Genomic DNA, 72,089 nt, shown 5'->3' with positions numbered 1-72,089 from the left:
AAAGTTATTTACTCTCACTTGAAGAATAAAACATCTAAAATAATTGAGTCTTTCACTTCTAACCTTTAGTTTTTTCTTGACATGTATACTCTTGTTGCAACTGTTTTTATTGATTCCAAATCTTTTAGCATGTCTTTAAAAAACATTCAAGAAGACAAGTTGATCATGAAGATTGAAAGAAAGGTTCAACTAGGAAGAAATAGAAAATTATCTTTATTACATTTTAAATTGTAATATCATGCACGAAGTTTACTATAAGCCATGATGTTGACATTGTTGATATGATTGACACATACAAATCTCATTCTTTTTCTAATATGGAGTTGTATGTAGAGTTCGTTAAGGTTGATGATGGTTCTTCCAGTTTGAATACTAAACCAACTAAGATTAATGATGAAGAAACAAAGATAGATGAAGAAGAAACAAAGATAGATGATGGAGACCCTGAAACATGATTCCAATTTGTATGTAGTAGACAACAAGAAAAGGGATGGAGAATAACTGAATATTACTTCTGACGAGTCTACTGATTACAAGGACTAAATTTTCCAGTCAAGAGTGGTTTGTTTATGATTTTATTTAATGTTTGTTGTTTTAATCTATTTAGGTATGTAGATAAAGAACTCATTTAATGTAACGTGTAAGGTTTATTTTTTATATCATTAATGTAATATGTGATATGATAAGTGTGCAACATTAACGTAATGTGGGCTTAAAATCCTAAAGAAAAGCTTTTATTTAGTTAGTCTGATTAATACCAAAATCTATTACAATATTAATTTCATGTTTTCAAAAACAATAAAAAAACTCTTAAACATTTCATCACTTGAGCAAAATGTTTGTGAAATATTTTCAATGTATGAAACTAATATAATTTTGGCAATATTAGACTTAGTGCTGGTTCTACAATGCACAAGCTCTTTTTGCTTCATCATTAGATGCATTGCATGAAGAGTATATAACACTTGTTATCATTTTTGCAACATCCCTTTAATATGAAGAAATCATATACACTGCGCATAATTTGCTTCAATCACACCCATCATAGAGGCTTGGTTCAAAATATTACAACCAAAATCAACATTGACATTGTACTTGGAAAAACACTCTATTATACCTTCCCTTAACAACACTTGAGGATTTTTTTGAAATATAAGCCTTTCATAATGGTAAGTATTTGGAACGATCCAAAGGTTTTAAGGCATAGCCATGAAGTCGAACATTTTTAAATATAATTCTTGAATTTAAAGCCAAGCAAAAGTCCTAGGAAGTTAAACAAAGATTGAGAAAATCCTCAATAGAATTACTAGCAGTGCAACATAAAATCTCAACTAATATATCATTTGGGAAATAAGATAAGGAAAATTTAGATGTTAATGAAGAATCAACTTTTTTTTATGACGATTAGAATGAAAATGATGGAGAACAAAATGGGACAGCGAGGACCACAATTGAAAACAAATATATAGTGAGTTGTTGTGATGAATAGTTACCCGAAGAGAAACATCATCTATATGTAAAATTGATTGGAAAATTCAAAGAATCTCGGAAAAAGGAAGACTTTTTTCACAAGACTTTTTGCAGGGAATCTCTGCCATGTCATAGTGTGTCATTCCATCGACATGGGAGTTACTGTGGTGAATAGTTCCCTGAAGGGGGACATCATGTTTGCATATAAGTAATTGGAAAATTCAAAGAATCTTTGGAAAAAAAGAATGTTTTTTTTCACAAGAAGTGCTTTCACGTTTTGCAAGGAATCTCTTCCATGTCATAGTGTGTCATCCCATTAGGCATGAGAGTTATTGTGATGAATAGTTCCCCGAAGGTTAACATCATCTATGCATATAATTTACTAGAAAATACAAAATATATCTGGAAAAAATGAAAGACTTTTTTCACAAGAAGCGTTTTCACCTTTTTTTCCACTAACATATACAACATTTTATTTTTCCAATGATGATGATGTTGTTATGATGGTTGATGCTCAAAATGAAAATTCAGAAGCTCTTACAGAGATGTATGATAAATTTGTTGAAGTAAGTGGGGTTCATGGTATGTCATTATTCTCTCACTATGGGTTATTTGATCTAGTTGACAGTCCAACTCATATATTCTGTAATAATTTCACATCATTAATGGTGAATTCACCTTGTGGGATTCTATCAAGTTCAATGGGGAGACATTCATCAGCTACTGGGTACGATCACTACTTAGGTAGGCCGACGAATAATCCATATGGAAACATAACTTCAAGTTCAAGGGGAAGACATTCATTTGCCAAATTCTTCGACCTCAACATTGAAACACCATCGACACAAAAATTTGTTTCAAACGCATATGACACTATGCCTTCAAGTTCAAGGGGAAGACATTCATCTACAAACTTGTTCGACCTCAACATTAGAATAACATCGACACATCAGTTCATTTTGAACCCATATGACACTATGCCTTCAATTTCATGAGGTAGGCATTCATACTTTAACTTATTCTACCTGAACATCAGAATGACATCAACAAACAAGACTGAGGATTATTTATCTCCACTAGAAGAACTACTTAGTGAGATAGGTGTGGATGATGTTGATACATGATTATTCATTGAACCAGAATCACCTCAATTTAACATAGACTCTGATGATGGTACGAATGAAGTTCCCAAAAATATGACACAAAGTGAACCTCCAACTCATATGTATGACATGGACTTTAACATAATGTACGAGCCAGAATTTCTGAATATGCCTAATATTGGAGGCTATGGATTTACTCATCTATCGATGGTGAGTTATATATTGGAATGTAGCTCCCATCCAAAGATGAAGCAATGAAAGAAATCAATAATTATAATATTCGTACTTCATTTCACTCCAGAGTCAAACGAGCCACCAACAAAAAGTTATTGTGTTCAGTATAATAAAAGATGTAACAGGATGGTTCGTATATCAAAGAGGAAGAGGAAGAAAACATATGAGAACTAACAAGATACAATGGTTATCATACATGTTGTGTAAAAGAGATCAACCAAGACCATCCTAACTTGGATTCTAACATGATTTTCTAATTCATCAAGCCTGTGGTCAAAACAAGCTCTTATATAGCTTTTATAGTCTTGCTTTATGCTATAAAATCACAATATGGCTACACCATATCATACAGAAAAACATGGAAGGTCAAACAAAAAATCGTTATAAAATTATTCGACAAGTGAGATTCTTCTTACAACGAGCTACAAAGTTTGTTCAAAATGATGCATAGACTCAATCCTGAGACAATAGTTGAGTTCGAAACTCACCATGCATACGATAATAATAAAGTGGTCCAAGATAAATGCCAATTCTATATTGTGTTGTTTGGACTTACCCACAATGCATTAATGCATTGAAGTACTACAAACTAATAATCCAAATTGAAGCTACATTCTTATATGGAAAATACTGGCATATGTCCAAGATGGTAATTGCAATATTCTTCCCACTATATTTTCCCTAGTTAAAGGGGAAGATACAAAGCCTTAGACTATTATCCTAAAAGCTTTATGCTTTCATGTTATCAAGAGGGATGATATATGCATCATTTCATATCTTAGAGATGGGATCAAAATATCAATGGATTCTTTGGGTGGAATGTGGAAATCTCCGCATGTCCAACACCATTATTGTATTTGACATATTGCTGCAAACTACCATGGAAAATTTAAGTAGAATTATGAATTCTAATTACTTATACGCATGAGTATGTTAGTTTTTTACAATTCCATTTCTCATTCATTTTCATTTTATTTATTTATACTTGTCACTAACTACTAGATATGGCTTAGGTTATGAACTCTTACATCAAAAATTTGAGTATATGCTACAAGAGTTGCAAGCCAATAATGAACAAGGCTACAATTACATCATAACCATCAACAAAGAAATGTTAAAAAATACATATGTAGGGGATATTGATATGGTCATATGACAATAAACTTGGCTGAGGCTATCAATTCAACCTTAAAGGGGTGCAACGTTTACTTGTAATTGCTTTGGTTAAAACGAAATACTTTCATTTGGTTAAGTTTTTTTGTGAAACTCAGGGGAAAAGCTCTCACTTGGATTCAAACGATTATGTTTATCACCCAATATTAGTAGCAGATCTACAAAAAAATTGTAGCATCAAATGGAATTATTTCATGTGACGGAGATGCCACGAACTCTTCAAGGGATTGAATCTAATTCTTTTAGAGTGAATCTACAAGAAAGGTGGTGTGATTTTAGCTTTATTAAAGCACTAAAGTATCTATGCTGCCATTTTAAAGCAGCTTGGTCACGTTCCTAATTAGATTATAAAAGTTATGTGGATCTCGTCTATAAACTTTCACAAGTATTCAAGGTATATGAATTTAGGTTCCCCCCATAGGTAATGAAAAAGACCCAAATGAGATTCAGACTTGACTTATAATTATATAAGATGTGCTTTTATTATAGAAATTCGAGAGACGTCAAAAGAACCTAAAAGATGTGAGCATTGTAGAAATCTAGGCCACAATAGAAAAAAAATGTTTGTCTCTTTTACCATCTCTCAACTGTGGACCATAATTATGTAATTGTATTTTATGTTATTGAAATTTATGTTATTTTAGTTTCTAGTATTGTATTTTTTGTCTTCATTTTATATGATTTTATTTTATATTTTATCATATAAATATTAGTTATTTTATGTACTTTATTTTAATTAGGATTTATATGATAAGATTTAGGTTCATATGTTAGGGTTTTGGTTTAAAAATTAGGGTTTTTGTTTTCTTTAGGGATATAATTTTAAGGTTAATTGTTTATGGTTTATGATATAAGATTTAGTGTTTAGGATTAAGGGTTTAAAATTTAAACTTTAGGGTTTACTATTTTGGGTTAAGGTTTAATTTTTAGGTTTAGGGTTTATAATTTTAACCTTAAAACCATAAACTATTATTTAAAACCCTAACCCTAAAACTATCAATTTTATTATGGAATGTGGGCCACAAATGATGTTCTTCCAGGGAAGATGCACCACGCACAACGTGCTTCCCTGGCTGTTGTGCCACTTTAGCGCTAGGCATTCCCCTCAAGATGCGCCTCCTTGTCACGTTCGCAAGGCGTGTTTCTCCAAATACGCCTTCTTACTATGAATGTAAATGAACATACCTTTCGGTGAACCGTTCACGTAACGTTTGTTTATGTTCTTTTATTAATCTAAATAAACGAGTATGAACAAAAATGTTATGATCGTTTAATAAATGAACGAACACGAACAAAGGTGCATTTGTTTTGTTTATGTTCACAAACAAGCTCGTTTATGAGTTCGTTTATATGTTCATGAACAAGCTCGTTTAATTTTTTAATTTTAAATATTATTGAAGGTACATACTAAATTGAATACATAGTAAAACATGGAGTTTAAATTATAAATTCTACGAAGTTTAAGCACCAATTATATAATTTCACCATTTTCTCTTCATTGTAACACAAAAACCCTTTTCTAGACGTTCATCTCTTCTATGATTTCTTTCCCTCTTTTTTCTAATCCCTCTATTTCTGGATACTATTAAGTTTACCTATTGTTACTGTATGCAGCCATTTCACAATGATCTAAGCCTTTAATGAGAAAAAAATCACTTCAATTTTATTTATTTTAAACACGTACAAGAGAGATAATGATACGATAAATTGGGTATGCATGAGTTATCAGCACAGAAAAGATTTAGAGGGAGAGAATCATTTGGGATTACAATTATGGTAAAGAGAGTGGCAAAGGCGTAATAGAGATATATTTACCGGAGGAAAGGGAAAAGGGTACACTGAATTTTTCTATAAATATGTGAGTGTTTTAATAATTAAAATAAATTTGAACTTGGAATTTTAAATTCATCAAGAATTGAAGCAATCGAATTCACTGCCCTTATCTTTATAGTGTTGATTCGAACCAATTACTTATTCAGATTTTCACATTTAAAATGTTAAATTTAAACAAATAAATTAATAAACGAATTAGTTTGTAAATGGAAATGCCTATTAAGTTTTTTTTTTCATGCAATTTAAAATTATCTTTGAAGCAGAGAGAAACTCGTTGAATTAAAAATAACAATGGAAGGTGAGACAATAAGAATATTCATGTTTGATTATCTAACCTATTCTTAATGATAGTCCATGATTATTACTCTTTGATGGAATTTGTTAATTCTCTTTTGCTAGTTAGTTTGTGCGTGTGGTGATTACCTAAGAAGTAAGAATCTTACTAGTTTTACTAGTTTGATCTTTGGGTAAGATTTCGTAATCTGATTTTTTACCATATAAGTCATGTTTATTGGATTATTGTCTCAAACCAACGGTTTTGTAATTTGAATCTGATTTTTTTTTTGCATGAGGCGGTGTTCCGAGTTCTTGATATTCATACTTGCATCACTTGATATATTTATTGTTCAACTTCATCATTTGTCGTAAATAATCGACTTTTATTTTCTAAAGGTATGTATAAGAGAACTTTTGCCCATATACTAGTAATATGTATCCTTCTATAAGATTCGACTCTTTATAACAGTCTCTTCAAAAGTGGGGTTCAGGAAGGTTGTAAAGAGTTCAGGGGAGATATTTTCAAATCTTTATTTATGGTATACTATTCTCTGCTACTTGTTTAAGCAATGTGTATTATTGATTTTATAAAGCTTGTTTATTATATGTAGTGTTACCCATTAATACTGATTTGATTTTTTATTCTTTAGGCATGTCTTATAACTCAGAACAAAATCATTATTCATGTATGGATTCTTCATCACCGATGGATGTCACTAAAGGGAATAAAATTTCCAATGCTCTAGATACTACTCATGAAAAACCAATCCCTAAGGAGCTTGAGTCTTTGGATGATATTGATGTTGGCACATATACGAGGAGAAATAGAAAGAAGATATCAATTGTTTGGAAGAAATCGGATGTAGTTAAGTTTCCTGATGGGATCGAAAAAGTGCAATGTAGTCATTGTAAGATTAAAATTATAAAGAACAATCATGATACAACAACACAATTTAAAAGACATTTAGATGGTTGTGTGAAACATCAAATATCTTTAAAGGGACAAGACAATCTTTTTTTCCACCTCAAGTACCTATATCTGACAAAACGAGTTGTATCCAGACTTGGAAATATGGTCAAGCAAAGATCAGAGAAGTTGTTTCTCACATGCTGATGGTTCGTGAGTTGTCTTTTTCATTTACTGAGTATGAATTATTCACTTTATTGATGAAAACTGTAAGTCCTCACTATGTAAGGATTTCTCGTGCTACAACCGAAACTGATTTTTGGACAAGTTATGATGTTGAGAAGAAGATATTAGATGCGTTGTTGAAGAAAATGGATAAGATTATCGTTAAAACTGATATGTGAAAGTCATATCAAAAGATTCAATGCATGATCTTGATAGCTTATTTTGTGGACTCATATTGGAATTTGAAAAAAAAATGATCTTTGTTGATGTTCCTTCTCCACATAGTGGAGTTGTTGTATATGACACATTGTGCAAATGCTTACAAGATTGGGGTATTGAAGGAAATTGTGCTTAATTTCTGTGGATAATGCTTCTTACAATGATGTATCTGTAAGGATGTTAAAAAATAGTCTTTCATTTCGTAAAAGGGTTCATTTGAATGGAAGATTATTTCATTTTCGTTGTTGTGTACACATATTAAATTTATTGGTGCATTATGGTATTTTGAAAATTGAATATGTAATTGATAATGTGAGAGAAAGTGTGAAGCACATTACAAGATTCACTCTGTGTTTGATTGTATTCATTGATATTGTTAAACAACTTCAATTGTCAAATAAGAGGTTGATTTTAGATTATTGTACACAGTGGAATGCAACATACTCTATGTTGTCATGTGCATTGAAGTTTAAGGATGTATTTCCGTGATATGTTCAACGAGATGCGAGTTATAAGTATTTGCCAAGTGATGAAGATTGGGTGAGGATTGAAGAAGTTTATTCTTTCTTGGTACTTTTTAATGAAGTTATCAACATTATATAAGGTAAACAATTTAAATATATCTAGTTCTATTTTATTACTTATTAATTTTTTATTTATGATATTTAATTTAATGTATTTTTCTTTTATAAATATTAAGTTATGAATATCCAACTTCAAAGTTGTTTATTCCTGAACTTTGGAGTATCAAAGACCTATCGATGGAAAAATATTTAAGTAAGGAACTCTAGATGAGATAAATGGCCAATAAAATATAAAAAAAAATTGATAAATATTGGAGTGAATGCAATTTGCTTATTTCTATTGCTATTATATTATATCCTAGGAACAAGATGAAATTGATTGATTTCAGTTTTTGTGTCATTTATTCTAAAAAGAAAGCTCCTAGACAAATTCACATTGTTCGTGATAGTTTATATGAGCTTTATAAGGAATTTGTGGATAAATATGCATCAACTAGTGTTGGTACATCAATGGAAAATGACGTGTAAGAAAGTGGTGAAAAAAATATTTTTACCGCTAGTAGAATGAGCAAAGGAAAAGTTATGACTGAGAGGTCCAAGTTTGAAAGATATATTCAAAGTGTTGACACAGATGATAATGTGAAGTCTAAACTAGATATATACTTGGAAGGAGTGTTCATTTGTAAGAAAAATTGTGGTGATTTTGATGCCTTAAAGTGGTGAAAGGTTAATAACCTCAAGTTTCGAATTTTATAGAAAATGGCTTGTGAAATCTTATCTATTTCTATTACCATAGTTGTCTCAGAATCTACTTTTAGTGTTGGTGGTAGAGTAATTGATACATATCATTCATCTTTAAGAACTTATGCAGTGCAAATGTTACTTTGTGATCCCAATTGGTATCAAAACTTTTATGAGTTGAAAAAGAAATATGAAATGAGTAATTTTCAACTATTTATTCTATTTATTGAATATTTGATATATGATTTAATTTGATCATTTAATTTTAATTTTTTATGTAGGGAAAATAAGAAATTAAAGAGGTTTTTTTACTTTGAAATTATAATTTTGTAGAATTTCAAAAGTATTTAATTTTCTTACACCAATTTGATTCTTTCTTTGTCAATAAAATTTATATTATCAACTTTTAGAGATTTGAGAGCCAAAAAATAACCAAAGCAACATCAATATAAAATAAAACATGCACAAGAGGCAAGATTTAACGTGGTTCGGTCTTTCTTACCTCCACAAGTGAGATGAAAAACAATTAACTATAAGCGTAGAGAATACAAAGAGTACAAATACATGATATCACATGTATCCCAAAACCCGGTATAACCCAAAACACTCTTCCAACATCCCTGCAAAACAATCTATGCAACATAAGCCCCAAAAATTACAGAGATCCCAAAAAGAATTACATCTCTCCATAATAATTCTCTCACACATTGCCAAGGTTAAGACATAATCTTTATTTTATAGAGCCAAATATTTAGTCACTCATAAGAATTCTTGCCTAACTAAATATTTACCTTATTAAATAAAAATCAATTACCAAGAAATCTTCAAGCCCTAGAATTACAATAAAATCTAATTTAATTATCAATTATAATTTAGGTCAAAATACAACAAATCTCCCCTTGACCTAAATTTCATCAAAAATTGGTCTTAAGTCTTCAACTTCAATCTTTACGTAAGTCGCATATCCGTTGAAGCACCGCTGTCAAATCTTTAGAAACTTCAATTCTTACCCATATACATTGAAGTATCACTGAATCAATCGATAATTACTTCCCTGCAAATGAAACTAATTGTAGTAATTTAATCTTGTATGTCTCCAAAATCACTAACAAAATCCGTAACAACAAATCCTTTCAAAACTCCATAGCCCCAACCATAGCTCTGATACCACTTGTTAGAGACCTGAGAGTGAAAAATAACCAAAACAATATCAACATAAAATAAAAACATGTACAAGAGACAAGAGATTCGATCTTGCCTACCTCCATGGGCGAGATGAATAATAATTCATTATAAACTTAGGGAATACAAAGAGTATAAATATATGATATCACATGTATCCCAAAACCCGATATAGATGTCAACAACCTTTATAACCCAAAACACTCTTCCAGCACCCTACAAAAATATCTCTACAACATAAGCCCCAAAAGTTACAAAGATCCTAAAAAGGATTACATCTCTCCAGAATAATTCTCTCATATATTGCCCTGAAGGTTAAGACATAATTTTTATTTTATAGAGCAAAATACTTGGTCACCAAGAATTCTTTATTAAATAAATATTTAATAAAATAAATACTTAATCACCAAGAATTATTATTCTATAAGAATTCTTGCCTAAAATAAATATTTACTTTATTAAATAAAATTATTTACCAAGAAATATTCAACCACTAGAAGTACAATAAAATCTAACTTAATTATCAATTATAATTTAGGCCAAAATATAACAAATACAATTTTTTATTATATCAAAACAATTATCAGTAAACAAATAAACATAATCGAAAAAGAAAAACAAAGAACACCAAGATTTTACTTGGAAAACCCAAAAGGGAAAAAATTATGGGCAGAGGAGAAAGTTTTCACTAATATGAAGGAAGAAAATACAAGAGAATTTTGGTGAAAGAAAAGTACTTTACATCTAACCCTTACCCTTAGTATCTATTTATATGGATAAATACTTGATTACAAAAGAAAACTAAATAGAGTAGAAATCTACTTTATTGGTTCTCTTCTTTTAATCAAACTAGGATTCTCACTTTCCCAAATTTAAATATTAATTAATTTGTACCACTTTGAATTCGAGTCAAACTCTAACAAATCTTCACCTTTGATGCGAATTTTGAAAGTGTTAAGGTTTTGAGACAAAACGCAAAAATTCGATGAGACACCTAAACTCAACACAAAGTAATTTTTCACTTCAACGAACAAGTTCTTCACCTCTTTCACAACACCCCTCAAAGGGGTAATCATCTTCATCAATGAATACCGACTTAACCCAAACTTAGATTTAGCCTTCACATTGACATGGTTATCAAAAGTGCCAAGCTTACTCATAAATATATCACCACAAGCAATATCATGCACAATACAATCCCGACCATCAATGATAACTCTTTTCTTCTTCACATAATTGTTCTGACCATAGTTATCTTGTTCAACAAAAGGTCTCTTTTGCTAGATTTAGTCAAGATGTTTTTACGAGTAACAACATTATCTGACACGAGGGAGGAAACATCAACTCCATTATCTAAAATTGTTAAACCCTATAAAACATAAAAATTGGCATTCTTTCTCTACCCATTCATCACAACAAGAAAGCCCTTGCAAATCTTCATAGTTCCACATTCACTAGAGAACTTGTACCCTTTTGAATCTCAGGTAGCTAACGAATTTAGATTTCTACTCAAATATGAAACATGTCTCATATTATCAAGTGTTCGAACAATGCTTCATTACCAAAAAAATGCTTGCATTTTCTTTCATGGTCTGAGCTAGTCGATCCATGTACCACGAAACCTCTACTTGGGGATCAAAACCAAATACAAGATGTTTCATCTTATCAAATGAGTGTATGACATTGTACACCTCCTCAAGAGTGACTTTTCATAACTGTATAGAATTGTGTCTTTGAAAGATGAGTAGGAAGGAGGCAGTAAATACAAGAGGATCAACTCTTAATCTTTATGATCATACTTCACTTTTAAATTCTCTAGATCAGAGAAAATTTCTTTGAATACGGTCAGTTTCTCTTCAAGAGTCAAAGCTTCCACCGGCTTTAGCGAATAAAGACACTACTTTATGTGCAACTTGTTGGTCAACGATTTATGCATGCATAGTTGCTCCAATTTCACCCATAAAGAAGCAGTCGTTTTTCTTTCAACACATCTTGCAATATTTGATTTGATAAGTGTAAACGGATCTAAGATAGGGCTTTATTATTCTTATATTTTTCTTCATTCGTGTAATTTGATGATTTCTTCTTATCAAACTCTTCCAATGCATCATCTAAGTCCAATTGTTCAAGGACATCCCAAATCTTCACCTTCCACAATGAGAATCTGGTGTTTCAATCCAACAGCGAAATATCATACTTTATTATTGCCATAATCTTAAACTCGAAGATCTGATACCAATTTGTTATAATATCAGAATGATTATCGGTAAAAAAATAAACACGATAAAAAAACAAAGAACATCAAGATTTTAAATGGAAAACCCAAAAGGGAAAAAACACGGGTAAAGGAGAAGAATTTCACGAATATGAAGTAAGAAAATACAAGAGGATTTTGGTGAAAGAAAAGAACTTTATATCTACACATTACCCTTAGTATCTATTTATAGGGATATATATTTGATTACAAAAGAAAACTAAATAGAGTAGAAATCTACTTTATTAGTTCTCTACTTTTAATTAAACTAAGATTCTTACTTTCCCAAATTTAAATATTAATTAATTTGTACCACTTTGAATTCAAGTCAAACTCTAACATCAACTTTAGTAATTTAAATTATCATTCAAGTTGTTATATTTTTACCTTCCCATTCGTGATGTTTTGTTCTATCTCTTAGGTTTTGCAAGTGATTTAATGTTTTATGAGGGTATTTTGATTGCGCCTGCCATTTTCTTTTGTTGTTTTGATTGTGTTGCTCACTATGTGATGATCGTGTTTCATTGAGTTGATATCATTTGTTGTTCGTATGATTTCTCCTAGTTAAGGTGATGTATCTTGGGTTTTCTTCTACTATATGATTTTTTTGTTTTGTTGATTTTGTTGGGTTGACCCATTTGTTACAATAGTCTATTATGCTCGATTTGGATGTTCCATTTTATTTTCAAGTATGTTTTAAAATGTGATATGTTGGTAAATGTTTTAATATGGATATGTTTATGGATGTTTCTAAATACTGCAAGTATGTTTTAAGATTGTATTTTGTTATTGTGGATGTTATATAAGTTTTCTTAGGTGATTTTGTTTAATTTGTTCTTTTCTATTTGTTTGGTAACATTTTTGACATGTTCGCGAATGCTGAACGAACATGTTCATGAACGCTAAACAACCATTGAACAAACGTTAAATGAAAGCTAAATAAATACCTTAATGAATATTTAAACGAACATGTTCATGAACATTAAACGAGCACGTTTGTGAACGTTAAATTGATGAACATGAACATGATATTAAAAAATAAAACGTACACGAACCGAACACGAACACCTTTAAAAATAAACAAACGAACACGAACATAGTCTTCTTCATTCAAGCTCGGTTCCTTTACACCCCCTACTTCTTACCTCGTACTATGAAAGGATACTATTTTGGTATATATTCGACTAAGGGTGCTATTTTAATATATTATAAAAAGAACCATACATTCCTACTCATACCATCAACAATGTTATAGCTTATCATATATATTTAATTAATATTTATTAATAATAAATACAACTACCATTTAGATATGAACTATGAGTGACATTAACGGTAAAAGAGAATGTTATTTTTTAGATGACATGAGTATGAACAGCTGAGTTTGTAAGGTGTGTATGCGTAAACATGTGATAATTTTTTTAATAAATATTTTTTAATCACACAAATCATTAAAAAATATTTTTATAATCATCCTAAACTACTAAACAACTTACATGTAGATGCAAATTAATTTAATAATATTAGGTGCGTCGTGCTTGTCAATAAAAGATCAAATGGAAAGTGTACTTCAGTTCATTTCTTACGAGGGCGCATATAGTAGTTCATTATTACTAATGAAACTATTGAAAATGAAATGGCATAAAGAAAATCACTCTCCAAATTAAAGGTTACAGGCAAGTAATTGTTGCCACTTGATCAAGTTGAAGTGTTCGCTATAATACTAATTAATGTCTACACAATTAACATTTTAAATTTCCCAATTTTGTAACGAGCAAAAAGTTAAATATGATTATATGCAAAACTCCTATTAGTCTTTGAGATACATTTACAAGAAAAGTTCAATCTTTATTATAATTTCCATTTTTGCCTTTACAAACTATGACCGACAGTGCATTTTGGCATTTTGTAAATGCCCTTAGATACATCTTCTCTCACACCCCAAATTTTAATTTAAAATATATTTAATTTATTTAATTTAATTAAGAGACTAAAAAGGACAATTTTGAAAAGTTCTAGGTCAATCTTGATATTTTGGAGAGTTTGGGGCTGTAGAGAAAATTTAAAAATACCAAATATGTGGTTATAGAAGGTTGAACCTATGACCTAGAAGATAACCACCCATGTCTTAGCTAACTAGCCTAGATCATTGTTGGTGATTATAATAATAAAAACAAATTTTAAGGGTTAGGATTGGGTTAAATACCTAAATCAGATACCCCAAATTTCCCCCACAAAATCCTTTGCCATCCCCGTCACTGATCTCTGATCCAACCATCTCCGGTCAGTGGTGGTGTACACCACCGTTGCCATCGGATTCTACAGTAATCGACGACCTCAACCCAACCGTTACCAAATCCAAATCGGCCACTGTTAGACACAAAAAATGAAAAAACACCCTACTCGCCCTCCTCATTCGACGCCACTGTCCGTCAGTGAGTGTCACCGTTAACACCAACTGAAGCGCCGCCTCAGTCAGACTGCAACCCAAGGTTCCACTCACCAAAACCCTGCGTCGTTCGTCGTGGAAGAGTGTTCAATTCTTGCATTTTTCGACCGTCACGACCGTCCTCTTGCCTCACCACCACTGCCATTTAACTCCCCATTGTCGTTCGACCAAAACCCAAATGAGTTCATCGTCCACTGTCGCCATTCTTGTCGTCCGTCGTGGGTAAGCTTTCCGATCACTTTTACTAGATTATTTTCACCGTGTTTTGGTTATTTGTTACAGTAATTTGCGATGATATAGTGAATTAGTGCTTTGGGAGTAATTGGATCCCCCTGAATCAGTCGTTTCCTCGTCGTACATGCCGTAACGCGTCGACAGCACGCATAGGGCTCCTCCTCCAACCATGGCACCTTGAAACGGTCCATGAGGACTGAATCGGCCCGAACCAGTTTGAACCGGTCTGATTCAATTCGAACCAAACTGAGTCAACCCGAACCTGCCTGAGTCAACCTGGACCGGTCTGACCTGTTGACTTTGACTTTGACCTAACCGTTGACCTTACCATTTACTGTTGATCAAACCCGTTGACTTTGACTTTGACTAGTTTGATCGTTGACTTTGACTAAAAATTCAAAAAAAAATTAAAAGACATATTTTATGTTTTTCGACGTCTTGAGTCTGAATCCAAAGTTTGTTTTGCCAAATTCGAACCCAAAAGCCTATGAATTTACCCATAAAATCAAATATGCATATGTAATTTAAGTATTTATTTAAGTGATTTAATTAAGTGCATCTAATTTGAGGGTCAAGGACTAAATTATTATTTCTTTTAATTAAGGTACCCGTGAATATCCCGATTGTTCGTTTTCTCAAGCCAATTCCTCCTGACCCACTCATCTAGGAGAACATGTGATTACTCGTATAGTTCTACAACCCTATTAAATACTCAGTTTAGTGTACTACTCCGATAATAATTTTGTTATGATATGACTTAGGTTCTCGTACAGTCGAAGAGCATAGTGAAGCTGGTGCTCAATAGATCTACCTGACTGATTCTTTTTGCTATGTGTGTTCCTTGTGTGTTATATACATATATCAACTTTATATATCTGTTTAAAATATCATGTGCACATGACTGCTTTACCTGATTTGCAATATGGCTAGCTGATCTGATTTAATTTCACATGATTTATCTGTTTCAAGATTGATTTCTGATTTACTGAAGTTTTAAGCCTTCTTGTCTGATTCATGTTCTTTGGTTACTATTTTTACTAAATCGATATCTGTTTAAACTCTTATTTTCTTGCTACTTTTAGTTATTGTTTGAAAACTATGCTCTTCGAGGTACTCTGGGATCTAGTATGAAGTCTCTACAGGTTCAGGTTTAATTAAACTAGTAATTCCTTATATAGGTTCAACACCGATCAAGCTGGTAATTCCTTATGGACCTAAGGTGACCCTTGTGTGGGATCCTGGGCCCAATAGGCCTAGTGGTAAGACCTTTTAGACCCTAAGTACTCCTTTAAGGTGGCTCCTCTACTATGTTCATTGAGTAAGTCCTTATGGGCCTAAGGGCACATCCCTCTGGTGGCACCTAAGCTTCGCCTAGGGTAAGACCTTATGGACCCAATGTACTTTCTTAGGTTGGTACCTACGCCCTTTGGGCCTAGGGTAAGTCCTTATGGATAGATTCTGGAGAATTACATACGGTGTGCGGTTGGAGGGTTGTTTTGTATTTTAAACTGCAACTCTACTATCGTTTTCATAACTTTGATAATGAATCGATTTTGAAACTTAACTATATGTTTTTATTTTGCACTGCTGGAACACACTGAGCTCCCTAGCTCATTCCCCCAATCTTTTCTCTTTCAGATACTTTTTGATAGGTGACCCGGACCAAGCACTTATTTTTTTGTAATGTTTTTATCTTCCGAGTTGCATTGATTTTGGGTGATATGTGTCTATATTTTGAAAATACTTGTTTTACAACGTATGTTGCATTTGTTACTCATGTTAGATTTGCTTCGATACTGATTACGGAATATTTTTATTTTACTCAGTCCTTACGACTTTAATTTACTGGAATTGAACTTTAATGTTATCAACTATATTTTTTTAAAGAAGTTTATTCGTAATGTCGTTTTGAATTATTGAAAATGTTTTACAAATTTTATTGTAATCTGCTAGATCTGGTCGTAACGCATAGGTTAGATCTAGAGGGTTACATTTAGTTGGTATAAGAACTTTTTGGTTTTTAGACCTCGGACTATGGATGAGTCCTAAATAAATATAAAGTTTTAAAATATTTTACAAAATAAGTCCATGTCACCAAGTTTTTACGACTTTAGATATATGTGAGACTCCAAGTGACAATCTAACCCTAGGTTTTATCCTTCTGTGGTGAACTCAAGATTTTCCTAGATAAGTTCTAGGTGTGGTTGTCGAATTGGCCATGGGCAAGGTCGAGCGACTAGTTTTGCGGATACGAGGCGTATGTAGATCCCCTGCCTCCAGTAGATAATTCTGCCCCTGCGACCCCAATAGATCTGCCCCCCTACCACTGGTATAGGTTTGACTACTCTGGTTAGAGGAGCGGCCGATTCTGAGTCTGAGTCTGGGAGGGTAGTATTAGATGAAAATCTCGGTAAGTAGTTCCTTCAGTTGATTCAGGGAGTGGTTCGAGCTATTGACGTTATACCCGAAGTTCTTATCTCTCAGACTCTGATTGCTAATGGAGCCATGACTTTTAGAGGCTCTACTAGTGGAGCTTCAAATGAGGCTGGGGATTGGCTTTGTGACATCAAGAGACATATGGATCAGCTAGGTTTAGATCCACAGCGACGTTATTTGAGAGTCTTCTCTATGTTGGATGGGAATGCCAACACCTGGTGGGAGTCTGTGGTGAGTAGTGTTTTGACCGATTGCTTGACTTGAGAATTCTTTAGAGAGTGCTTTAGGAGTCATTTTCTGAAGAGCGTTATTTCACGCAGAGGCGACAACTTTTCAGGATCTGTTTCAGGGAGATATGATAGTTTCTAAGTATGAGATAGAGTTTCTGAAGCCGCTGAAGTATGGTTCTAGTTTGGTACCTACCGAGAGGGATAGGTGTCGAAATTTTGCTTACAGACTCAGATATGAGCTACGTCGTCAGGTGGTTACTCATTAGGATGAGGTGTTTGACGTTGTAGTTGGGAGAGCGAAAGATGCTAAGAAGTCAAGGTTTCTGCTCCTTATAGAGATATGGTATATCAAGATCGATCTAGGACGCTTTCAGGTCAGTCTGAGTTTTATGCATGCCATGATAAGAGGACTTGTACTACTGCCCATCATGGGAGCCATATTGGCTTAAGGCTTGCATCACCTCCACTTTTTCTAGGAGTCACAGTCAGGTTAGGACTTCCGGATCTGTTTCTAGGATTGACAATAGATCTCGATCGCAGAGCAGAGGACTAACTATTTCTTAGACTAGACAGTCTGCCCTTGTCTACGCTACCCGATGTTCTGGCAACAGAGATGAACTAGGGACTTCTGCAGGTATATTCATTTTTATTTCTGTTTCTTGTTATACACGTCTTATAACACCCTTTCTATATTCAAAGTTCTTATCTTAAGACTCTCATATTTTTTATTTAAGGCACCAAGACCCCTGTTTCCGTTCTGAGTCTAGCAAGATTTTCAGTTATTGTCAATAGAGTAATTAACTTTTAGAGACCTAGTTTTCATTTTCTCTCCAACTAGAATAAATTTTGAGGACGAAATTCTTTTAAGGGGATGAGAGTTGTCACACCCCAAATTTTAATTTAAAATATATTTAATTTATTTAATTTAAGTAAGGCACCAAAATGGACAATTTTGAAAAAATATGGGTCAATCTTAATTTTTGGGAAGTTCAAGGACTTAGTCCTGAATTTTCCCATTTTAGGGTTGTAGAGAAAATTTAAAAATGGAAAATATGTAGTTATAGAGGCTTAAACTCGTGACCTAGGGATGTTCATCTAGCCTAAGTCACTGTTGGTGATTATAATAATAAAAACAAATTTTAAGGGTTAGTGAAGATACTAATTTTTTACTTATTTGTTTTTTTTAATATTATTATTAAAATATTATTATTATTTTATTTATTTTATTATTATTATAAATAATTACAATATCATTGCATGCCCAAAACCAGACCGTCCCAATTACAAGAACCCAACCCAGATGCACCAGAAATAACCCTAGGGTTATGATACCCTAGGAGCCACGCGACGCTGCCTCTACTTCCAGCCACTCCACGCCGCTACACCTGCTACCACGACTCCAATAGGAGACTTCATAAGCTTTGCTGCTACAACAACAACCACACATGTGTCCACATTTTTCGGTGAGTCACCACAAGTACGGTGACTCACCGAAAGGAACCTCTTTACCCAGTTCAAAGCCATCACTGGAGATGGTTATAAAAACCATCTCACCTGTAAAAGAAAGAAATGAGACAGAGAGAGCAACCAGAAAAAAGAAAAAGAAAAAAAAGAAGAGAACTAGACAGAGACCAGTAACCAAACAACGACGAACAACAACAATCCAGCAAACCAAACAACACCCACAGTAGCAAATCAAAAGCAAATAGAGAAAGGAGATAAAGACTTATCATCAGAGGACTTCGAAACGTCATCAGAGAACAAAAATACCGAAGGTATAAACATTAGATCTAAGAAATTTTAGGGCTTTTTAGGAAAAAAGAAAGCCATATTTGGGTTTAGAAAATTCTAGCCTTCGATTTGGGGTATTTTGAATTTCCCGGCCACAGTTCATGGTGGCCAACGGTGGTTGCCGACGTCGGAGTACAACTGTCGGTCAGAATTGGCCTCTCTCCAGTGGAGGGTTTAGAGAGAAGACAGAGAGAGAAAAATTTCTCTTTGTTAGAGAGAGAATAAGAAAGGAAGAAACGAGAAGAGTGGCCCTTGGGCCGGTTTAAATGGGTATAAAAACCCTCACCAAAATGGACCAAAACGACGCCGTTTTGGTGAGGGTATCCGTGTAATTTCACACGTGGGTAAACCTCATCCGCAGTACATCAGTTTTATAACTTTATATTTTAGTCACTGAATCAAATTTTAGATTATTTTAATTTGGTGTTCGAATTATACATATATTTATTTTAGTCTTTTACATAAAATAATATATATTTTAGGTAAATAACATATTTAGTCCTCTAATTTTAGAAATTAATATTGTAACCCCGAATATCATGTTTTAATTCATTTTAATTTAATATTCAAAATTGATATAATTTTATTTTAGTCCCTAAATTAAATAAATGAAAAATAGCATGTTTAATCCCTGTAATTTTAAGTAATTAATTACGAATTAGGTATTTAATTTTAATATGTTATAATTTAGTCACTAATTTTAATATTTTCATTCATTTTAATTACAAGTTTTTTTAGTACATAATTTTAATTATATTCATTGTTTAGTCATATTTTAATTTTATATGATTATTTTTAATATATTTAATTGTTATTATTATTATTATTTAATCATGTAAATATATATATATAAATAATATTTATCTATTAATTTTACTTCTATTAAAATCCTATTTATAAATTTTAAATTACTTTTAATCATTGTATCATATTTTAATATATATTTATTAATATTAAGAAAAGACAGTCTTAAAGCAACTGGATGTTCATTTTCTTATATTTTTAAATAAATAAATATTTTACTTTATATATATTTTAATTATTTTTAGATAAATATTTTAATATTATTTATATTTTTATGTTAAGAAAGAGCTGTCTTAAAGCACCTAAAGCCCTTTTATGATATTTCTAAATAAATAAATATCTTATTTATATATATAATTAATATATTTTTCAAAAAATTATAAATTTGAAACAACAAGATTATGAATTAAATATATTTTGAATTTTTAAATTTCCAATAATAGAGACAATTTATAATTAATGAGTGCCAATTTTGAGCGTTATGGGTGCTAATCCTTCCCCAAACGTAATCGACCACGAATCCCTTTTTATTATTAAAAATAATGAATTTTTGGTTAAACGCAGACCAGTTTATCTTTTAACTGATGTTTTCTTAAAAACTCTTTTAAAAGATGATTTTTAGATATTCGACCTACCTGACCCAAAAGGCCGATGGAGACTCCCAAAACATTTCAATAAAACCATTTATCCACATCACTTTTCTTGCCAAGTAAAAATTCGTACCAAGGCGAAAACCGTTACAACAGCTTGGCGACTCCGCTGGGGACTGGGTCAAACTTTAAAACCATTATAAGTTGTCTCTATTAATTATAAATTATAAATTCATATATTTAAGTTATAATTCTTTTTAAAAAATTTATACTTATTATTTTCATATATTTTATATATTATTTTTATTAATGTTTTTATTTATTTTCAAGTATTAAATTTTATTATTTATTTATTTATCAGAGGTTTGAACATTTCTCCTTACACACATCACTTGCATTGCATAACATAAGCTTTATAATCAAGCTTGTCCTTTTTAAGTGGAAGTGAAAGCGACGTCTTCGTGAGAATTTATTCTCCGTGTCAGACCTAGCAAGTAGCTTTCGGGTTTCATATGCTCTATGTCTTCGTGAGAATTTATTCTCCGTGTCAGGCATAGAGAAGTGTATCCCCTCGAATTGAACTCGATCCACTTTAGTCTGTGATGGACTAGGATTGAGGGTTAGCAGCCCAAGGGGGCACTAACAAGGACAATTCGGGTACATTTACTATTAGAACTGAAACTCTGTATATAGTAAACCCTAGAAACTCTTCTGATCTGAAGCCATGCCGAAATTTTGTCCAAAATAGGTGTACACAAAGGAGAAATGAATTCTAACTTTTTCTTTTTATTTATTTATTTTTTTCTATTAAATAAATTGCATATAAATTTAGATTATTTAAATTATGCTATGTAAAAAGCATGTTAAATAGAAATATTTGGGAAGACATTATTATTAAATTAAATTTTTCCTTTATTATGTGAACTAATTCATTTTTTTTATGTTTTCTTTTATTTTTGTTTGCATATCATCATGAACAATTAAAGTTATTGATCTTCGAGTTAATCGTCTAATTGGAAAACCTTCACTTATTGATAAAAAGTGTTCAAATCAAATAGTTCCAAACTCAGAAGTAAGATAGTGGGCTCAGAACTTATAGAGACAAGGGGGAGACAGTCTACAGGATGATTATGTAACCGAGTTAGCAAGTTATGCTCCAGTTTCTCTAAAAAGAAATGATATGCAAGATTTGCGAGGCATTAGGGAGAGTTGGGATTCAAATAAAAAGCTGCAATTCTATCAGTCTTACGGGGACATCCCATATTTTCTTTATGTTGAAGTTGATGATGACTTGCTTCGAGCCTTGATTCAATTCTGAAATCCAAGGTATAATTGCTTCACGTTCAATAAAGAGGAATTGGTTCCTACTATTGAAGAGTATACAAATTTGCTACATATAGAAGGGGCTTTGGAGAATCGAATTTATTCAAGGTCAGTTAAAACTCAACCTTTCCGTGTTAAATTAGCAAAGATTGTAGGAGTACGAGAGGAATGGGTAGTAGCCCGCACGAAACAAAAGGGCGAGGGAGAGGGCGAAGGCATTGCTTGGATCAACATCAAAGAAATTATTCAGAGTCATCCAGATGATAAAGTACCATTTGATCTCTTTACTTTGGGTATATACGGTATGGTCATCTTCCCGAAAGCATCGGGATACATTGAGGTTGCAATAGTAGATTTGTTCGAACAACTACCAAAAAGGGTCAATCCTGCTTCTGCAATTCTAGCAGAGACTTTTCGATCGTTAAGTGCTTGCAGAAGGCTAGGAGGTGGACGATTTTCGGGATGTGCACCATTGTTATATGTTTGGATCCGTAGCCATTTTTGGAGGACAGAAAAGGTTTCATACCGTCACTCAAATAAGGACTACTCACCGTTGAAAGAGTTTCTGGAGCAAGAATGGCCGAAAGAATTCATGAAAGATATGTGGATCAATGCCCTTCGAAATCTACAAAGCGACGATATCATTTGGCGTGCCCCGTGGCAAATTCAAAGGGAATTCTTTTACAAATATGGTGATTACAACTGGGTGATGCTGCTCGATTTGTGGGGAGGAATTGGATATGCACCACTTCTGGTTATAAGGCAGTATGAGGGTCGTCAAATTATTCCTGTTACTGTTGGATTGCATTCGTCTGAATTCACTTTTCATAGCAAAAATTACAAAAGAAACATCATGGATGTCGTTACAGCTTGGAAAACAACTTTCTGTATTCGAGCCAAAGCAGCAAAGGTAATGTTAACTCCTGATTATGAGGAATGGAGGTCTGTTAGGAAAAATGAAAATATTCCTCTACCAGATCAAAATGAGGATATCTCTATGGAATATCACATCCGGGTAGTCCCATCAAAGATTGAAATCCTAAGAGCTGAGTTTGAAACAGAAAGAGAAGGTTGGTCGAAAGAATTAGAGCAAATGAGACGAGATAAAGCTATGCTGGACGTCGACATTGACTTTCATTCAACACAATGTGCAATGCTGAGGGAAAACAAAGAAAAATTTGATGGTGAGTTCAAAATGTTAAAGAAGAATTACCATGAGCTACACAAATCCCGGAAAGCATCAGGATCGAGCAGAACAATAGTACAGATGACCAAAGAGTTGAATATCGAGAAATGCCGAGTTGAAGATTTGAAAGGAAAGAATAACAATTTACTCAAAAGCCTTGAAAAAGGAAAGCATAAAATGGAGTTGACAAAAGGGAGCGAATTATAAAACACAAAGCTGAAAATCGCGAGATTATGAATAAAATGCATAAAGAAAGGGATCGAGCCAAAGAATTAGAAGATATGAAGAATGGTATGTTTGAGAGATTTGAGGATGAGAAAAATACCATGTTCAAGGGATTTGAATCTGAAATGAATAATCTGATTACCGAACTTGAAGTCAGGGGCCAAAAGATTGAAGAGTTCGATATTGGAAAGGAAATATGGGAGTTGGAGAGGAAGAATTTCAATACCAGACTTGAAGTAGAGCAAGAAGTGGCCAGCACTCGGATGTAACGATTTAGAAACAAGAATGTGCAAATCCAGAAAACTAGTCAAAGAACACAAGAAGCACGAACAAAACTTGAAGAGGATTTGGATCAGTCTAGAAATAAAAACTTAAAGTTTAATGCTTACATTTTGTAACTTGAAGAATCCTTATTCCAAGAAAAGGTTCGTCTAGGACCTAGTGTTCTTAAAGAGAGTTATGAGGAGAACGCTTTACTACGAAGACGAATCCGAGATCTTGAAAAAACTATGCACTGTTGTCAAGTCAGAATCACTGAATTAGAGCAGACTATCGAGGGAACTAATGAACAATGGCAAAAATCTATTGATTTCTTTAAAGAAAGAAATAAAGAAAGAGGCAGTATGGTATTCGAGGCTATGGTACAAATGAGCAAATTTGCCAGATATATTGGGGAGTTAGCTGCTGAAGCAAAGATTATTGAGCATCACGTTGATCCAGTTTCTAAGTATGGAAATAAGATGACATGGCTGATGAAAGAAATCATAGAGCTTAATAGGAAAGCTATGTCGTATCTGTAGTTATGAACTATTATAAAAGAAACTTTTGTATGCCGATTGAAGTTGTTCTATGATAGTTAACTTTTTGGATCAATACCTTTTGCATACATGCATTTTGCATAAATTTATTATTCATTGCATTATTTTCTTTATAATTTTTATTTTACATTAAGATAAACATTCATTAAATAAAATTCAAAAAAATAATATTAAAAGGATTTTCAATCGCAGTTATTCTGGTCAAACGAGAAATTCAACATCCCTACGGTACTAGATAAGCTACTAAGAAAATAGAGGATAAAATACAACGTCTTGAGGAACAACATAAAAAAGAACAGGAAGAAATGAGAATGAAGTTAGAGAAAATCGAAGCTAGCATTGCAAACTCACAAGATAATATGATGCAGAAAATTGAAGATATGCTCATGAAGCAAGCTACCACTGGAAAAATTCATGAAAATCCTATACCTTTCGACCAGGAACCTATGTATCCCTTAGGTTTCACGCCGGAACCAATTTATCATTATGGCATCACACCTATACAAATCCATGCTTGCACTTCTGCACTTCAAGAGACCAAACCTAATGAAAGTCAACAAGTGGATCCCGCTTCTTCAAGCAAAAATCCTCTTATATCCGATGTGAAGATAGGGGAATTTAATGCTGAGTGAACGAGTTGAATGAGAAAGAAAAAGCCAATGAAGAATTGACCAGACATATCAAGAGCTTAGAGGAGCGAATAAAATCCGTATAAGTAACTGAATCGTTCTATGGGTTTGATGCCAGGGAATTGAGTTTGGTCTCGGACCTAATCCTCCCCATCAAGTTCAAAATTCCAGAATTTGATAGATTTGATGGTACTATATGCCCTTCGTCCCATATTGCCATGTTTTGTCGCAAAATGGAAGGTCATGTGAAAGATAAGAAATTATTAATTCATTGCTTTCAAGATAGCTTGACAGGACCCGTCTTAAAGTGGTATACTCAACTGACCAAAGCCAACATTAGATCATGGAAGGATCTGGCAAAAGCATTCCTAGAACAGTACCGCCACGTGACAGATATGGTCCCTGATAGATGGACTCTCCAAAATCAGAGAGAAAAAGAATAGTGAAACATTCAGACAGTACGCCCAGAGATGGCGTGACACAGCAACCCAAGTTCAGCCACCACTATCATAAAACGAAGCCACAGTGATGTTCATCCATACTTTAAAGGCTCTCTATTTAAGCCATTTAATGGGAAATGCAACCAGAAATTTTGTAGATCTGGTCATTTCTGAAGAACTCATTGAAAATGTCATGAAAAGTGGAAAAATTGAATTAAGTGAGGGGTCTAGTTCCAAAAGACCCATGTACCGGAAAAAAGAATGAAGTTAACAATGTAACGCTTACAACAAGGATACCTCTTAAAGTGTTATGATAACCCAACCAAGGGTTAAGAAGGAGGAAACAAACACTAATTGAACGGAATCCAGAGGATCTCGCAGGAAAAATGAAGGCTTTCCTTCACACCATTACCAGTACCCTATGTTGAGATCTATAATTCGCTGTTAAAGGCATATGTCATACGGCCCTATCCTTTGATTCCCATGCAACCACCATTCCCTCCATGGTACGATGTGAAAGCACACTGTGTTTATCATGACGGAATTACGGGTCACTCTATTGAAAACTGTTTGGCATTTAAAAGGGTGGTCTAAAATTTGATTAATACTGGAAAGCTGGAATTCAATTCACCAGCTACATCAAATCATCCACTACCAAATCATAGAGATAAAAATGTGAATGCAATTCAGGAAGAGAATGGAAGGAAAGTAAAAAATAATGTTTCTGAGATTAAATCTCCCTTTAGGTGGATATTTCAATAGCTCTCCCTATATGGTATAATTCAACAATAATTCGAACCAAAGCATGATGAAGGTAAGAATTATTGTGAATATCATCAAGAAAAGGGACACGGAATTCAACTATGCCCTAAATTCAAGGATTTGGTGCAAAAAATGATTAATAACAAAGAGATAGAGTTCTTTGAAGAAGAACCATGAAAAAGATAAGATGACATTTGCGCATCAGAAGATTCTAAACCTAAACAGAGAACAAGTGATCCCGTGATCATCACTGTGAAATCATCTACAGTAAATCCTGCTCCAACAAAGTCAAAAGTGATTATCACAACTCCTTTACCATTTCCATATAAGGATACCCGCAGGGTACCTTGGAACTATACTACCAATGTTTCAATGGTAGGAGGATCTGTTTCTCTGGAAAAAGAAGAAGATAAAGCATAGAATGCGGATTCGACATCTGAATTAGTGAGTGAAGTCGGATTCTTTACAAGAAGTAGTAGATGTTATTCTCCCGAGACATCAAATACATCAGAACAGGCAAAAGCAAAAAAAAAGCTACAGTGATACCATAAAAGGTATTTGATGATGAATCCAATCAATGCCACAGTCGAAGAACAAGCTCAATAATTTTTGAAATTTCTGAAGCATAGTGAATATAGTGTGGTTGAACAACAACATAAACAGCAAGCGCGAATTTCAATTCTTGATCTGTTGATAAATTCAGAAGTACACATAAATGCTTTGATAAAAGTTCTTAATCAAACATTTATCCCTGAATATATATCTCTAAACAAGCTTGACAGGATTGTGGGGCACATAGCCGTTGATAATTACATCACGTTCACTGATGATGAAATACCGGAAGGTGGAATGTGATCAGTGAAAGCTTTGAATATTACAACACATTTTCATGGTCATGTATTGCCAGGAGTACTAATTGATAATGGATCTGCTAACTTAATGCCTTTGGTTACATTGTAAAGGATGCCAGTAGATATCGCATATGATGGCACTCAAAAAGAGGTGCTTGAAAAAATGGAAATACCACTGCTAATCGGACCAGTTCATATATTGACTTTGTGGTAATGGATATCCACCCTACATATTGTTTATTAGGAAGGTCGTGGATTCATTCTGCAGGAGCTGTTCCTTCTTAATTGCATCAGAAACTGAAGTTCGTTGTTGACAGTCAACTGATATGTGTAGGAGCTGAGGAAGAAATCATTGCCTCTGTAATGAGTGATGCTCCGTACATCGAAACCAATGATGATGCTATCGAATACTCTTTCCGAGCTTTGGAATTTGTTAATGAAACTTTTATTTCTGGGAAGAAAATTCCACATCCCAGATTGTTCGATTGCACCAAATGATTGTACGACAGAATTTAGGCATTGGAGCTAAACTGGGAAAGATTTGGGAAGAATCTTCAGGAAGTTCAAGAGATAGAAATGCAAGGTTAAAAGAAGAATCCCTTGGAACGCATGTGAATGATCAATGTAGAACACAGCTTGTTGATGCTTTTAAAGAAGAAAAGTTGACAAAAGATAAATTATGGTTGAAGAATCTTTGGGAGATTATTATCAACATGATCATAAATAACCACAAGAATGGAAATGCTTGGTTGGATTCGCCCTTGTCTTCCTGGTGAAACACTCAACAACTGGACTGCTAAGATATCTCTGTAGTTTTTAGTATTAACACAGATAATACTCAGACTAATCTTTATGTTTTAGCCCGTGATAAAAAAAATTTGTTATCTTGTAAGGGCAGTTGTTAAGTTCACTTAATATCAAATATAAGAAGTTTTCTTAAAATTCTCAAATGGCAATCATTCTTTATACTTTACATTTTACATTCATTTCTCATTCTTTATATTTATTTCATACATTTACTATATCTTTTCGGAAATATGTCCGACTTAAATTTGCAGGTGTCACATGTTAGAAGAGATTGAGACTGTAAATCTGGGAACCAATGAAGAAATTAAAGAAGTGAAAATTGGTACTACTTTATCAACCAGATAAAACGAGAATTGATAGATCTCCTATAAGAGTTCAAATATATCTTCGCCTGGTCTTATCAAGATATGACTGGTCTGAGTATAGATATAGGGTGCAAACTTCCGATCAATTCAGAATATAAACCCGTTCAACAAAACTCAGACGAATGAGGCCAGAAATGTTGATGCAAATTAAAGAGGAAGTGATGAAGCAGATTAATACAGGTTTCCTACAGGCAGCCAAATATCCAGAATGGTAGCCAATATAGTTGTACCAAAGAAGAATGGGAAAGTTCTAATGTGTGGATTACAGAGATCTCAACAAAGCTAGTCTGAAAGATAGCTTTCCATTACCTCACATAGACACATTGGTGGATAATACTGCATGACATGCATGGTTTTCATTCATGGATGGCTTTTAGGGTATAATCAGATAAAATGACCCTGAGGACATGGAAAAAATAACATTTGTAACCATGTGGGGAACATTCTGTTATAAAGTAATGCCATTTGGATTGAAAAATACAGGGGCAACGTATCAAAGAGCAATGGTAACTTTGTTTCATGACATGATGCATAAAGAGATTGATGTATATGTGGATGACATGATTTCCAAGTCCCGGACCGAAGAAGAAGATATTCAAAATTTGAGAAAGCTTTTCCAAAGATTGAGAAATCAATTAAAGCTCAACCCGCTAAATGCACTTTTGGGATGATCAGGGAAGCTTTTGGGATTTGTAGTCAGCCAAAAGGAATCGAGATTGATCCAGATAAAGTAAAAGCAATTCAAGATCTCCCGCTAACTAATACAAAGAAAGAAGTTTGAGGGTTTTGGGGAAGATTAAATTATATCTCGGTTCATTTCTCAATTAACTGACAAATGTGATCCAGTGTTCAAGTTACTTTGAAAGAACAATCCTGAAGTCTGGAATGATGAATGTCAAGAAACTTTGGATATTATTAAGAAATATTTATCCAATGCCCCTATTTTAGTATCACCAGTGTCTGATAGACCGTTAATTCTCTATTTGACAGTCTTTGAAAATTCGATGGGATATGTACTAAGGCATCATGATGAATCTGAAAGAAAAGAAAAATCAATTTATTATCTGAGTAAGAAGTTTACTGATTGTGAAATTCGATACCCACCAATCCAAAAATTATGTTGTGCCTTGGTGTGGGTTACTCGAAGGCTCAGACAATACATGTTATATCATACCACTTGGCTGATATCTAGACTTGATCCTTTAATGTTCTTAATGGAATCACCAGCTTTGACAGGCAAAATGGCTAGATGGCAGATGTTATTATCCGAGTTTGATATTGTATATGTCAACCAAAAAGTGATAAAAGGAAGTGTCATAGCTAATTTTCTAGCCAGCCGTGTATCGGATGATTATCAATCTATGAGTTTTAATTTTCCATATGAAGATTTGTTGTGCATATCCATGAATGAAGAAGTTAGAACAAATGATGAATTTTGGAAGCTGTATTTTGATGGAGCATCCAACGCATTGGGAAGAGGAATTGGAGCAGTGTTGATCTCTCCAGAAAATATCTATTATCCTTTTACAAGAAGACTGGAGTTCTTTTGCACCAATAATATGGCGGAATATAAAGCTTGTGTCATGGGATTGAAGGTAACCATATAAAGGAAAATTAAATTTCTCAAGATATACGGAGATTCATCATTAGTGATGTATCAATTACGAAGAGAGTGGGAAACAGAAGATTCCAAATTGTTGGAATACCAAAATTTTACCCTCTAATTAGTGAAAGAATTTGATAAAGTCACCTTCAATTATCTCCCTCGAGAGAAAAATCAAATTGCAGATGCTTTGGCTACATTAGCTGCTATCAGGCAACTAAAAAAGTTGATATAAAGCCAATTAAAATGCAAGTATATGAAATTCTTGCACATTGCTACAGTGTGGAAGAAGAAGCAGATGGCAAGCCATGGTATTATGATATCTTGAAATATATCAAGTATCAAAGCTATCCACAAAATGCATCTGAGATTGATAAAAGAACATTGATAAGAATGGTTGTTGGATACTTTCTTGATAGTGAAACTTTATACAGAAGAAGCAATGATCAAATGCTATTGAGATGTTTAAATACTAGCGAAGCTAGAAGTATCATTGAGGAAGTACACAGTGGGATATGTGGTACATATGCAAATGATCTTTCCATGGCTAGAAAAATAATGAGATATGGATATTATTGGGCTACCATGCACATAGATTGCATTGATTTTTCAAGAAGATGTCATAAATGCCAGGTATATGCAGATAAGATTCATGCACCTCCATCGCCTTTACATGCAATAGCAGCACCTTGGCCATTTTCTATGTAGGGAATAGACGTCATTGGGGCAATCACACCAAAAGCATCAAATGGACATTGTTTCATCCTGGTTGCAATTGACTATTTTACCAAGTGGGTTGAAGCTTCTTCATATGCCAATATTAAGAGGTCTACAATTTGCAAATTTATAAAGAAAGAAATAATTTTCCGGTATGGGCTACCAGAGAGAATCATTACAGATAATGCTCTGAACTTGAACAACAAAATTATGATTGAACTTTATGCACAGTTTAAAATCAAGCATGCAAACTTAGTGGCATATCGTCCAAAGATGAATGGGGCAGTTGAAGCAGCGAATAAGAACATCAAGAGAATCATTACGAAGACTACTGAAACTTACAAAGATTGGCACAAGAAGTTACCTTTTGCTTTATATGCATATCGAACTACTGTGCGAACATCTACTGGGGCAACGCCTTTTTCTTTAGTCTATGGGATGGAAGTAGTCTTATCGATTGAAGTTGAGATCCCATCACTTCGAATCTTGAGAGAGGTGAAATTGGATGAGTCTTAATGGATCCAAGCTCGATTTGATCAGTTGAATCTTATTAATGAGAATAGATTGAAAGTTATTTGCCATGGATAGATATATCAGAAACGGATGATGAAGTCTCATGACAAGAGAGTGCATCCAAGATAATTTCAAGAGGGTGATCTAGTGCTAAAAAATATCTTGTCTATACATAAAGATTTCCGTGAGAAATGGATGCCTAATTGGGAAGGGCCATATGTTGTAAAAAAGTTCTTTTCTGGAGGAGCAATGATCTTGGCAGAAATGGATGGAAAAGTTCTGAGATATCCAATAAACTCATATTATGTCAAGAAATATTATGCTTGAAGAAGAAAAAAATGATGAAGAAAAAAAATGAAAAGAAAAGAAAAAAAATGAAACAAAATATATAGAAAATGAGGGTCAAGATGAAAACCTGCAAAGGGCGTCTTGCAACCAAATGAAGGATTTGAGTTGAAAACCTGAAAGGGCTGCTCAAAAACATGTTGATATTAAGCATCTGGCAATTAAACCCTCTTAAGAGCTTGATATTGGGAGGAACTTTACATCTACAAGCATTCTGGCAACGTATGAGATCTTTCAGACATAAGCTTACCTCAGTGCTCTAAATTATATCAAGTTGATTAGTTTAGAAATACTTATGCTAATAATTTGTTGAGCCATTTGAATTTTATCATTCCTATGTTTTCCATGACTTTGAATATATATTTATTATTTATTCCAATATTATCTTTTTGAAATTCAATTTGTTCAAAATTCAATTTATTTTTTCACATAAACATCCTGTAAATGGATTAACATAATCTTAAAACAAACAAAATATTTATGGTTATTACTTTATGTTAATACTTTTAAGTGCATGGAATCTAAAGTAAGTCTTATCGACATTTACAATCACTGTTGAAAAGCAAGCAAGTTATGTCCATCATAGAGTCATTTGGAAGCGGAACAAGAGGAAATTTGTTCTCAATTTGCAGATTATGAATATAGCCCCTTTTCCGTGCAACAGCATAAAAATACTTCGAATCTATAAATTCCGGCTCTACATCGTATAAGTACTGTGACATTTCAGTCCAAACACAACTGGAGCTAGTGCCACGTTCTCATAGTAGAAATAAGGAGGCCCAATATCATCTTCTGGAAGTGTTCTTTGAGTTATCTGATCTGGTTTAGTAAAGAACCCCAAAACCAATCATTAGATTTGGAAGATGAACTGCATGATCGTCTTCATTAATAAGCTTCTTTTCAAGCTTCATCTGCTTCTTCCTTTTTCAAAAAATCATAACCCAAGTTTCACTTTTTCTTGTAATTAGGGTTATTTCATAAAGGCTTCCTATCTTTTACCAGAAGAAGTGTGTCAGCAGCCTTAGCCATTTGAGCAGCACATATAAAATCTGTCAACTCTGCAATTGATGAATCTGGACCACATCTCTTCATGGCTATTGAAGCCTCAACCTATGAGTACCCCATTTTCATCAAGTATAACAATTTATTCTCCTCATCAGAATCAGAATTCAGGATTTCCTCGGTATTAGAAGAACTATCAATATCTGTGAAATCATCCTGAAAGATCGCTTCATAATCATATGAGTAGTTATCATAATCAACATGTTGCATTAGTGCGGACTTTTCAAGAGCCTATACCATTGAGTTTTGTTCTCAAGTGGTTTTATGACATCATACAAAAAATTCAAGCATATCTACATCTACACTCTCCAAAGATGATAGATTCTCTTTTCAAAGAAGAAAGATTTATTGGATTTCTACACAACTGAAGAAAGACTTAATTCACCACTTTGAAATCAAATAAAGATGAACATAACATTCATGAATCATATTTAGACATTTACAAAATAGATGCATTTTCATTCATTTTATCCATGTTAAATATTTGACAGGAATTTCAAAGATTTTAGCAAAGATTTGAATTCATCACTCGATGGATTAACTTTTCCAGAGGAAGTTCATAATGAGAAGAACTCATCTGAAGAAGGAAGAAGAAGTTCATAATGAGATTTAACCTTTTGTTTGAATTCATCACTCGATGGATTAACTTTTCCAGAGGAAGTTCATAATGAGAAGAACTCATCTGAAGAAGGAAGAAGAAGTTCATAACGAGAAGAACTTGTTTAACCTTTTGCTTTAATTCATCACTCGATGGATTAACTTTTACAGAGGAAGTTCATAATGAGAAGAACTCATCTGAAGATGGAAGAAGAAGTTCATAATGAGAAGAACTTGTTTAACCTTTTTCTTTAATTCATCACCCGATGGATCAGCATTTCCAGAAGAAGTTCATAATAAGAAGAATTCATCTGAAGAATGAGAAGAAATTCATAATAAGAAGAATTTGTTCAACTTTTTGCTAGATTACATCACAGAAGGAGAAAAATTATCATCTCCACTGGAAAAGTTCATAATGCGAAGAACTAATCAAAAAAAAAAAGAATTTGTCCACCAGTGCAATCATAATCAAGTGAAGTCAAATGGATAAAAAAAATTATTATCTTTTCGTCTTTGCCCTATTCTTATTAACACAAGAATGAGCAAAGAGGGGAAGTTGAAGATACTAATTTTTTACCCATTTTTTTTAATATTTTTATTAAATATATTATTATTATTTTATTTTATTTCTTTAATTATTATTATTAAATAATTACAAATATCATTGTAGGCCCAAAACCGAACCGGCCCAGTTACAAGAACCCAACCTAGATGCACTAGAAATAACCCTAGGGTTATGATACCCTAGGAGCCATGCGGCGCCGCCTCTACTTCCAGCCACTCCACCCGCTGCCACGGCTCCAACAGGAGACTCTAGAAGCTTTGCTGCTACAACAACAACCGCACATGTGTCCCCATTTCCAGTGAGTCACCACAAGTACGGTGACTCACAGAAAGGAACCTCTTTACCCAGTCCGAAGCCATCACCGGAGATGGTTATAAAAACCATCTCACCTACAAAAGAAAGAAAGGAGACAGAGAGAGCAACCAGTAAAAAGAAAAAGAAAAAAATGAGAGAACTGGACAGAGACCAGTAACCAAACAACGACGAACAATAGCAATCCAGCAAACCAAACAACACCCACAGTAGAAAATCGAAAGCAAAGAGAGTGGATATAAAGACTTTTCATCAGAGGACTTCGAAACGTCATCGGAGAACAAAAATACCAAAGGTATAAACATTAGATCTAAGAAATCTTAGGGCTTTTTAGGAAGAAAGAAAGCCAGGATTGGGTTTAAAAAATTCTACCCTTCGATTTGGGGTATTTTGAATTTCCTGGCCACCATTCACGGTGGCCGACGGTGGTTGCCGACGCCGGAGTACGGCTGCCAGGCAGAATTGGCCTCCCTCCGATGGAGGGTTTAGAGAGAATACATAGAGAAAAAAAATTCTCTTTGTTAGAGAGAGAATAAGAAATGAAGAAATGAGAAGAGTGGCCCTTGGGGCCGGTTTAAATGGGTATAAATACCCCCACCAAAACGACATCCACAGTACATCAGTTTTATAAGTTTATATTTTAGTCACTGAAATAAATTTTAGATTCTTTTAATTCGGTGTTCGAATTTTACATATATTTATTTTAGTCCTTTACATAAAATAATATATATTTTAGGTAAATAACAGATTTAGTCCTCTAATTTTAGAAATTAATATTATAACCCCGAATATCATGTTTTAATTTGTTTTAATTTGATATTCAAAATTAATATAATTTTATTTTAGTCCCTAAATTAAATAAATGAAAAATAGCATGTTTAATCCCTGTAATTTTAAGTAATTAATTAAGAATTAGGTATTTAATTTTAATATATTATAATTTAATCACTAATTTTAATATTTTCATTCATTTTAATTACAAGTTTTTTTAGTATATAATTTTAATTATATTTATTATTTAGTCATATTTTAATTTTATATGATTATTTTTAATATATTTAATTATTATTATTATTATTTAATCATGTAAATATATATATAATAAATAATATTTATCTATTAATTTTATTTCTATTAAAATCCTATTTATAAATTTTAAATTACTTTTAATCATTTTAATCATATTTTAATATATATTTATCAAAATTAAGAAATGACAGTCTTAAAGCAACTGGATGTCCATTTTTTGATATTTTTAAATAAATAAATATTTTACTTTATATATATATTAATTATTTTTAGATAAATGTTTTAATATTTATTTATTTATTTTATGTTAAGAAAAGAGTTGTCTTAAAGGACCTAGAAGCCCTTTTCTGATATTTCTAAATAAATAAATATCTTATTTATATATATAAATTAATATATTTTCATAAAATTATAAATTTGAAACAACATGATTATGAATTAAATATATTTTTAAAATTTTAAATTTCCAATAATAGAGACAATTTATAATTAATGAGTACCAATTTTGGGCGTTGTGGGGGTGCTAATCCTTCCACAAACATAATCGACCAAAATTCCTTTTTATTATTAAAAAGAATGAATTTTTGGTTAAACGCAGACCAGTTTATCTTTTAACTGATGTTTTCTTAAAAACTCTTTTAAAATATGATTTTTAGGTATTCGACCTACCTGAGCCAAAAGGCCGATGGCGACTCCCAAAACATTTCAATAAAAACCATTTATCCACATCACTTTTCTTGCCAAGTAAAAATTCGTACCTGGGCAAAAACCGGTTACGACAGTTAGGCTCGGGTTAAATCCCCAAATCAGATACCCCAGTATGAACCAAACCCCAATTTCCCCTCCCCCTCAAAATCCTTAGCCATCCCCATCACCCATCTCCGATCCAGCCACCTCTGGTTGACGGTGGTGTACACCACTGTCACCATCGGATTTGGTAGCAATCAATGACCTTAACCCAACCATCACCAAATCCAAACTGGCCACCGTTAGGTGCTAAAAAGTGAAAACTCGCCTGTCTCGCCCTCTTCGTTCGACGCCACCATTTATCGGTGAGTGTCACCGCTGGCACCAACTAAAGTGTTGCCTTAGTCCGACCGCAGCACAGGGTTTTACTCGTTGAAACCCCGCATCGTCCACCGTGGAAGAGCGTTCAAAAGTGGGCAAAAAACTCAAGTTTTTCCCACGATTTCTTGATTTTTTCGGCCACCACAACCATCCTCTTGCCTCACCATCACCGCTACTGAACTCTCTATCGTCGTCCGACCAAAACCCAACCGAGTTCATCATCCACTGTCTTCGTTCTTGTCTTCCATCGTGGGTAAGCTTTTGATCACTTTTATTCGATTATTTTCACTATGTTTTGGCTATTTATTGCGTTAACTTGCGATGATATGGTGAATTAGAGCTTGAGAGTAATTGGATCCCCCTAAATTGCTCATTTCCCCGCTGCACACACCACCACGTGTCGAAAACGTGCTCAGGGCTCCTCTTCCAGCTATGGCCCCTTCAAGAAATGGTCTAGATGGACTGAACCGGCCCGAAGCGGTTTGAACCGGTCTGATTCAACTCAGACCAAATTGAGTCAACCAGAACCGACCTGAGTCAACTCGAACCATTTGAACCATTGACTTTTACCTGACCGTTGACCTACCCATTGACCGTTAACCAGACTCGTTGACTTTGACCTTTGACCATTGACTTTGACCAATTTGACTGTTGACTTTGACCAAAAGTCAAAGTTTTGAAAAAGTCATATTTTATGTTTTTCAACATCTTTAGTCTTAATCCAAAGTCCGTTTTGACACATTCGAACCTGAGAGCCTCTGAATTGACCTGTTCAACTCGAATATGTATATGTAATTTAAGTATTTGTTTAAATGATTTAATTAAGTGCATATAATTTGAGAGTCAATGACTAAATTATTATGTCGTTTAATTAAGGTACTTGTGATTCTCTCGATCGTTCGTCTGCTCAGCCTGGTTCTTCCCGACCCGCTCATCTGTAAGAGCTCGTGATTACTTGTATAGTTCTGCAACCCTATTAAATACTTAGTTTAGTGTACTAATTCATAAATAATTTTTTTCTGATACGACTTAGGTGCTCGTACAGTCGAAGAGCGTAGTGAAGCTGGTGCTTGATAGATCTATCGGACTGATTCTTTTTGCGAGCTATGTTCCTTGTGTGCTATATACATATATATGTTTTATATACCTGTTTGAATTATCTTGTGCACATGACTATTTTACCTGATTTGCAATATGGCTAGCTGATCTGATTTAATTTCACATGATTTATCTGTTTCAAGACTGATTTTTGATTTACTGAAGTTTTAAGCATGTTTGTCTGATTCATGTTCTCTGATTACTATTTTTACTGAATTGTTATTTGTTTAAACTCTGATTTCCTTGCTACTGTTAGTTATTTTTTGAAAACTATGCTCTTTGGGGCACTCTAGGATCTAGTATGAAGTTTTTATAGGTTCAGCTTCGATCAAACTGGTAATTCCTTATATAGGTTCAACACCGATCAAGCTGGTAATTCCTTATATAGTTTCAACACCGATCAAGCTGGTAATTCTTTATGGACCTAAGGCGAACCTTGGGTGGGCTCTTAGGCCCAATGGGCCTAGTGGTAAGACTTTATGAATCCTAAGGTACTCCTTTAGGGTTGCTCATTTGCTATGTGCATTGGGTAAGTCCTTATGGGCCCGATGGCACATCCCTCGGGTGGGCACCTACTCTTCATCTAGGGTAAGACCTTATGGACCCAAGATGCTCTCTTAGGTTGGCACATACGCCCTTTGGACCTAGGGTAAGTCCTTATGGATGCAGTTCTGGGGAACTGAATATGGTGTACAGTTGGAGGGTTGTTTTGTATTTTAAACTACAACTCTACTATAGTTTTCATAATTTTGATAATGAACCGATTTTGAAAACTTAACTGTATATTTTTATTTTGCACTGCTGGAACACATTGAGCTCCCTAACTCACTCCCCCAAACGTTTCTCTTTCATATACTTTTTTATAGGTGACTCGGACCTGTCACTAATAGGATCGACGCATTCGTACAAGATTATTTTATTGCAATGTTTTTATCTTCCAAGTTGCATTTATTTTGGGTGACATGTGTCTATATTTTGAAAATACTTGCTTTATGATGTATGTAGCTTTTGTTACTGATGTTAGATTTATTTCGATACTAATTACGGAATATTTTATTTTACTCAGTCCTTAGGACTTTAATTTATTGAAATTGAACTTTATATTTTTTTAAAGAAGTTTATTCATAATATGGCTTTAAATTATTAAAAAAATGTTTTGGAAAATTTTATCATAATCTGCTAGATCTGATCGAAATGCATAGGCTGGGTCTAGAGGGTTACATCTTCCTTTTAAAAACAAGAACTATATGAATAAACTAATTAAGCTTTATATTATTTTTCTTAAATGCTTTTGCAATAATTGTAATTAAGTTATTCCCACCAATAATCTCATTAAACGAGTTGTACCTGCTTGAATTAATTTGCTTGTGTCATGCACGAACCAAACATTTATATTTCATTAATTTGCAGAAAGCATCAACATGAAGCCTGAACAGATGAAAAGCATATGTTAATCAATTAAAGAAAAGATTGATCCTACACCAGTTGTCAGCTTAAATACATGCAATCAAGAAAGGGTCCACCACATAGCTAACTAGATTGTGTTTGGAACCAATTTGAGCTTTTTCTATATGCACATGCATGTTTTTGGTGCAAGTAATTGCAACTGTTATACCCAGATTCTAGAGGGGATTCTCTCTCTTGCTTCTTCATTCAACATCTTTCTCAATGTTGATTACCAGTGGCACTCTTTATAAAATTGAATCACAAATAGTCGTCCAATCTTCTTTATCCATAATTCATTTAACCACTTCAAATTATCTTGTCATCTGTTGTATATTAACAGGGGCAAATTACAAGCCACTAATTTTATGTGCCATAACTCATAATGAAAAAGTACAGTTTCTCTCTTTACATGCTCAAAAATTTCAGATGATACTTATGCTAAATGAGATTAGTCACACAACCAATACTTTTATTCTAAATGTCTTTTTTTTTGTCAAATATGCCAGTCTCCTATTATTTCCAAACTATTTTCATTCATTATTTTCTTTTTCTTTTCTGATACATTTAATTTCTAGCATTTTATAAACACAAATGCGTTGTTTGCGAACGAATTCCCTGCATAGAAAATTAAATTGCAATGGAAGAATTTAGATGTCATTTCACGTCAGTTTTTACTTCGTTAATTAAACCACGTCCACTTTTATACACAAGATAGACTAAAGGGTGAAAGTAGGTCGTTTTCCTTAAATTTTTTACATTATTGTATGTTTAAAATTTTTTTATGTATTTTGTATTGATAATTTATTTTTTACCTTCTAAAATTTTATAATTTCCATCTCCTTTTAAAATTTTAGAAACTTGTCCCATAACATAAAATATAAGACGGGGCCAGAACTAAATATTAACAGAGGCCTAAATATTAGACTATTTAAGAAAAATATAAAGACTTATTAGGTATTTAAACTCAAAATTCAGCACGAACTAAGCGACTTTAGTGATTAAGGGATTGTTGTTATCCTTGAGGTCTCGAGTTCGAGCACTGACATGTAGGGGTACGAGCATTCATTGTAAAATAGTTGAGAGTCTTTGTACAAATATTACCTTGTATTCACCCTAGTTTTTTTTTAAAAAAAAACATCAAAATGCACAATATAACACCTAATTTGTCTAATATTTAAACTTCAATGACCTAAATTGTTATTAGACCAAAACTTTTGAGAACACATGGTTATCATTCTTTAGTTCGGTTCTAACTTGATTAAATATTTAATAAATTTTTATATTTTTTAATTCAAATATTTATTTTTACATGAATCAAAATATTATTAAATCAAAATTATATCGAATATATTTGAGCCCTCGCTGCAAAAATAAAATAAAATTGAAGATCGATAGTGAGGTAACAAAACAGAGCAACTAAAAATTTTTCTATTGTACCTGGTTATGTATCGTATGTGTTTTTATTTAATTTCTTTAAAGGTGGTCTCTTACAAAATTTTGATAGATTAAATTAAGTTGTAAATAGAGAGTATTATATTAAAATAGATATTTTATAATAAATTTCTATATTATTTAATTTAAATTAATAGATTAATAAATTAAATATTATTTTTTTTTAAAATAAATCTTTCCCTACACCATCATAACAAATTGAATAATTTTTTCTCTCCATCAATTGCAAATCATTTGTTTTTATTTTGGCTCTGCAATAAGCTATGATTGAACTTTTGTCAAGTTCTTTTTTTGAAAGATAGTTAACGAATTCACAATCAGTTTTGGAAATGATTACAAGCAGGAACAAGAAAACAACCTATAATCCCTAAAATAGCTCCTTCCAGAGATGATAATGACATCTCACCCCTCGCATTCCAACCTTATTTATGCAAATACATACGTATTGTATAATATTGTATAGATATGTTCACTTATATATAACTAATAAGAATAGGGTAAACTATGTATTAGTCACTCACCTATTTTTCTACTTCCATTTTAGTTACTCAATTATTAAAAAAAACATATTCTAACATTACGTTTTGGTTTCGTTTAAAAATAATCAGAACTGTTGATATTAAGGTGTTTTGGGGACAGAGAGGTGTTTTCAGATAGATATTAAGATCGAAGGTCTTAGTTGTAGTTGAGATGTGGCCCTGCCCCAACATTTTAGGGGTGTAGGACCCATTTTCCTCTTTTTTACCACCAATAGAAAGGGACCTACTTCCACTGTACATTCAACAATTTATTTCCTTCAGTTCTATAATGTCTAATTTTTTAGGTGGTTGGCTCTTTTCAAGGGTAAATAAACATAATAACCGACATAAAATTTTAAGCTAAGGATATAAATTTAATAAGTTATATTAAAAATTTATTGAGTGCTTTTAGTGGTAGAAGAAAGTATTGTCCTTGTAGACACCGGTTTCTGTTTGTGAATCTAAAGATTTTGGGTTCGAACAATTAGATTTACAATTGTGTGTTATCAATGACTAATAAAGATTATGAGTATAATATCTTATAATCACCTTCAAACTATTCAGGTATAAGAATTTAAAATTTCCATACCTTCGTAGGCCATTGCCAAGTACAACAATGGCCAACATACCAAAACTTTTCATGCATATTTGAACCATCCAATAACGTAACCATTATAAATTATCATCAGCACATCAACCACAATCTGTATGCTTTGCAATGCTCTCTCCCTCTATTTACTTTCTGTTGTTGGCCCTGTCTTTCCAGATTTGAAGAGAAGATCAATTGATCAGCTAATGTCAGAAGAGATGAATCTATCAATAAATGGACAGTCTCAGATCCCTCCTGGTTTTAGATTCCATCCCACAGAAGAAGAGCTTCTTCACTATTACCTCAGAAAGAAAGCGGCTTACGAAAAGATAGACCTCGATGTTATTCCTGAAGTTGATCTTAACAAGCTTGAGCCCTGGGATATTCAAGGTACTACCAAATTTCCATTAAAGTTTAAACTGTAAATCCTTAATAAGTGTTGGGATCTTAATGAAATTCTGGATTTTGTTGGTTATAAGCAGATAAGTGCAAAATAGGATCCACCCCACAAAACGACTGGTACTTCTTCAGTCACAAGGACAAAAAATACCCAACGGGGACCAGAACTAATCGTGCAACGGCTGCCGGATTCTGGAAAGCTACTGGACGTGATAAGATCATACATAGTAGCTTTAGAAGAATTGGGTTGAGGAAGACATTGGTGTTTTATAAAGGAAGAGCTCCACATGGTAAAAAATCTGATTGGATTATGCATGAATACAGGCTTGACGATAACAACAATACCCTTCACTTTAATGTAAGCAATCATCCTATTCCTTCCTATTATATATAGGGTAAATTACACCTTATATCATTAAACTTTAGATGATATATCATTTATACCGCTAAACTTTTAATTTTGACGATTATAACACTGAACTTTAATTATCGTTTCAATGCCACTAGACCGTTAAATAGTTGCAACACAATGAAGTGATTAATATTTAATCTTTGAACCAACTTAGAATGGAATGAAAGGGTTTGAACATGAAATCTTTGGAAAACTAAACCAAACTAGGATGGCCTCAATTCCGCAAAAGATTTCATGTTCAAACACTTTCAGGCCATTCTAAGTTGGTTCAATGGTTAAGTATTAGCCACATCACCATATCGTTAATGATTTAATGGTGCAGTGGTACAATTGAAATGGAAATCTAAGTTTAATGTTATAATTAACATAATTGAGAATTCAATGGTATAAACGATACAACAACTAAAGTTCAATAGTATTTGGTATAATTTATCTCATATAGGTGTGTATGTTTATGTTTTGATTATATTATATTATTAAATGGGCCCAGGCTTCCAATCCCATTGGAGACTCCATGCCCGAAGAAGGTTGGGTGGTTTGTCGTGTATTTAGAAAGAAGAATTATCATAAAACCCTAGAGAGCTCTAAAATCTCATGCAACGATGGGGATCTAGATCAGATTTTCATGCATATGGGAAAAACGTGCAAGATGGAGAATAATGATTCATTGAACATACCCAAAACCAACAATCATCTAAGAACGTTTGATGGATTGCATGAAAGTTTTATGCATCTCCCGATGCTGGAAAGCCCACCTCTCCCTTCTCTTCCGATGAAAAATCTGACTGACACTGAACCATCTTCGATCAAGCAAGGGGGCGGCGGTGGTGATCATCAAACGTTTTCATCAGTCGAGAGCAATAATGAGTCCATAAATGGCGTTAACGACTGGGTCACCATGGACCGACTCGTGGCGTCCCAGCTAAATGGTCAAGTAGAGACAAGCAGGCAACTATCATGTTTTAGTGACCCTAATGCGGTTTTCAGTCTCTGTAAGGATGATGATATTCAATTATCGATCATAAACTTGGACAGATCAAATCAAAACTCACAGGTTTTCAGCAACGAGGATGATCTATGGAGCTTGACCAAGTCATCGTCAATGTCGTCGTCATCAGATCCCTTGTGCCAGTTGGTATAATAGAGGTATATGTCAAGATCATACAAATAAGACTTCTCATTTGCCCACGTGTAAACTAGGTATTTATCCTCTCATATATTCTTTTGATTCTATTTTCATCACTCAACTAATTTTATAAAGTCATATATAATGTTATGTTTTGGTTCCGATTTGATTATCTGTCATTAAAAAATTAATGGTGATGTTGATGTGTCACCATAAGATAATCATTTGTCATCTTTGAAAAATAATAAATCTCTTTTTTTGTTTTAATTTTTAATGCTTTTAGTGATCAAATATAAAATGCTATTATTGATTTAATTTAATTAATATTTTTATCAATGTTATATATAGGAAAATCAAAAAAATATTATTAACTATCTTTTAATTTAAAAATAAAAGGAATTCTAAACATTATATTAAAAATATATAAAAATAATTTTAATTCAAATCCATTTTTTAATTTAATTAAATATTCTCAATAGGTACAACAAGAAAACAAGTAGCCAATTAATTTTTTATTGAGTGTAATATTTTATCAGTTGCATACCATAAATATGTGTATAATATATTAGTTACATGGATTTGAAATGGCCACGTGGTGTACTGTATTTTGGACAGATTTGGGTAACTAAAATTGCCAAAAAAAATTGACTTCCAATATATGATGAGGACCATTCTGTCTTTAAATTAGCATGTTTTTCTTCGCCCTACAATCTTGTTGCTTTCTTTGATTTGACATTGCAACTGCTCAATCCCTTTCATTTGAAGTATGAAGCGCCATTATTAAGAAGACGTAAAGCTTGACCACGACGCATTACACTAGCTCCGTTGGGGGAATCCAATTGATCAGAACCCTAGATTACTCTAATTGTACTGTATGCTTGATTACAACTCAGGGAATAAAAAGGAACGGTGATGTTCTTAATTTGTCTGGACCTCAAAAGCCCAGTTTGCAAGCTCGTATACAAATGAAAAATATCATATATTTATTACAGTTTATTCAAAGCCCGTTATAAATTAAACTAAGCCCAACTAAGCCTAAAACATGCCCCAAATCAACTTAACTTTGTAAACCTTAACCCATTTACAAATAATCCAAATACGAGGTCTTTCCCCAATAGAGTAACAGAGATTTTAATTTGGTATCTACAACATTTACTATGGTACAGGATAAACTCGTCACATTGAGGTGACGAGTTTGCTTAAAAATATTTTTTATTGGTCACAAGTATGTGAGCCTCATGTGGGCCAATATTTTAATATTTTCACTAGGTCTCGTCAAGTCGAGGTGATTAGTCTATTGAGAATTTAAATTTTTTATATTAATTAAATAATTTTAAAAAAATAAAAAAACTACAAATCTCGTTATGTCAAGGTGATGAGTTTGTCTTGAATTAAAAAAAACATCAGTTGTGTAAAGTGAAACTTTTGAAATTTAAAAAATTAACCATTGAAACTCATCACATCTATGTGACAAGTTTCATCGGATATAATTTAAAAAATATTAATTAAAAATAATATTAAAAAACTTAAATAAATAGAAAATAACTTTATTAAACTAATACAATGCATAATAAAATTTATTTATATTGTCGTAGTTCTTGAACGATGTCGAGGAGTGGTCAAATGATAATGGCGCGAGGCTCGTAGAGTATGTCAGGGTCGTCCGCCTTGATCGTCTTCATCTTCGTTTTCTTCTTGAAGAGGAGGTGTATTAAATATCACTCCACTTTTGAGATGCACCTTCAACTGAGTCTCTGTTAAAGCATGATATATAATATGATCCCATTCACCCTCACCCGCATATTCGGTCAAAGATGCTTGAGTGCTTTGTATTTCATCCTATGAACCTCCAACCCAATTCGACTGAGTCTCTGTTAAAGCATGATATGGAGGATAAAACCCAAAACTGGTTTGAGATGCAAAATAATCGGTAGAAGCAGAAGACGAAGATGATGATGATGATTTCTTGGTCTTTGTAAATTTGGTCTTTCCTTGTTCCCATTCTTCCCTCTCTTCCGATGTCATTAAATATGGTTTCCCATTTGTTTTATAATTTCGGAGGTAGGGAGAAATGTCGAAATAAAGGTCAATGGGTGTAATCTCGTAATGTATAGGGACCGATAAATGATGTTGAATCCATTGGTTAATGAGACCCAAACTGTCGCAACACTCTATTTGCGGTGTGAATCTCAACAATCGCAAACTGTAGCAAAGGCGCAATGGCACACCACAACTCCGACCCTTCAAAAAATCCCGGTGGTAGTAACCAGTAGATCTCATCGTCATAATACAGTATCCAAGAAAACTATAAACATTAATAATAAAAGTTAGTATAAATAAAGTCAATAAAATTTAATTGAATTTTAGTAATTTAAAAAATTAATATTTACCACATGTGGAACGACGATATCAATTCTCATTCGTATATATTTTTTAGTTGCACCCGACAACTTAGTCTCATTGATTTTATGTACTCCATCTAAATAATATAAAAATTAAAAAAATTCCTAAAAATAAATGTAAAATTTACTAAAAATAATTTTAACAAAAATTACCTTGCAGCGAGAATAAACTCAATTGGAGTTGTTGTAATTGGCGTAAAAAAAGAGAACTGGTACCACGCCCATTATTGTGGCATGACTAGACAACCCGCTACATCCGTTTTTTGACCTCATTTGACGATTACAGCCTTGCAAAGTTCCCGGTATAAAAAAGTCAAAATCACTAAGTCCCAACCAATGTTACGACACTGAAAAAATCCTCTAATATCGGAAGATAATGAATGTGCGCCAAATTATCATATTTATCCAGTAACAAATATTCCTCCAATCAATTGGAGCAGATATGCTCAGGTTGCAAAAACAACTCTTCCTCGGTAGAGTCGTTTGTCACATTAAATTCATACTCCAACTAAGTGATATGTAACTGGTACCCCTCTAAAACCACTGATAGTGGCATTTTTCCCAAAATATGGTGAACAATTCCAAATCAGCCGAAACAGTTGTGCCTTACTACCGTCGCACCATTAACTGGAACACAGAGTTAGTAAGCTACATCTTCTAACGTACTTATCACTTCACCACTCGTAAAATGGAAATTATGTGTCTCGGCCTCCAATGTTCAGTCAAAATCGTAATCAATGCCAGGTTCAGCTTAAAACCAAGTAGAAATGTCACTGGATATAGCCCGAATTATTGTAAATCTAACACCCTAATCTGAATCGACCCGAAGTCTATATGTTTACAATGTCATACGGAACCACCTAAGTGGCTAACCATTTCTTTCGAAATCATTTGACAAATTAAGCATTAGATCATAACTTAAAACCAAAATATAATACATTTACAAAATAAATATTTAGAATATGGGGAGCTCCCAACAATAGTCTTCGAAATACATAAGTACAAAAACAGAGTACTCAAATATTAAATATCTAGGGTCTAAGATAGTACATGCACACTAAATACTCGAGACGTACTATGATAGGCGGTAAAGTGTAGAAATACTAAAACCTGACGATGAGCTCCTATGATGGAACCAACTAAAAACTCGGGACGTGTCTGGGTCACTTAACATCAACATAGCATCCAACTAGCATTTTAAGTGCCCAAGCACTAGATTGGTTATATTCGGATAATCCTCAATTTACCACACAATATTCGTACAAGTAACTAGGGTGTTATTGTCATTTCTCGAGCATCATACAAAGTCATAAGTCTTATGGGATCCTACCTCATTAAGATATTATGCTATCACACAAATAATTAAGGTATTCCACTTGTGAATTTATTAAAAGGTTTCACGTACTATACCCCTTGGTTTCGCCCCTCTAGCCTTAGCTAGGCTTATGGGCTAAACAATCATGATGGTTCATGTACTCTTCCTTGGGTATCAATACTCCCCTCATGTGGTATTGATACTTCCCCGAGTATCGATACCAAAAATATATTTGATGTTTTAAAAATTATCTCAGTATCGATAATCTCTTGAGAGTATCGATACTCACCCACTTGGGGTATCGATACTCCCTTGAGTATCGGTACCAAAATTACTTTCGATGTTTTGAAAAATACATCGGTATTGATACTCTACCCTTGGTATCGATACTCCTATGGGTATCGAAACTCCTATGAGTATCAATACCAATATTAACTTCGATATTTTAGATCAAGGCCTCGAGTATCGATACTAAGCCTCGAGTATCGATACCACTTGAGCACTATCAATCTTCCTTGATAGGGTATCGATAATCTCCTCATAAACCCTTTGAATTTTTCCCTTACATGACCGATAGTATTGGTACTGTTCTTAAAGTATCGATACCCTCTGCCCAGAAAACTCTTTTTCACTCATTTAAAATCCTCCAATTCATTCCTAAAGTGTCCCCAAGGCCCCCAAATAGTGATTAAAGTTTATTTAATACTTAAGGAACATGAAAGTTCATTACTTTACACATGAATAATAACAAATCCCGTTTTCATGTATTTAAACCCCCCAAGTGCACACAAATGGTTTCATACACTCATACAAGCATCATAATTATACATGTTGATCTACAAGTAGTAAGGGAAGGTTAGGAGTGTGTTACCTTACACCTAGAGGCTAATGGACAACTCAAGGCTCATCCAAGCACCTATTTCTCTTTGCCCTTCACTTGAGAGCTTTCTCCCACTTCTCTCACTAACCAAAAGCAAATGAATGGATTACTAGTTTACTTGAGGGCTTAGAAAGATTAAAAATGTGACTCTAGACTCTTAGAGAGAGATTTGAACACCCAAGAGATCTAGAATCCCAAAACCCTTTTAAAAACCCCACATTGACTACCATAACCAAACTATGAGAAATTGGGTTTGAATTGAAGTTTTAGATGTGGGGTTTACCTTTTTTACCTCAAGGAATTCGAGCTAGGGAATAAGAAAGTTTTCACCTTTAGCTTTCTTACTCAACCAAAATAAAGGGATGAAAGGGAAGAAGAAGAAGAAGACAAGGAAGTTGATGAAGAAAGAAAGAGGCCTACACATTTACATCATCCATTTTAATGAGAAATCAAGTTTCAAATGGCTTAAGGGTAAATTGTTCTTTTAGTCCTTTTTTCCCTAACCTCATTTTAAAAATACCCTTTTTAACCATAATGGGCTTAATCAAGCCCAATTCACTACATGAATGTGTTTAGGCTTTTCACATGCTAAATGCTCAACTCATCTACTAGTTGGGCGGCATGTTATCAATGCTCAACTCAGAGGTGACGTGAGAGAGGTATAGGTCCTGATTGAATGCAAAATAACAAAAGGGATATGGCTTGGCAGTTCTTCAAAAGAGTTAAGTCCAGTTGAGGTTTCTCGGTGGAACACTCATGCTATTCGGGGACACGCAAAGAAGAAGACCAAACCACCAACCGATACAAAGAATATACCTAAAGAGAGAAACTTCAACAAGATTTGCAGGCCACGACATGGCTGATGGTTCTATTAGGTACCTTCTGAATATACCAGCCCATCCGAACCCCAGCACCCAACAATCAAAACTACTCTAAATCCAAATCAACCCAAACCACTGAAATCAAAAAACACAAAACAAAACTTATCTGAGTAGTTAAGATGACAATCAAGGAGACAAAGAAAGTAATGTGCTTCTTGTAAAAAAACCTTCACAACCGTCACAACATGGATGGCATAAACGCTGCCAGCACCCGAGTTTGCAAATATTGTAATCAACACATGTTCTTTCACATTGAATGGCCCTGGATTCAAGCTGAATTCCCATCCACTTCCTTTGAAGAAAACGCGGTCTGTGATCTTGGCCATAGTATCAAATTGCAGTTGCGGATGCGGTTGCAGTATCGCGGTTGCGGATGCGGATGCTGCGAACGTTGTAACGTGTTGCGGCTATTGCGGGCGTGATCTCTTCCTCAAAAATCACAATACGTCTAAAATATATTTACATTTACAATTATCTTTTAATATACTAATATTAATATACTCTTTTAATATTTTATTTTGAAAAAAAATTTAATTTCATAAATAAAAATTTGTTAAAAAAAATATAAACCATAGAAGTGATATCATACTGGATAATGGGTAATAACAATTATAATGTTAATGAATAACATATAAACAATATCACTAAAATCATATCAAATTTGTTTATATTATAACGTAAAAATGTTCATTTTATATAACGTAGAAAGAAAAAAATACATAACTACAAATTTAAAAATTCTATATCTTACCGTCCACCACTAGAATAAATAATTTAATTAATTCAAATTTAAGTAACTAATTTTAAATATAATTATTACGATATTATTAATGATATATATTTATAATCTCGTTTTAATAATTAAATTAGAACAATTCATCTATGTAATTTTATATTTCAGATAATTTAAAGTTTATTGCGGTGTTGTGGCACAATTTATAACGTGTTGAGGTGTTACGTAACGGTTTTTTACCGCAACAATCGTGATGCGGTTCTCTTATCGCGTTGCACTAATATTGTGTCGCGATAACCTTAAAAAAAATCACAGTGTGGGTGTTACGCTGTGTTCCGGGCCGCAATTTAGTACTATGATCTTGGCAGCCATCAATTGGTCCAGTGGAACCACGGCTCTGTGCCGAGATGGCCGTGATTGCCAAGGATTCAGTGCGATACCAGAAGAACTGACCTAACACCCACATTCGAAACGTCAGGACTGGTAGACAAGGCTCATCTGTGGTTGGCACGGTTAAGGCCACTTGTCTCACCGGTGAATTCTCCTATTCTTCTTCTTCTTCTTCTTTGATTTCTTCTTTAGATTTTGAAGAAGACCATGGATTGTTAACATCTTTATCCTTGGATACTGCATAGAAACAGTCACACAGAAGGAAAGTGCTTCAAATCAAAATCAAATACAAGTTTTATTTCGTTTTACACATTGAAAAAAAGAAGGAAAAAAAGACAAGACTCACTTAAAGGAGCTTTTATCTCATCCCTGGATTCTTCCATGGCTTCGTTCTGGTCCTTGTCGACTTCAGCAAAGGCCAGAAAACAGATGGATTCTAACTTAATAATTATAGCATTTTTTAGCAGAAATAACAGCTTTTAACAGCAAACAAACCCGGTATATCTGTTTGTCTAAAAAGAGTATCTGATTGCGAGATTCAATCAGAAACAAGAATCTTGTCTTGTCCTGACAAACAGTGTACTTACTGGTGGATCCAAGTTGGAACTAATGAACACTTTTTTTGGGGGTAAATCTACCGATCGAAATATCATTATCTGAGCCAGCGTTTGTGGACCAAAGCATGAAAAGCTTTTCTTTCATTGTCTAGCTGGACCCCTTCTTTTGTTATTTTGCTTCCAATTAGAACCCACATAACATGTCCACATGATATTTTTTATTTGCAAGCAACCACATTTGTTATGATGAAAATGTACTAAAAAAAGAACAAAGGGTTTGGATTAAATTGAGAAAAAGAAAATGTACTCAAACGATGACGAGTCATTAAAAAGAGAAAAGAACACCAATAGAGGGCACTATTAAAGATTCAGATTGTGAAGCTGCAACAAGATTGAATCTGATAAACATAGAAGACCCTAAAGTTCATTGCAACGAGAAAGAACTTTGACGTTTAGAAGAGGAAGATAAGTAAATACTTTCCTAAGAAACAAACCACATTCAAGATATTCAGGACAAATATGCATTAACTTGCATTAAAGACCTAAACCAACCACTATAATAGAAAACAAGGATAAATTACGCGTTTAATACCTAAATTATCAAGTTTGGTCCATTTTAGTACCTAAACTTTCAAATTATTTTAAATTATACCTAACTTTTATTTTCTATTTCACTTTAGTACGTACGTTGTTAAAAACTTAACTACACTACATTTTTATGAGTAAATTACGTCATCTATCACTCAATTATCTTCTCACTCCTATTTTGGTACTAAAGTTTAAAAATTTTCAATTTAACTACTCAACTTTCAAATTGCTCATACTTTAATCACTCTATTTTATTTATTAATAATTTTTATGAAAAATTTTATTAATATTTTATTATAATATAATTAAAAATAAAAAAATTAAATTTGAAAGTTAGTAATTGAATTAGGAGTAACTTGAAAGTTAAATAATTAGATTAAAAAATTTAAACTTTAGTGACCAAAATAGGAGTGAGATGATAGTTTAGTGATGAATGACGCAATTTATCCAAAAAAAGGTGCCACATGCAAATCAACCGTTAAGTTTTTAACGATAATGTACTAAAACGAAATAAAAGCTAAACGTTAGGTATGGTTTTGGGAAAAAAATGAAAATTTAGGTACTAAAATAGGCCAAAACTAATAGTTTAGTTACTAAACACATAATTTACCTTAGAAAATGAGCTTAGAGGTAGAAAATGTATAGATCGATACTCTATTGCGACGAAGATCCAAAATAGATGTTCACTAGGGGTGTGTATTTTCGGATATCAGATATTATTCGATTTGAAATTTCCATATCTAATATGAAAAAAAACAAATATCTAATTTTTCAAATATCAAATTTCCAGATCAAAGCATAAAACTTAATTTAACAAAAATTTCAAATATATACATATATATATTCAAGCACAATAAAAATAAACATCTTTTTTATTAGGCTAGAGACTTAGTACTAATTTATTGGTTACAGTGTGTCAAACTCTAAAGGTCCAATCTTTATCTAATTTTTAGATAATCCAAAATTAAAATTTAATCAATCTATACTCAATTTGATTATCCATTTTTTCTCTCAGACATTTGAAAATGAAAAACTAATCATATATCTAAATTTTTGGATCAAATCAACGGAACAAAGGGTGTTCATCATGAGAGAAAATACTTCATTTTAAGTTTTAAAATGAAGATGCAAAATTAGAAGATAGAAAAGATATGATTGTACATGAGATGACAAGAACTGCAAAGTGTTCAGATTTATTCATTTAAATATTTTTTAAAATTATTTTTAATTTTACATTTTGATTTCATTTTGATCGTTTGTCGTTAAAAAATTAACAAAATTATTGACGCGATAATTTTTTAATGATGATGTGATATACCTTATAATGACATATCAATATCCTCGTTAATTTTTTAATGATGTCAGATTAAAACAGAACTAAAACATAATATTATGTGTGATCTTAGAAGAAAATAATATTGGACGACGACAAAAATATAATCACAAATAATTGGGTGATTAGATATAATTTTCCCTAAAAAAATAATAATGATAAAAATTGGAAAGAAAAAAATGGTAGTTTGGTAATTTGCAACAGAGTCCCATAACCCACGTCAATCAGATGAACAATGGATAGAAGTAGATGGCAACAAGTGGGGTTAATCAGGTTTTGGTCGAAAAATATGTATTATTTATTTTAAGGGTAAAGTATAGTAATGGTCACTGAACATTTCTAAAGCTTGCATTTAGGTCCCCCAACATTTAAAACTTGCAATACAGTCCCCCAATATTTATTCCGTTTGTAATATGGTCCCCCAACTTAAACCTCAGTTAGAAAATTAGGATAAATTATATAAACGATCATTGAACTTTTAAGTCACTTGAATTTAGGTCCCCCAACTTTTAAAACTTGCAAAACAGTCATCAATTTCATTCTAAACCCCAATTTCCAAAGTAATTCAATTTTATTCTAAACCCTAAATTCTAAAATACTTCAATTAAATTCTAAAATACTTCAATTTAAGGTAATATAGGCTTGAAGAACGAGTTCAAGGCACAGACACAACGAATAAAAATATTTATATAAATGTATATTTATATTTAGATGTATAAATAAAAAAATATATTCATATTAATTTATGAATCATTTATATTTTTTGATATTTTATTTAATAAGAAATTAAAATTATTATATTAGAAATACTCAATTAAGATTATATATAATCATGAATTATAAATATGAAAATATATTATTAAATTAGTTTAAAAATATATAAATCTTAATTTATTCTTTTAAAATATTGTATCAACTAATATTTAAAAAATATATTAATCTATCAAACAATTTATCAATATAATATTTTTTTATTGTAAAAATATATTTTTCCCATCATTTATTGCTTTCAAATTTTTTGCGAAGTTCAAATCTCATTATTTCCATTTTACATTATTTCTTTTTTTTTCCTGGCATGATCATATATTAGTATATGTATTATTGTATATCTCTTAACACAAACGATGGTGACATGTGTCACCAATAACACATATCATGATCATGTGTTAACACATGTCAGATCCTGATTAAATGATTAATTTATTTATTTAATTTAGGACCAAATTGATAGCATATATAAATAATTAGGTGGGTAACATGTGTCACCAATGACACGTGTCATGATCATGTGCTAACACATGTCAGATCCTAATTAAATGATTAATTTTTAAATTTTATTTAATTTAGGACCAAATTGATTATATAATAATAAAGACTGAATTATAATAATACCAATTCCTTTTAACTGCCACATCATCATTTTTATCAATTGGTAACGACTAGTGGCTTAGTTGAAACAGTTAAATAATTATGTGGTATGATTGATAAATTTAAAAGATCGATGACAAAAGTAAAAAGGGCTAGATAGTTAAGTTGTCAACCGAGTAGTTTACACTTTTATTTATACGTCAAAATAACATTTTATAAATTTAAAATTCGAATTATTTTCAACCTCTTCTATATCCTAACTACTTTTTTTAATTAAAAAATTTCTTCAACAGATAAGAATTATACTATTATATTTATATAAAAATGCGTATCACATGAAATAAGATGAATTAAATAATAATTTGACATAATTGAATTTAATTTAAGTATTTTGGAATTTAGGGTTTAGAATAAAATTGAATTACTTGGAAATTGGGGTTTAGAATGAAATTGATGACTGTTTTGCAAGTTTTAAAAGTTGGGAGACCTAAATTCAAGTGACTGAAAAGTTCAATGACCATTTATATAATTTATCCTAATTTTCTAACTGTGGTTTAAGTTGGGGGACCATATTGCAAACGGAATAAATGTTAGGGGACTGTATTGCAAGTTTTAAATGTTGGGGGACCTAAATGCAAGCTTCAGAAATGTTCAGTGACCATTACTATACTTTACCCTTATTTTAATGTGATCTAACTTAAAAATTATATATCTTTTACTCTATTTGATTCCATCTAAAAAATACAAATATTTCATCTTATTTTAATTCGAACCAAAAATTTAAAATTTAAATTTGATATAAAATTAAGATTTAATTAAAAATAATAATAAATTTTTTAAGAAAATTATATTATTATCTCTGATCAGATTGAGTTGGATCCAAAATTTTTTACTCTCCACTCATATCCGAACCGACTTGATATCGCTCCTTTAAAAATTCAACTCTTTTTTAAAAAAAATCCAACTCTATTGGATCATATCGAAAGCCTCAAACGAATTTTCATTTTGTACGTCTGCTAATCGGAAAAAGTGAAAAACCTACCAAACTCCCAATTTAGCCAACTCCCACGCACAGCTTCACAGTTGAGAATCCAAAAATTGATTTGAGAACTGTAGTCGAATTATCAACACGTACAAGCATGGAGCTCTGTCCAGGTTCGGACCCAACACTCGATGAAAACGTAATAAAAAAACATTTTTCATTGATCCCTTTTCGTGTTCTTTCTATCATCCTCTCTTTTGATCGTTGCATCGCCATCATTAATTCTCTAACGATAATGGGTCTTTCTTCAGCTTTCTTCCGGTAACTGGGTTTCTTTTGCTCTTGTTATTGTTAGTGTAGATCTTTTCGTAGGATTCTCTTTCTTCATCTAATTTTCAATTGCAGGGTTTAATATGTTTTACTTATTTTCTTGAATCTAAGCTTTTCTTTACTTATCGCAATTGATTACTGGGTTTTTAGCTTTTAGCTTGTTTCTGGAACCTTGCTGTCTTTAATAGTCTCATTACACTATCGAAATAACACCCGTCATATAGGGATAGTACAGCCGAAACCGTTATTGACAATTGTGATGCATGTAATAACGGCGTTTTTCCTGATATATCATTTTTTTCATTTAATTTTTTCTGTCAGACACCCTTCAGACTATTTTTTTTGATCTAACAGCATTTGCAGTAAGGCGTGCCCCCTGCAGTGCATTTTACGTTGATATGGCGCCACGTGGGGTAAGACGCGCCCCCTGAAGCCCGCATTATGCTGACTAGGATACACGTGTGTAAAGCGCGGTGCAGGAACCGCGTCTTACCTGTAAATCTGACATGCGTCAGAAAGGAGTGCCCCTGCGACGTGCCTTAGGTTTAATTACGTACCTGCCCCGACCGTTCACACACCCATTCTCAATCACTTTCATCACACCAAATCCTCTCAACTTCTCTCAACCTCTCTCAAATATCTGTTTAAGGTATATTTTATTATATTTAATTTCTTTAAGTATTTACATTATTTAATATTGTATTTAATTAATTTTTTTCCAGATATAAAATGGAAGGCGGTCTGCTTCACTTGGATGGAAATCATATATCTTGACATTTTGCTGATACGGTAACATTTTAACGTTTTAATTTAATTTAAATTATTAGTAATAATTTATTTATTTATTTAATGCATGATTATTAGTTTAAAAATTAATTTTTGTAATTATTTATATTTTAGGAGAGATGTCGTATATTAGATCTTTTTATTAGGAACCTTAAGTTAGTGATACTTGACCATGTTATGCCGTATTTAGTAGAGGATGGATTCGGTCACATAGGTAGATATGAGGGTCATTGTAAGATAGAACCAGACCTTATTTCTGCCTTAGTGGAGCGATAGAGGCCGGAGACCCACACATTCCATCTTCCGTGCGGAGAGTGCACGATTACACTTGAGGATGTTTCTATGCACCTGGGCTTTCCGGTGGATGGAGGTGTGATATCAGAGATATATTCCGGTTCTTGGACTACTTTGTGTCGGGTTAGTCTAGGACGTGTCCCGGAAAATTTTAACGATGGTCGGATAAAAATTGGTTAGATGCCAATTTTCGGGAGTTGAGCGCAGACGCCTCTGATGATGAAGTTAAAATGTATGCACAGGCATGCATACTGCAGCTGATAGGAGGGTTGCTGATGCCAGACAAATCTCGCAACCAAGTTCATTGTATGTGGTTGCAACATCTTGGCGACTTTCATCTGGTTGGATCACTCGGTTAAGACTCGGCAGTTTTGGCTTTCCTGTATGTAGAACTCGATCATGATGGTATGCATACGAGGTTTCGAAGTCCACAATTGTCCCAAGATTCAACGACCGCACCAGCCTAAACCAACCTGAAAGTTCGTTGTAAGATGCATCCCATTTGCTATGAAGTTTGACAATGACATTTTGTTTTGCCAACCAAGCTCTTTTATAGGAGACAGTGTACACATACTGCGATTGTATAGTTTAAATCAATACTGCAATAGCTATATGAGAGCTTTCTTTTACCATGGGCATGATGACTTGGCATATCTCTTCAGAGTCCAAGTTGAGATGATCTTGGTTGACCCCTCTAGCACAACATGTGTGAGGACCGTTGTATACTATTAGTTCTCATCTGTTGTTTTTCCTCTTCCTCTTCGATACGCGAACTATCCAATTGCATCCGTTTTCACGTCGGGCACAGTAGCATACATATTTTTCTGTCGTGGAACGGTTGACTCTGGACTGAACATAATTACGGTTATTTTAATTTTTGATAGCCATCATCGCTTCTTCTTTGCTTGAAAACTCCATGCCTAAAGATAACTCACCATTATTTATTGATGAGTAATATCCATAGTCATCGAGATGAGGCATATCCGCAAATTCTGGTCCGTACATTGCACCATAATCAGCTTCATACATATGTGCAGGAGAGTCAGTTTGTGCCACATTTCCTGGAACTTTATCTACATCATCATCATCGAGTTCCCACCTCGGTACATATCATAAAGAGTTGCGATGAATGTATCCCCATTATGGACTTAAAATCATTACACATTACTGTCGTCGGGCTGTCAACTTGATCAACTTGTTCAACCAGCCCATAGTGAGAGCTTAATGACTGACTCCGAGCAGCACGCACTTGAAAATTTGCTACATCTCAATATCGGCGTCTGAATAATTACTTTGATATTCAACCATCACTTCAACATCATCATTGTTCGAAAGTTCGAACGTTGTATAAGTTAATAGCAACAATGATGTTGGAAATCTATACTGCAACGACGACATTCTTCTACTACTTCCAACATGAAACCTTCCTCGAATCTTCGTTATCACTCCTCAAGAGTTATATTTCTCTTGAATATTTTAACACGCTCATTTGATACGAAAACAACGCCGGTTTCATCTTCTCGAATTTCACCATCATAATAAACAATAGCTGAAAGTCGTGTCATTCTTTGAGTTTAAAAGTGCGACATATTATATCTGCAAAAAAAACAACTGAAACATACCTGATTAAATAAATAATATATGAATGAAAATATAACACAATAAAATTTTTACACATAAACGTAAATAATTTAAATAATATAATTTTATTTTATTACTTGCACCGCAAAACTATTTCGACGTATGCTCCCGCTTTCTAATTTTACAAACACAAAAATTAATTGAAAATACTTAGTATATATTTTTCAAATAATCATAATAAACAATAAGTATAATAAAAAAATTATAACAAATTACCTTATAACGAAAAATCGCACGAACTTCTGAATCAAATATGAGAAGATTTCCAGCATTATTGACTCGTTGACAAATTGTTGTATTAATTTATAAGTTGAGAGGAGAGATGTGAAGAGATGTGAGGAGTTTACCGGGGGGAGAAGGATATTTATAGCCGAAAAAAGTTGCTAAGGCGCGGCCCCTGGCCCGTGCTATATATTGAATTAAAGGTAAGGCGGTCCCTGCCTCGTGCTATTGCCCTACTGGCGTAAGGCGCGCCACAGGGCCGCGCTTTACACATGTGTATCCAGTCAGCATAAGGCTCGCTTCAGGGGCGCCTTACTCCACGTGGCGCCAGACTGCAAAGGGTGTTAGATCAAAAAAAATAATCTGAAGGGTACCTGACAGAGAAAATTAAATGGAAAAGGTGATATCGGGGAAAATGCCTATAATAACCGCAACCGCAACAACATTCGTTATATAGCTTCCTTGGCACTACATTTAAGGGTTCGGTAGTACCTTCTCTATTATATTTTATCTTGGATCATTGTTTAGTATCTTGAATGCTTACTTTCCTTTTCAAGTTGACTGTTTTGGTTGTGGGTGCAGTTGTTTTGTCATACAAAGGTTGATTTGCAGCGTAGATTGTATACTTTATTGGCGTGCACAAGGTGAGCTTTTGAATAACTCTGGTTCGCTTCTTTTCTACTGATTTTGTAAAAAGATAACTCTTTTTGTGCAGAAGTGGCGACGAGTAGAGTGTTGATAAATAGTTGCAAATGGCGGAAATGGTCGGACCAAGATTTGTACAGTTGCTTCAATTGCAGAAACCTAATTGCCCTTCACGATGATGTTATATCCAAGTCCTTTCAGGTAATGAACACCACACTATTTTTGTTGCATTTTTGCCTCCTCTGTTGTACTCATTGCTGCTCATTACATTTATAGATTAGAAGATAATGATAGGTTGATGGGAATAAATGATCTCATCGGTACTTGACAGTCCATCTTTTCTGATTTTGGTGGAGAATAGTAGTCGGTGAGAAGATGGCCGTTGGTCAGTATTTTTCTAAGAGGGAGGGAGCTAGCGTACAGGAGAAGGCAAATGGTGTAGATGATGTCTGAAAGAGAAAAAGGATGTTGTCTTTAGTCTTTCCTTGGGATATAGTGATTGGTGTTAGAACTATGATAGCGATAGCTGTCAAGTTTGTCTGGCGAATTATGTGGAGTTGTCTAATGCTTAATTATAGGACTGCCGCCACCTAAAGAGTATGGGATTTTGGATCGATGGTGGAAAAAGGTATTGTTTTCAAAGGACGTTGGAAAATTTTAAATTTCAGAAGAAAACATTTGCCCTTAAAATGTTTGGATTAGATGTATTTTCTTTGATTTTGGTTATGTTCAACGACCTTGTAAAGCAAAGCAGTTCTGTTGAAAGCATTCCATTACAATATTAGACATATGTTGCACAGGTTGATTTAGAACGTGAATTTCAGGGGAGAAATGGTCGGGCCTTTTTGTTCTCCCATGCAATGAAATAATGTAGGTCCTAAAGAGGATAGACAACTGATGACCGGTTCTTCACACGGTGGCCGACATCTACTGCTGCGATTGCAGTGAGGTGTTGGGGTGGACATACGAGCGAGCTTATGAGGAACTCAGAAGTACAAGAGAACTGGTAGTATGATCTATGTTCGTCTTTTTGGATGAATCTCCTGATCATATTCCGTATATGGATGCCTTTCTATGTTTTTCTTCTTCCCATTTGAAACATATTTGCATGCATTGTTCTGCCCTGTGCATTCTTGTTTATTCCTTGACGGTATGTTATTAATTTTGTTAATAAAATTGTGAATGATTCGAAACAGAATCCTGCTGAATTGCTTTGTTATTCACATTAGCAATTACCTCTGGCTGAAGTCTTGACATGCAAAATACACATTAGTCTCTGGTTTCGCCATAATTTACAATTTAGAAATCTCATTACTGCATGGTTTAGCAAAAACAACGATAAATCCATTTGATTAGCTTTACTATACCCCTTCTAAATTCTTCACAAGATTAACCCCGCTCTGCAATATTAGTGCCTCTAGAGAACCTCTTCATAATTAAAACCTTAGGAGAATATGACATCCCCGAATGCAGGCCTCTACATCTCTTGGAAATTGTGATCCTTTGATACGACTCTTGAAAGACGTCATGACATCTCTCAGAATCAAAATCAATTGATGGTTGGTAACATCAATCGAATCTGTTAACCTATGAGTGGTCATAATAACTCTATGCTTGATATCAACGCTAAGGGTCATTATAAAACCTCTCAATCAAAACTAAGAGAATGGATGATACTGAACATCTCCAAAATCCATCCTTCTCCCTCACATCTTTATCGCTAAAATCATTGGCCAACAAATTTTTTTTCACCGACTGCAACTCTTCTGTCTAGGCAGTTAAAACTGGAATGAAGAACCTCCTCTATCTTCAGTTTTGGCTCTTCAATTTCCACAACAACAGCAGCAGGTCCTTTAGATGTGAATGCTCAAGGTACTACTGGGACCCTTAAATGTGTGCTTCGATTATTGAAGTCTCTCAGCGATGCCGACAGTAGGCGACAACAAAGGTTGCTGGTAGCTGTTTAATAGGGAAACTCCGCCATCTATGTTGCCACTCGGCTGAGTTGCAGAATCAATCACATTGCTCTCCTGTTGCTGCAGAAGCGGGAGAAGAGACCAGATTATATTTGTCCTTTTGACTTGCTTCTCCGCCTGTCATATTCATTTTAGGATCAGTTCCTTGAAATCATATTTTAGATTTCACAGTACACGGCCTTCATATCTTAACTTTGGCATTTACCTCAACGATGAATCGTGCCCATATCTTATCTTCTTGGAGCTCCATCACTCCCTTCAAGATATTCAATGGAAACCCCCTAATGACTTCAGCTATCTCAAGAAAGAACCCTTTATCTTCACAGAGCATCTGTATCAAATAAATGATAAAAGGCTCAGCAAAAGCATCAACATCATTCAGTTAACCACCTTTGAGAGACATTATTTGGCTTTTACAACAAAAAGGAAAAGCTAAGTGCCTTTTCGTACCTCTATAAGAATTTGGGGGGTGGATTTAGGTCCTCAACTACAATAGGGATACTCTGAGTCCCAACTTCAAATGCCCATGTGGCACCCCCACTCACTGTATTGTGATGCTTTCCATTCTCCAGGCCAATAAGCTGAAGTTCAAGTAAGTTGTTAATACATTAGTGAACTGCAATCACCAAACAATGAGCCCCAGTATCATATTTCATTGAATTAAACAAAATTGTTACCTTTGGTTCATCAGCTTGTTTAATCTTGTCTGCATATTTCGTCACACCTTGCAAGAAAAGCATGTATTTGATGGTCCGCTCCAATAAATGATCAATGCTCAACTGCTGCATTATGAAAATAATGTAAGCTGGTTTTTCAATGAAACAGATGTCTCATTTTAACAAGAGAAAGCACAATTTATCCCAGTGTATACTCGATTAAAGCAAAGACTCGCCATTAGTACCTTTCCACTATGAGGGATAATCCCTCTGAGTTCTTTGATACGATCTTGGATCAGCTGACGGTCTTTCAGTCTTGGTTGTGTACTTTCACCCGGTTTAGCTCTTTTTCTGGTGGGCTTCTTGATGTGGCAGAAACAGCATTTATACTATAGCTATCATCAATCCATAAGCCTACATGTGATTTTCGGTGAATCTCTTCGTTGAAAATACTATTATCACTCTTTTCCAAGGTATGTGAATGTTGCACCAGATTCATGCTCCCATCAGAGCAAGAAAGTCCTTCAGGCTGCCTTGATGAAAATTAGATGAACAACTTTCAATTTCCTTCTTTTAATAGTGGAAAATTGGTCTTCAACACTAGATTTGGTAACATAAGAAGAATTACTAACACAACCTAGAAGCTTTTCAAGGCCAAGTTCAGATAATAACCCTTTTTGCTTGCCAGTCATGGAATGAACATGCAATTCTGAAGTCGATGATGAAATTACAGAAGTAACAGCCTTGTTATCATCATGCAGCAAAGGCATAATGATATCTTCTGAGGGCTCCCAGCTTTTCGAAATCCAAAACCCATTCCAATGCCACTGAACGGATCTTTTCCATTATCATGAACAATTGAAGATTCTCTATATCAGATATGAATGCATCAGTGAAGGAGCTTTGTGATGAATTAGCTGCCTTTTGGACGGAATGTCGATAACTGCATCACCACCTATATGATGGCACAGACATACCCCTACCGAACATGAAGGATCACTAGTCATTGTAGATCCAGCTCCATGAATGTGTTGCTGGGGTAAAGGAGAAAACCATTGAGAGAGATCATCCATTGTAAGGAGCTGGAAATGTCTGTTGTAAAGTCAGCTTGGTTAACCTCCTCTGTGCTTCTCTGCAGGCTAATTATACTATCCAGAAGTCTACCGTTTGCAGCAAAAGAATGTTGAATCTGTTTTGTTTTGCCAAAGCTGTCTAGAGTATGTAATCCGCATCAACCGATTCTCCTGTGCAATAAATGATGTAAATGTGAATCACCCTGTAAATTTTGTTCTGTATTTCCACCAAGCTCAAAGTCATTTTCCTTTTTAGGTAGTACAATGGAAGGATCCCACACACCCTTTGCAGATGTCTGTGATGTCTCATATGAAGTCAAAATTGAACCTCACTGTTCCAGCGACTAGTGCAAGGGGTATTGGCAGCCAAGCAGTTAATACCAGAGCTCATATCAAAGTTCATATTCTGATCTTGAATCTCATGCACGAAGCAGGAGGAATTGTTTAGATTTTGTACGGAACATGACCATCCTGTTGGCTCTGTAGAGCAGCCATCTGACGTGAGGGAAGCAAATAATCCATCAAAATTGCAAGTTTCAGTTCCCAAAGGCGCAACTCATGACAACTTCCCATGTCATAAAACAATTTCTCCATTTCAGCCAAAATTTCGAGGCTCTCGAAAATCTGCAAGAGCAGCAAAAGAACAATTTAGCATTCTTCAGCAACTCCGCTTACACATTAATTTATCGATTAGTTATGCTTTTCTTAAGAAGAGATCTAAATGTTGGAAACTAATCATGTAAACTAATTCAAATAATTAAATACTTTAAAGATTAAACAGGAACCACTGGTTTAAGATCACAATTCAACATATGGCTCCAGCCACTACTAAATCGGATGCTGTACTTCAGTTAAACACAATTTTCATATGGATGAAAATATATCAATCATTTGACATGTACTAACCTTCTGTGTGGATCCAAACTGAACGACTCCGCGCTTCCTACAGAGATTACTGCAATTGTCTGCAGATCATGTTTGATTGTAAATAAATGCAGATTGTACACATATTCTTAGATAAAACAGATTAAATTGAAAGGTACCTTGATCCCTAATGAAAATTGGTTGTAACTCGGATTCATCCTGTAAAAAGACAATATAATGTCTTTGAGTAGCATATTTCCCAGATTCAAACGACAAGATAATCAATCATTCATATTAAGTGAAACAATATTATGAATATGTTATTAATATGGAAAATGTACCTGAAATATTTTCATTTCCAGTGGAGTCTGAGAAAATCAATTGATGTTTTCCCGTTAAAGCGGCTTGGCCAATTATTCTAGAGTTGAGAAAACAACAAGATTGGCTACGTTAGAGATCTTGTGATAACTCCAAATTTACTCTAGTTTAGAAATTAAATGAACCACAGAAAACAATTTGCCATAATTTTTACTGTATTTTCACTACAGTTATTGGATTTACAACAGGAAAACACAAATACTGGAGAGAAAATGATTACCCTTCACCAAGGATGTGGAATTTTAGAAGCATATTGTCAAGTAATGGACCCATTTGCTGTTCATGGTAGGCATCCATTGTTAACCTGTTAAAATTCCAAGGGTATAAAATATATAATTAGAAGGTAAAAGGAGAGAAAATTTTAATAGGAAATCACCTATTTTGAACCTATTCCACTTAAAAAAAAATCAAAAGCAAAGAAACTTGTTTTGTGAAATGAAACATTCATGCATGCTTCAGCAACTAGAACGTGGCGATAAAAGAAAGAATAAAACAAAGATCAAGCGAATATTGCAAGAAAAAACAAACCAAAAAAAGAAAAAAGCTTTACATGGAATTTCTGTGATCAAAGCGCCAAAAAACACCATAAGACCACCCATTACTGCAACAATATTCTTTAGTGTTTGCTTTAACGTTGAACCCACCCCTTCTCACTCATTTTCATTAAAAAGACTAAACTTCACAATCCAAAACTCGTTTCCTTGAACCCCATTAAATGACTGCAGTCCTCTTGAGAAAAGAAACCTAAGCTTAAACTCAAGTTAAACTAAGCTCTCTTCTTCTTTTTCTAAACCAAAATTAACACCCCGAAAACTTCCGAGAAACAAGAGCAAAAGGGTACAAAAGAATAAGCTTTTTGTTGGTGTTTTTCTCTGCTCTAACCTCTGAGACTAATACAAAGAGAAATGAAAGTCGGTGAGAGATATTAAGATAAAGAGCTCAATATATAATATATAATAATAGCGAGCAAAGGAAAAAGAGAGATGGGAGATGATGGATTTAGTTTTGTCGCACTGTGATCTCTCTCTCTTTATATTTCCTATAATGTGAAAGAAAATGGATTTCCCTTTTACAGGTTATTTATTTCGGACAAGAATGAAATCTGATGGGAATAAACGTCCTTGGCCATTTACTTTGCATATACTTTCTAGGTTCTAGCCATTTGTTTGTGAATTTTCATTTGTCCCATCAGGAAAAAAATAGTAAATTGGAAATTTTATTTGAATAATTGAGTTTCAAAAAGAAACATATAATTTTGACGATTTCTACTGAATACCGTAACAAACATCTTCGTTCTAAAAATTATTCTACTCCACTTTATATAAGCAATTTGTTTCTCACTACTATTCAAACAATTTTTTACTCTATTAGGGTCGGTTTTTTCTCTAAAAATTAGTTTTGGAAGGAGGTGGGGTGAGCAAAGTTCGTTGTCTCAGTGATGGGATCACGTTTGGTGCTTGGTGCTTGGTGCTTGGTGCTAGCTACAATGTTAAATGGAGAAGGCTATTGGTCGGTTGGATCGAAGGCAACGCTGATGATGTAAGGAGGAGTAGTGACCATGCAACGGTAGGCGGTACTGGGAGGAATTCTTCGTTCTAGCGTCGGGAATGAATTTTTGAATTTTCCAGAAGCTTCGGTAGTCACTCAATTTTAGGTGCGAAACTTTGAGCTATTCATAATGTTCTGCGGGGGTTTAGATTTAAGAAAGCTGCGGTTGAAACATATAGCATGAAGATAGTTTGTATCATCAATGATGAATCGATTTGCTAGTGTGGCACAATGATATAATGTATATGATTAGAAGAGGTGATGATGTAATATATCTTTGTGAAACGTGATTGTCGTCGTGGTTGATTGTCTGATCAGAATTTTTAGACAATTGTCGCCATCAAATTATGTTGTGAATCTAGTACTATTTGAAGCTGTTAATAACGCATAAGTCGTCATTTTATTATTTTTTAATTAGTTAAGAATGATTAAAAAGTAGTGTTTATTTTAATTTTTTTAAATTATTGACAATATACTTATAGATATAATTATTTAAATTTAAAATTTCAAAGAGTAATATTTCTTAACCATTATACTTATTTGATGACTTCTTTATTGGTCATATCGATAGGAATGATAATATATATATTGATATCATAATTTACTTTTTTTTTAATTATAATTTATTATTTTCCAGACCATTGCGATTAAGATTTATTTATTTAAATAATGAAGAAAAGGTACAATTTTCAATAGAATTCCTTCTCAATCATGAGTTCAACTTTGTCCTATATTATTCATAAATACCTTATGTATCTGTACCCACGTCATCGAATACGACATTGTTTAAGTAGCGCAACTGACGAGTGCTCGGACCTAAGCGGTGGGAGGGAGCATAGAACCACCCAGGCACCGTAGGCGTGCGGTAGATATATAGCAACGTTGACTCAACACAACGGGTTTGCAGGCCTCGATGTGCTCATAGTTTTTGAAAACTAACTTTTAAAAATATTATAAAAATAAATAGAGTTTTAAAAATAAAATCTCTATTATAAATATATATTATAAATTAAAAATATAATATTATAAATTAAAAATATATTATAAATTAAAAATATAATATTTAAATTATATTTACATTTACATACGAATCATATCAATTTAAATTATAATAAATTCAAAAATTACATTATATATGAATTTACGGTTAAAACAGATTTTTACTTTTAGAAAATATTATCAAATGGACCTTAAGCCCCTTAAACAAATAAACATATCTTTATTATTTTTAAAAATATATAAAAATTAATTTAATATGTTAAGGATAGTATAATATATATATATATAATTTTTAATTAAAATTTTGATTTTATCTTAATTATTAAAAGATATCGTTATAAAGCTTAAATATTGTCTTTAGAAGGTTCAATTCAAGTTATTAAATTGAGAAATCCTTAGTGGTAAAGAGTTAATGTAGTGAATATAGACATTGGTTGAGAAATTTAAACTACTCTACAGTGATTGTGTCAAAAGTTTTTATTTTTTTATCGAGCTTCTACTAAATCTTCTAAAAGTCAATTCAACTCACTTGACAGTTTCAATCGGTCGAGCTAATAGCTTTTATTTTTTACAATTTTATGAATATTTAATAATTTCTTTAATTACTAACTTTTATTTAAAGATTAAGTAAATCCTCAAGCTTTCTATTAAAATCAATTATGCACTCAAGCTTGATGAGTGTTCAAATTTGCATTTATTTGTGAAATTATTCTTGTGTTGGTTTTATACAACTGATTTAGTTCTGTTTTGCTTATTTTCCAGAACTAGTACTAAAAAGGGTATTATGTATTTTTATTTCTCATGAATCAGACTACATGGGCACGACCTGAGGCATGAAACAACAAAATACAACGATTCAGTCAGTAATAGTTTCTAGAAGGTTTAGTTAACACTCTCTGAAAGTGAACGGGCAGAGTTATCTTAGTAAGAATTATCTTAGGAACTTAAGTTTGAATTTGAAAATACTTTGGGATTTATCTTTTGATTATCTTTAGGATATTTTTATTTTTGAATAATTGTTCTATCGTTAGGATATTTCAAGACTAAAATACCCTTTGAGTAAACTTGATGAATTTCTTTTGATTTTATAAAATTCTAGGGATTTGTTTATTTTTCTTTCAACTTTTATTTTTTACTTTAGGATTTCATTTTCTTTTCAAAAATGTCAAGTATGATTTCAATCATGCTTAGATAAATTTCCATTCAGCTTGAGGCTTAGCAATGACTCAATTCCGATTGTGAGAAATGAAAAGCACTAAATATATTTGGATAATATTCTCAATTTTCTAAAAACTTGGATAGGCAATCAATATTTCGTTTAAAAATCTTTACACTATCATTTCAAAAAATAAACGTTGAAACACCCTCAAACCGATTGTCACATTAGGGCCACCGAAGTGACCCATAGTAAAAATCCAAGAGAAATCAAAGTTTGTTTTTATTTAAAATACAAGTTTTCCTCCAATCGTACACCAAATGTAGTACTCCAGAACTGATATCCATAAGGACTTACCCTAGACCTCTAGGATTAGGAGTCCATTATGAATTATAATAGAAATAATTTACCAACTAGCTGAACCTCAGAGTCTCCAGACACCTACCCAAACAGTACCCCAATAAAAAAGATCAGATAATAGACATTAATATCAGAAATCAGGAGCTAATTGTACCTTGTGTCGGAAATTAAAAACCAGATATCAAAAATTATACTTTATATAAATCAGAGAAAACATTTTTAAATAGGGAACACACTAAAGGATCCAGATATTTTTCGAAGGCATTTGGAAATTACCAGGAATAGAAAGTACGAACTTATGCAAAATTGATCGGATTTCAGGATCAATGTCCCTATTAAAAAGGTTTAATTGCTAACAGATCTAAGCAAACATTCAGAGATTGTTGCTTTAGGACCATTTATGATTTTAGGTATATCATAAAGGTATTTAGGTATATCAGTTGGTAAAGCACAAGGCTCTTAACCTTGTGGTCGTGGGATCGAGTCCCTGGGGGCAATTTTAATTTGGAGGTCTCTCACGGAAGCTGCTCTCAACCTGGTGTTTGGGGCAGCCTACTATCCTACCTCCCCCTTACCCCATTATATATGTGAATAAGGGTTAGCTAATTTTTTTTATAAAGGTATTTAGGAACCTTTGCAACATAATAAATTAAGATTTAAGATAAAACTAGAGAGATTCCATTATTTAGGCCATCAGGGGTATTTCAGACACTTTGATTTCTAGTGGATTCTTAGAAACATAATCCAATAAGGGTGAAACAATGATTTACGGTATTCAAGATTCATGTCAATTTTTCAGGATATCGAGTCAACTCGAGCTGAACAAATCCCAGCACTGCGATACCTGTCGACCACTCGGATCGATACACTCAAGAATATTCACACTTCAATACTGACAACACTAGTCGAACTGATCATCTCAGAACCATCGTTGAACGAATCTTGAGGAACAGTATGTATTCCGACGATATTTTTTATTTATGTATTGCAGCTGTCTCCATGATGACCGGCGTACTTGGGTCGTCTCCATAACCTTAGGGGTCGTTAAAAATATTAATGCTTCACTGGTACTTTCAAAACTTGTCTACAAAACATTTCTTTAAAACATATCATTTGGGAATTTGGGTTATTTTATTATTCAAGGTTATTATAGTCGTCTCTTTCGATTTATCATATAATTCAACCATTTGAACCATTCAGATATAACTAATACCTTGGTTGGTTTAGTTTTCTGGTGTTTGAGTAGGAACATAACTCTAAGCATGCTTTTCCACTTCAGAGGCAAAAATTGATTATTAGGGATTATTTTAGTTATTACGGATCTTGAGGTTAATTGATTTGCTAATTAATCATTGAACATTGAAAAACAACTTAGATGTTTTCACCTAATTTACCTTCTTATTACCAGTAAGTCTCATTTTGGTTGTGCAAAGGTCTCTCAGGAATCTAGCATATATCGGTACTTTTTGGATCACCTCAAGAATGAGTATATTTATCTCCACTTTTCGAAAAACTTCAAGTATCTCATTCTCCTTAGTTTTTATCGCATTTAACCAACTTGGAGGGGAAAGAAGGTGGAACCACATAGAGAGATAGCGTATGAGGAGCTTGCGATTCATCATTGTTTTTCCTCTAGGACCTTATATCAACCTTTTCTTTTTCTCTCAGGGATATCGCGTCAACTTCCTTCTTCTGGGATCCTACAACTACATCTTCTAGGAATGGTGGTTTTATAATAGTACCACTCTGAAGGGTGATGGCATTAATGTTTTCTCATGGATTCGCCTCGGTTTGATATAATAGTTTTCTTTGTGATTCTAAGCGTCTCACGGCTTGACCCAATTGACTCATTTCTTGTCAAGCTCTTAAAAATGAGCTTCAGACCTAACTTGAATTTCTCTCAAGATATCGCCAAACGTTCAATAATTGATTCTAGTGACGACTTCTACGGTTGATACTGCTGATGGGGAAGTGGTATCGATTGATAAGCTTGATTTGGTCTCAGTTTTTGTCTATAGCTAAAGTTCAAGTGATCCCTCCATCTCAGATTATAGGTATTGGCGTGGGGATTTTAAGGTCTCTATGGAGGTCCCAAAAAATTACCCACTACATTAACCTGTGCATCAACATCTTCTTGTTGCATTGGACAACAGTCAATTGGATGGTTCGACATTATGCATATTCCACATAGTCTGGTTGTTTCGATTTTACCTGCAATGAGATATTGAATTATATCAACCAACTTATCAATTTTTATTTTCTAAGGAAATTGTACTATCTTGTGAACCCAACCAAAGTGTTCACTAGAAGAGCCAAATTGTTGAGATATAGCAACCATGGAAGAAATTATATTTATTGTCACATTTGGAGTCATGTTCACAAGAGTCCCTCCACTAGTTACGCCAATCATATTCATCTCCCACATGAGCATGCATTCATAAAGTATTGGAGTAGTGTTTGTTCTGAAAGTCTATGTTGTGGGTAGCTAGCACAGAGTTTCTTAAAATCACTCTCAGTAGTCGTATAACGACTCTCCATCCTTCTGCCGTACTCCTAGGATGCTTATTTTCAACTCGCTCGCCTTCGCCGCAGGAAAGAACCTATAAAAAAAGATGAGTCATGTTAGCCAAGAATTAACATAATTAAGAGATAAATAGAAAAGTCAATCCTTAGAAAAATCATATAAGGAAAAAGGGAAGACACAAAATTTAATTTAATCTTTGGATACTCTCTGTGGTTTCATTATCGAACAAACCATATTAAATTCGGTTAAATTTTTATGAGGATTTTCTCTCAGCAGCCCATGGAAAGTAGGTAGAAGACAAATCAAACTCATTTTAAGCTCGAATGATGTTTCTCCATTCGGGAATGCAATGCATAATGGCTTTTGAACGACTAGTGTCACAACTAGTTCCCGAATTATTCGATTAACCATCAGAATCGGTTCTCTGGCACAAGATGTGTATCAACGTTGAAGGGTGCTTTGGGATTCGAATCTGATTATTTTGGCATTGTTTCTTCTATTGTCGTCAATGTTGTCTTTTTTCTCGAAGCATTTATGTGTGAATTCTTCATGCTCATGCTTCGATCTCTAGATCACAACCTACTAGTTCGCTCGCGTTTTGCCTGGTCATAAATCATAACAAACTTAATCAGTATCTTTGTCGAAGTCCCTGGCAACGACGCCAATTTGACAAGCACCGTATATTGTCAAATAAATAAGCCATTTTCTCATATAAGTAAGCTAAAAACGTAATATAAAGAAGAAAATGTCGATTCGTAAGAATTAAGGAGTTTTTGATGTTGAATGGTTTTGATTCTGATTTAAGTGAAAAAGCAAAAAAATGAGGGGATTTTAATTGAAATAGTAAAAAAAATGTAAAAAAAATAAAAGTAATTTTGAAAAATTGAATATAGAAAACTAACGAAAGGAAATTTTGAGAAGAAAATCAATTAAATAAATAGCTTCAAGTCTCGCTTTGCCTCAATTCAACGTATATTGTCAAATAAATAAGCCATTTTCTCATATAAGTAAGCTAAAAACGTAATATAAAGAAGAAAATGTCGATTCGTAAGAATTAAGGAGTTTTTGATGTTGAATGGTTTTGATTCTGATTTAAGTGAAAAAGCAAATAAATGAGGGGATTTTAATTGAAATAGTAAAAAAATGTAAAAAAATAAAAGTAATTGTGAAAAATTGAATATAGAAAACTAACGAAAGGAAATTTGAGAAGAAAATCAATTAAATAAATAGCTTCAGGTCTCGCTTTGCCTCAATTCCAATTGATCATCAAAGAGGATTTTATTTTGGATACATGCTGGTTACAGTCTACAAGGCCCAACTCTTGTAATCTGGTCCAACAATCCAAAGCCAATATTTCTCTCCGGTAAACCAACAATCCAAAGCCAATATTTGGAATTCAATTCTTATTTGGTCTAACCATGACTATCGTTGCTAGCACTAATATAGTTTAAGCGTTGGAAAAGTCTGACTCTGTTATGTTGTCTCAATGAGAATCAAACCTGATCTAAATTTCCCTTAGTGGACCACCGCTAAGTGTTCATAGGAAGGCGAATGTGCTACAAGTTGATCATTCCTCCTAACTTTAAATCAAAACAACAATCAAACCAACGAAATCTTTTTGAATTGAAAGTGTAGAGATTTTTAAAGGAAATGTCCATTGCCAATCCAAGTTTCCAAAAAATTGATAAAGATGTCCAAAGATATTAGGTGTTTTTTAATTCTCACGATCAAAATTAAGTCATCGCTTAAGCTTTTGGCTTATTGGAAAATTAGCTAAGCATGATAGAAATCACACTTAAAATAAAAACTTTGAAGTAAAAAAAAAAAAAAAACTTTTATAAAATGAAAAAGCAAAGAACAAACTAAATTGAAGTACATTTCAAGCTTTACCCTGATAGGATATTTATAACTTTTTAAAACCCTAAAAATAAAGTAAAAACAATTAAGGTAAAATCCTAAAACATTCAAATAATAAAATCCTAAAATAAACAAGTGATAATTCCAAAAATCAAATTCAAACTAAATCTAAGTCGTACACCCATCCTTCTAGATGATGCTAATTGGATCGCCTTCTGAAAGCTGATGTGACTAGACTGCCAGAATCTGCCACATCGGATATTGTCATGCCTTAATTCATGTTCTTGTGTCCAACCTCGACTCTAGAATAAAAAATGCAAAACTTTGCTACTTTAATGCTGTTTATGGAAATTAAAATCATGCATAGAAAACAAATCAAAACATCCCAAATTAACAATATCAAAGAGACAATAAGTAAT

At 33.4% G+C, this 72,089-nt stretch overlaps 1 protein-coding gene and 2 pseudogenes across 1 annotated transcript; 2 read left to right on the top strand and 1 right to left on the bottom strand.

Moving 5' to 3' along the window:
• The first annotated feature begins 41,201 nt into the window (after window positions 1-41,201).
• LOC120172133 (NAC domain-containing protein 43-like) lies at window positions 41,202-42,947 on the top strand. Its single transcript, XM_039179677.1, has 3 exons — window positions 41,202-41,385; window positions 41,478-41,752; window positions 42,297-42,947. Exons 1-3 carry the CDS (start codon window positions 41,202-41,204, stop codon window positions 42,945-42,947), a joined length of 1,110 nt encoding a protein of 369 aa, XP_039035608.1.
• Window positions 42,948-58,386: 15,439 nt separating this feature from the next.
• Window positions 58,387-59,467, top strand: LOC120172113 (annotated as a pseudogene).
• A 530-nt stretch (window positions 59,468-59,997) lies between these two features.
• Window positions 59,998-69,705, bottom strand: LOC120172132 (annotated as a pseudogene).
• Window positions 69,706-72,089: the final 2,384 nt, after the last annotated feature.

Source organism: Hibiscus syriacus, unplaced genomic scaffold (assembly GCF_006381635.1).
Source record: "Hibiscus syriacus cultivar Baekdansim isolate YM2019G1 unplaced genomic scaffold, ASM638163v2 tig00111842_pilon, whole genome shotgun sequence".
In the NCBI taxonomy this organism is placed as follows: Eukaryota; Viridiplantae; Streptophyta; class Magnoliopsida; order Malvales; family Malvaceae; genus Hibiscus; species Hibiscus syriacus.
The sequence above is the reverse complement of the archived record's forward strand: the minus strand, read 5'-3'. Positions and strand labels throughout refer to the sequence as shown.

Bases quoted from the DNA above. Each gene is read 5' to 3' on its own strand.
- LOC120172133 (XM_039179677.1), top strand. From the start codon at position 41,202: ATGTCAGAAGAGATGAATCTATCAATAAATGGACAGTCTCAGATCCCT. The intron at 41,386-41,477 runs GTACTACCAAAT...GGTTATAAGCAG, and splicing joins TGAGCCCTGGGATATTCAAG to ATAAGTGCAAAATAGGATCC. The intron at 41,753-42,296 runs GTAAGCAATCAT...AAATGGGCCCAG, and splicing joins ACAATACCCTTCACTTTAAT to GCTTCCAATCCCATTGGAGA.